The sequence below is a fragment of the Adelges cooleyi genome, unplaced genomic scaffold, assembly GCF_023614345.1.
Source record: "Adelges cooleyi isolate 19-005CV unplaced genomic scaffold, UGA_ACOO_1.1 ACOO_flye_CR_arks_rails_tigmint_CR_PRNA_28, whole genome shotgun sequence".
Taxonomy (NCBI): domain Eukaryota; kingdom Metazoa; phylum Arthropoda; class Insecta; order Hemiptera; family Adelgidae; genus Adelges; species Adelges cooleyi.
This window is the reverse complement of record NW_026095948.1, coordinates 200,706-272,794: the sequence shown is the minus strand read 5'-3', so window position 1 is coordinate 272,794 and position 72,089 is coordinate 200,706. Positions and strand designations below refer to the sequence as shown.

Sequence of the window (72,089 nt, the reverse complement as noted above, 5' to 3'; positions counted from 1 at the left end):
GCTCTAGATCTATCTTCATAACTAGATTTTATACATTAGATTCTTAAACTGTGCCAAAAAATGTAATGGGTAAAAAGAGTTAATGGTATTTTCTGGATTAGAGTCTGTGTACATCGGTATTTAGAACTGATCTAATTATTTGTCCACAGAATTATTGCATGATGTTTTCAAAATTTGTAAAATTGTTAATCTTAAAAAGTTGCGGTAATGTATAGGCTAAGATGGAGTGTTTAGTGTATCGATATTAAACTTAAACAAATAAAATGCCGGGCTTAAAACGTTTAAAAATGTATATGAAACCCTAGTGCATAATGACTAGTAAAGACAGACTTGCATTATTAAACGATATGTTAAAAAAACACTGCAATATCAAAAATTGATTTATTTCGGCCATTGGCTAGTCTTCAAATATAACTAGTCCTTTATATTACTTTAAATACCTATACATTTTACACCACTAGTGTGAAAAACTTAAAACGACTCATAATATGTTATTAATTTTGTTGGAACACTTAAATAAATAAGTTGCTTAAAAAAAGGTATAGTTGGGCTGTATTAAACCAGGTTCTAGATCCAAAAACAATAACTTTGTGGGTTTTTTACATGTTTTTTATTTGTAACAATAGTACACAAAATGTACTTATTTGGCTAAACATTTTAGCAAAATATGAACACATACTGTATACACATTAATAATACATTAACAATGAAAAATGAACAATCCCTTTACCTACCAAATAAAAATGACTCATAATATGTTATTCATTTTGATGGAACACTTAAATATATAAGTTGCTAAAAAAAAGGTATAGTTTAGCTGTATTAAACCAGGTTCGAGAACCAAAAACCATATTTTTGTAGTTTTTTTACGTTATTTAATTGTAACAATTATACACAAAATGTAATTTTTTGGCCAAACATTTTAGCAAAATATGAACACATACTGTATACACAATAATAATACATTAAAAAATATGAACAAATAATGAACACAACAACAATGTACACTTCCTTCCCTACCATATGCGTCAAATAGATATATGCAGCACATATCTCTGTATATAATGTCAGCAATTGTACGGTTGCTCTAGTATAGTATTCAGCATTTTTGGTGCTTGACTTTAACTTAAAATCCAAAAGTACATATTAAATTTAGCATTTCAAAATTGATATTTTTTAACATAATATTAGAGTATAGTTTCTTAATAAAAATGAATTTGAAAATGATTATTTTGTTTGCAATATCCGCATTTTTCATTGTAATGGCAACGTTTACAGGTACATAAAAAACAGTTAGAATACAAATGTAAAAAAAAGACTTCGACTGATTGTAATTAAAAACAAGTGTTTTTTTACAATTAAATTAACTTTTTATCGTTATTAATTAATTTATGTTCTACAAATCTATTTTTCATGTTTTAGGTGTTGATGGAAGTAAGTTTATTATTAAATAGCTGTATTTTTATTTATTAATCGTATTTCAATGACTTCAATAATTTATATCTCAAAACTATTTTTAGTTTTTCGATAAAGTATAATAGCAGTTTTTAAATGACTTAACCGGCTTTTAAAATAATATATATGTGGATATTTGCTAACCTATATTATTAGATTTTTAGCAATATATTATATAGCTTTGTTTGTTCAGTATTAAAATTATTTTATATAACTTATACGTGGAACATATATATATATAAATATATATGGCTATAATGAAACTAAACGCTTTTGGATGAAAAAATATATACATAATTTATACACAAGGATAAAAAAAGTAATTTTTTTTTTAATATTTCAGTGGACTCGGGAGATGAACGTAAGTAATTGGATAGTATCAGTATATGGGCTTTACAAATTTACTAGCAGAGTTTAAATTATTTTTAATAAAACTTAAAATGTGTATAAAATGTTTCAAATATTAACCCTTCTTGGTGGTTTACTTTAATTTTATTCCTAAAAATTGTATTTCATTTAGCATTTTAAAAATACATATTTATGATACTATTTAGGAATATGAATTTTAAAAGCGTAATTCTAATTATAACAACCTTGTTATGCATTATCATATCTATGTCAAAATGTAAGTACATAAAAACCGTTTAGTATACAAATGTAACAATAATGAGGTTATGTTAAAATAAAATGCTTTTCCAAAATATAAATAAATCATTTTTAATATGACATCTGATGATTTTTTTAGAAAAATAAATTCAAAACTAGATTATATACTCATAAAGTTATTTATATTTTACAAATCTATCTTTTATGTTTCAAGTAAAAATGGAATATTTTAAAATATTTTTGTTAGGTACTGTTAATAAATAAAGAAATACAATTTTTTTTCGTGTTTCTCTAAAAAAAAGTTTACATTCGGATATAAAGTTATATAATCATTAGCAATATTATATAATTTTGTTTATCCAGTCATACATTTTTTTACATAAATTACTTAAACGTGAAGCATACATGTATATAATTTATGCATGATAGTTTATACACAAGGATAAAAAATAAATATTTAAGTCCTTTTTTTTTTTCAATTTTTTAGATGATGAGGGGCGTAATAGACGTAAGTTAATTGATAATATCAGTTTATAAGCTTTACAAATTTACAAACATACTAGTAGTTTTTAAATTATTTTCAATAAAACTTAAAATGTGTATAAAATGCTACAAATGCTATATGTTGTCGAAAATAAGAATACGTTTGGCATGTCCATGAACATATTGTATAATTTTGCATATCCAGTTTGGGATAATATTATTTTAAGAATATTACATGTGGCTAAAAGAAAATTATATGGTTTGGGATCAAAATAAATATATACAGTTTAGGTATGCTGCACTAGGATAAAGAAAAATGTATATTTAAGAAATTTATTTTTATTTTGTAGTTAAGGAATTCATTGTAGAACAATCAAGACAAACAGCACCACCACCACCACCACCTCCACCACCACCACCACCAACACCAGGTGAGTTTTTGAGATTGTATAAAACTTATATAGGCTAAAAAAGTGGTTGATAATATAAGTTTTTGTGATTTACAAACATACTTTAAGTTTTAAAATTGTTTTCAATATAGCTGAAAATGTTGAATTATTATACTTAAAACTTGTTATAAACGATTATTTTACACATGATAGTTTAATATTTTAAAACGACAATTATTTCAAAACTAAAATAATGAGTATTAGTAAATCCTAAAATTGTATTTGAAAGGAAAATATCTTGTACATAGTAATTTATAAAGGAGCCTAACTTAATTTGAATTAAAATTCATGTGTAATATAATTTAAAATAAACGATTTTTTACACAATTTTTTAACATATATATTTATTTTAGCTAATAACTAACCGACGCTAACGACAGATAAATTTACCAACAAACCGCATGATCCGTATCACATTCTGAAAATTCATATGCTTAGCTACTAATATGTGTATATTGTAAAATGTTCATCTGAATGTTCATCCTAATTGTGTTGAAACCTTCAGATTTTTCTATGTGATATGTGCTGCACATTGTTCATTCTTAATGTATTATTTTTGTGTATACTGTATGTGTTCATATTTTGCTGAAATGTTTGGCCAAAAAAATACATGTTGTGTACTATTGTTACAAATAAAAAACGTATAAAAAAACCACTAAGTTATTTTTTTTGGTTGAAAAATCCATTAATTACTTCTAATAAATAGCTTATAATTTTTATTTTGACGCTGAGTGATTATCATCCTTTCCCTCGTCCCAGGATTTATTGATTTTAAATGGTTATACCATTTAACAACTCACATTTTAACATGTACTTAGTATTTTTGTTTTTTGTTAAAAAAAAAGATAACTTTTCAAAAAACAACTTGTTTTCGGTAAACAACAAATGTTATAATATGGTGTCTTTTATGTGAAGTTTGCGTGTAGTTACTTTATGTGTATAGTAACTTTAATCCTGAAAAATATAATCCATGGACATTTGGGTTTTTTCAAAATATGACTACTTACTTGTAATGGTAAAGTAGGATGTGTGTAACTGGTATTTGTCATATGTAAAATAATGTATGTAATGTAGGGTAATGTTGACTTTGTACAACACAGACATTTTTGGCTAAACTTTTTAATACAAGTTGTAATTTAATATACTATACTTAAAATAGTAACAATTAAACTCAAGGACCTTCGTCCTTATCTTTTTGTCGTAAGGATTGTAATAAGTAATTTAAGTAGACATTTGGATTATTGTATTTTCGTTAAATCTTCTGTTTATACAAAAGCTAAAAACACATTTATTATTATTTATTATGAACATAATAAAAAAAAAAATGTGTTAACTAGAAAACATCAAGATGTACGTAGGTAACAAAAAGTTGTTTTAAGTATCCTTATTAGTTTTTATACAAAATTTGTATTCGCTACATTTTTGGAAAAATATAGTACAAAATCCAAACTATCAGAAACACAAATAATAAAACTAGATTTGCTAAAATACAGCTTGTGTAACAAAGAAAAGAAAAAAATCTATAAAAATTGATCTATAAAAATAAACTTATAAAATGTGTAACTTATAATAAGTTTTTAAGTTAAAGGGTCTCTACACCTTCTTATTTTTGATAAAAAACAACTCATTTTACTTTTTCATAACATTTTCGAGGCATTGATCGTGGCACATATTTTTTTTTTTTTTCAGATAATTTATTATTTTAATGTAAAAAACTGATTTTTAACTAGCTTATAATGTTTATTTTGACGCTGAGTGGTTATCATCCTTTCCCTCGTCCCAGGATTTATTGATTTTAAATGGTTATACCATTTTACAATTCACATTTTAACAAGTACTTAGTATTTATGTTTTTTGTTAAAAAAAAACAGAAAACTTTTCAAAAAACAACTTGTTTTCGGTAAAGAACAAATGATATAATATGGTATCTTTTATGTGAAGTTTGCGTCTAGTTACTTTATGTGTATAGTAACTTAATGTGTATAGTAACTTTAATCCTAAAAAATATATTCTATAAACATTTGGGTTTTTTCCAAATATGACTACTTACTTGTAATGGTAAAACAGGATGATTCTAACTGGTATTTGTCATATGTAAAATAGTGTATGTAATGTAGGGTAATGTTGACTTTGTACAACACAGACATTTTAGGTAAACTTTTTAATACAAGTTGTAATTTAATATACTATACTTAAAATAGTAACAATTAAACTCAGGGACTTTCGTCCTTGAGTTTAATTGTAGTGTAAACAAATGGCAAACGTCTGTTGGTCATAAGATTCAACTTTATTATTGCTTTTTAGAAAAAACAAGTTGTTTTTATAGGTCGTTTCGTCGTTTGTGAATAAAAGGGTTTGAATTATTTTTCTGAAATTACTGTAGCAATGTAAAAAAATGAAAAATCTTCAAAGCTTAACACATTAAACAGTTTTATGTTTTACAAAAAAATGTATAGTTTTTTTTTTGTTTGACTTAGGATCAACTAATATTCAAATTACAAAATCTGCTAAAAAACACATTATTTTGGCAGTAAACAAATTGTTGAGGTATTGATGTTTTCCCCTGCTCAATATGTTATAGATAGAGTCCTACTTTCTGACCAATTTTTAACTGTGTGGTCTTAAAGTTACGCCTGTAAAACCAAAATATGTCCATCACCCGTGATAGGACAGCGATGAAAAAGTATAATTAAAAATTGAGGCTACTGTCGTGGAACACGTGTGATCTATAAAGATAATATGTATGTTATTCGAAAAAAATTGTCCAGCGATTCTCAAACTCTGTATGTAACTTCTATAATCGTATTTAGAAACTTAATGTCTAAAAATTACACTATAAGGTAATTCTTTAAAATATAGGTTATAATTTTTAGTTTTACGCAGATTGATTATCAACCCTTCCCCTCGTCCTAGGATTTATTGATTTTAATAAATTTATTCCATTTTACAACTCACATTTAAATATGTATTTAATATTTTTGTTTTGTTAACAAAACAGAATACGATTCAACAAACCACTTGTTTTCGGTTAACAACTAACCATGTTATATGGTATTTTTTGTGTAGGCACTTATAGTAACTTTAATCTTAAAAATGTAAAACAATGTACATTTGGTTTTTTTGCCAAATATGACTACTTGTAAAGGAAAAATAGGACGATTTCAATTGGTATTTGTCATATTGTATCCATAATGGGACTATGTAAAAAAGCACATAAATTTATGTGTACATTTGCAAAGACTTGTTTTTTTATGTTTCAAATAAACATTTGGATTCTTTTAACTTTACTGAAATCTTCTGTTTACACAAAAGCTAATGATAGATTTATTATTGCATTATGAACACAATAAAAAAAAAATTTTAGTTAGACTTTTTTTTTAGTTAAACTATTAAATAATATTAATTCAACTATAATATTAAGTCAAAATCAGAACAAATACAGATTAAGTATTCGCTATAGCTTTTGTAAAGTATAGTTCTACTTTGAATGCTTGTTTGTTAAAACATATAAAGAGAAATAACAAAAAAAATAATCGTTTCAAAAAACAACTTGATAACTGAGAAAATGTATAAACAGTGAAAAAAAACCTCCAATTGCACCTATGACTCATAGGCTGTGAGGCAGGTGTTATTGCAATTTGGGTCAGAGGCTAAACGAAAAATAATGTTATATTCAATAAAAATGTGAATTTATTTTATAAATACATTATTGCTACTGCACCCATAAAAGTTTTATATTGAAACATTTTCAAGAATTGAATCAACTTCCCATCCGCACTTCCGCAAAGACTTATTTTTTTATGTTTCAAATAAACATTTGGATTCTTTTAACTTTAGTTAAATATTCTGTTTACACAAAAGCTAATGATAGATTTATTATTACGTTATGAACACAATGAAAAAAAATGTGTTAACTAGAAAAAGAGATGTACATAAGTAACAAAACATACTTTTAAGTATTATTAGTGGGTTTTATACAGAATATGTATTCGCTATATTTTTGAAAAAATATGGTACAAGTTCAAACGATCAGAAACACAAATAAGAAAACTAGATTTGCTAAAATACAACTTGTGCATAACAAAAACAATAAATAATAAATCTATAAAAGTTGTTTTTGTAAAATACAACAGTTCTTACATTAGGCATCTTCACTAGCATTTATTAGGGCGCATTGTTTAGGAATTTTTTTACTAAAACTTAACATTAAGCTAAAATTTATATATATTAGAAAAGAAGTATCTATTTTGATATTTAATTTTACGAACATCTTTTTCTGTATTTCTACTTCAAACGTACAGTTCCTAAGATAACTTTGATTTAAGTTTAGAAAAAACATTTGAAAACTTTTTAAAATTTTTAAGGAATCGATCGTGGCACAATTTTGAAATTAATTTTTGTTAACTAATTTTTTTAGTTTAAAAAAGTTAAAAATCACAGGTTTTTTACACTAAAATAATAAATTTTCTGAAAATAATTAAAAAAATTGTGCCACGATCGATGCCTCGAAAATGTTAGAGACCCTTTAACTCATAAAATGTGTGGTGCAAACAGTTATTTATGTTTTGTTTACATTATCAAACGACATAAATCGTATCGTGCGATTTTGTACAACACAGAAATCCTAACTAAAATAATAGTGTTTAATCATATCCAATATATATATTAGGATTCCCATTTCACCTTATAACATATAATAATCATATACTATTTATAGTATAAATTTTTTTGTATTATTATTTTAAGATGCCCAAGAAAATTTGTTAATTTGGTTCATTATTTATAATATGTATTGAATAACACAATTTAAAAATACCATATATAATTATTGTAAAAGCAGGGTTCTACAGTACAAGAAAATAAATAGTCCAACATTTGAGTACAAAAATAACGGAACGTTATACTTTAAAAAATCCCTTTTTTCGAAATTTTTATTAGTAGTTTGTTTGTAGGATTTACAAATATTTGTTGCGATTTGAAGAAACTAGGTCGATCTTTAAAATGTATGTAACCTATAGTTCATTGTCATTAATTTAAATGGCTACAGATATTGTGAAAAACCACATGTTTTCGATAGGAATAAAATAAAACTATACAAATTGTTAAAAAATACTGTATATTCTAATGTAAGAAAAAATATCGTTGGTTTTTGAGTAAACAGTAAAATATTGGAACACATGCAATTTTGTTTAACTCTAAAAATCTCTTTATGTAGCTAAGTATATTTAGAGGGGAAACAAAATTACATTTTAATAATATTATAAAAATAAAAAAAAAAATTATGAAAAAAATATAAAGTTAGTTTGCGGTTAAATGGTATTAAAGATTTCAGGGTTCTCTTTTAACGTATTAAATGTGTTCTATCAATTGATTTCATTTACAAAATAATGTGATTTTGTACACGATTTTACAAAAAAATCAATTGCACTCACCTTATTGTGTATTCGGTATATTTTTTTATTGTAACTAACAAAAAATATCAGAAAGTTTATTTTCAATAATAGTTGATTTGGGATAAGTTTTTTAGGGAGTTGGCTAATTTATTACACAAGGATCGATGGGAGGGTAGACGAGTGTATGGATGGCTCTAGCTCTTAACAAATCATAGAGGGGACGGAGAGGTCACCGGTCTACAGGTATTGTTATAAATAAAAGTGTTATAATTGTTAAAATAACTGTGACGAGTACTTATTTTTTCATTGTATTTTTTTATCAAAACCAAGCTGTTTCTCACAGCGACTGTTGGAATGTAAACAAATGGTAAGTTACTATAGGTATCACAAACTTTGAACATTATAAGAATCTTCGTATTTTACATATTTTGTTTTGCAGTTGTTTTTGTATTAATATATGTTTGACCTATTTTATTTCTTGCACAATAGAATCTCGATACAATATTTCCCTACAATTTGTATGGTTTTAAATTGAACGGTTATTTTTCAACATGAAAATATGTTGTTAGAAAAGATAACGTGTTGTTTTTACAACGACCAATGCCGCATAAATAAATTACAACACCTCTAAGAATCGTATACTTATAATTTTTAACGACTTAAGAACATGATTTACATAATTTTGACTCTGAAAAAGTAAAAAAAAGAAATTGGTTACAATTCGTCTCAAACATATTATAAGACTTAAGGACAAAAAACCTAATTATCAACACTCCTAAATATTTAAAGCTTTATGCGAAACATAATTAAAATTTATATTATTGTGTTTGAAAGTTAAACATTTTTTTCACCATTTTCTGTACCAAAAAAATACTAATAATTGTCTAATTGGTCGTCAAATACTTGATATGAACAGCCACAGCGAATGTAATTGGAGTTGTGATATTTTAGCTTTGTTGCTTTATATTTTTGATTACAACCTGAAATTTAATATTTAATAATTTATCTAATGCAGCGCATTATGGTTGGAGAATTTTGGGTTAGGGGTGCCGAGTGGTTACATATCTTTAAGCAATATCATTGTTTAAGTGATAAAATCAATTTCAAAATAACGCTTGTCTAACGGACACAGCTATATTCTTCTGTGCCGTCTGACAGCAGAAGTGTCAGAATATATAATTGTTGTTGTTGAATTCTATTAACGTTTTATTGTTTTTTTTTATCAAACACAAGTATTATTCAACCTTTAAAATTGTAGGTATACTTAAAAATAAAGAGGAAAAAACGTTTAAAATAGCTCATGGAATTGTGGACCTAATATCATTAACCATATAAAAAAATTAACTCATAACATTGTTTCACTTATAGTTATAAGAGTTTAATAGTTAAGACTGGAAGGGAAGTGCGGATGGGAAGTTGATTCAATTCTTAAAAATGTTTCGTTATAAAACATTTATGGGTGCAGTAGCAATAATGTATTTATGAAATAAAAACACATTTTTATTGAATATAACATTATTTTTGGTTGAGCTTCTGACCCAAGTGCAAGTTTATTTTTAAAACTATTATTTTTTTGTTATTTGTCTTTATATGTTTTAACAAACAAGCATTCAAAGTAAAACTATACTTTACAAAAGCTATAGCGAATACTTAATCTGTATTTGTTCTGATTTTGACTTAATATTATAGTTGAATTAATATTATTTAATAGTTTAACTAAAAAAAAATATACAACTAAAATCAGCTGTAATTATAACATTTTGGTAGTTGGAATCAAAATCAAAATTTGGACACTAAAAAATTGCTGCAATTACTCTTCGGTTTTAGGCGCATAGTTTAACTCTTAAATGTTTAAAATGTATTGATAATTTATGCTCAACTAGTTTTTCAAAGAATTTAGGTAGGGAGCTGAGTTTAGAAATTAGACGATAATTAATTATTTCAGCTCTGGCTCCAGCATTTCGAATTGGAGTGACAAAACTTTAAAAATATAAAATATTTAAATATAACATATTAATACATATTCTGTATAAAACCCACTAACAATACTGAAAATTATGTTTTGTCACTTATATACGTATATCTCTTTTTCTAGTTTACACAATTTTTTTTTTATTGTGTTCATAATGCAATAATAAATCTATCATTAGCTTTTGTGTAAACAGAAGATTTCAGTAAAGTTAAAAGAATCCAAATGTTTATTTAAAACATGAAGAAAGAAGTCTTTGCAAATGTACACATAAATTTATGTACTGTTTTACATCGTCACATTATGGATACATTTTGTTTAATTTGTTTTTAAAAAACCACTTTTAGCTAAAAAAATGTTTTTCCTTCATAATATGTTGGACCTATTTTCAGACTAATTTCCAGCTTTTTTGTCTTAAAATTGCGCCTGGAATATTAAAAATAAAATTGGTCAAATTATTTATTTCACCCCTTACGACAAAAAAAAAAAACGCAGGTCCTTAAGTTCATTTATTACTATTTTGAGTATGGTATATTAATACAACTTGTATTATAAATTTAAACTATAATTTCTGTGTTGTACAAAGCCAACATTACCATACATTAAATACATTATTTCACAATATGACAAATACCAGTTAGAATCGTTCTATTTTTACAAAACCAAATGCCGATAGTTTTAGATTACATTTTTCAGGAATAAATTTACTATAAACATAAAGAAACCACATGCAAGCTCCACATAAAAGATACCATATTATATCGTTTGTTGTTTACCGAAAACAAGTTGTTTTTTTCGAAAAGTTTATTGTTTTTTTAACAAAAAACAAAAATACTAAATACATGTTTAAATGTGAGTTGTAAAACGGAATAAATTTTTTAAAATCAATAAATCCTAGGACGAGGGGAAGGGTTGATAGTCAATCTGCGTCAAAATAAAAATTATAACCTATATTTTAAAGAATAACCTTATAGTGTAATTTTTAGACATTAAGTTTCTAAGTACGATTATAGAAGTTACATACAGAGTTTGAGAATCGCTGGACAATTTTTTTCGAATAACATACATATTATCTTTATAGATCACACGTGTTCCACGACAGTAGCCTCAATTTTTAATTATATTTTTTCCTCGCCCACTACTATCATGGGTGATGGACATATTTGGGTTTTACAGGCGTAACTTTAAGACCACACAGTTAAAAATTAGTCAGAAAGTAGGACTCTATCTATAACATATTAAGCAGGGGAAAACATCAAGACCACGACAATTTTTTTACTGCCAAAATAATGTCTTTTTTAGCAGATTTTGTAATTTGAAAATTAGTTGATCCTAAGTCGAACAAAAAAAAAACTATACATTTTTTTGTAAAACATAAAACTGTTTAAAACTATACATTATATACGTTTTATTGTAAAATATAACTCTGTTTAATGTGTTAAGATTTGAAGATTTTTCATTTTTTTACATTGCTACAGTAATTTCAGAAAAATAATTCAAACCCTTAAATACTCAAACGACGAAACGACCTATAAAAACAACTTGTTTTTTCTGAAAAGCAATAATAAAGTTTAATCTTATGACCAACAGACGTTTGCCATTTGTTTACATTGCAACAGACGTTGTGAAATATTCGAATACATATAAAAAGCTCTTTATGTAGCTAAAAATGATGGGAAACAAAATTACATTGTAATAATATTAAAAAACATTTTTTTTTATGAAGAACATGTATTTCGGCAATCATTGTTTTATTTTTTGTGTTTCTGATCGTTTGGATTTTGTACTATATTTTTCCAAAAATGTAGCGAATACAAATTTTGTATAAAAACCAATAAGGATACTTAAAATAATTTTTTGTTACCTACGTACATCTTAACGTTTTCTAGTTAACACATTTTTTTTTTATTATGTTCATATTAAATAATAATAAATGTGTTTTTAGCTTTTGTATAAACAGAAGATTTAACGAAAATACAATAATCCAAATGTCTATTTAAATTACTTATTTCAATCCGTACGACAAAAAGATAAGGACGAAGGTCCTTGAGTTTAATTGTTACTATTTTAAGTATAGTATATTAAATTACAACTTGTATTAAAAAGTTTAGCTAAAATGTCTGTGTTGTACAAAGTCAACATTACCCTACATTACATACATTATTTTACATAAACAAAAATTTAACAAAAAACAAAAATACTAAGTACTTGTTGAAATGTGAATTGTAAAATGGTATAACCATTTAAAATCAATAAATCCTGGGACGAGGGGAAGGATGATAATCACTCAGCGTCAAAATGAAAATTATAACCTATCTATTAGAAGGATTTGTTTAACTCTAAACTGGATCTGGGGCCCACAAATTTCTGTCTACGTTACTGGATAACATCCATATAACACATAAAAACCTTATGGTTAAAAATTATTCAGCAGACAAGACTCATGTTTATCTATAACATACTAAACAAGGCAAATTTGAGGACTACACATTTTTTTTGATTGCCAAAAAAGTGTGTTTTTCGCAAATTTTGTGAATTTGAATACAAGCACGTTCAAGTTTGAAAGTAATTATCAATTTAAGTCAATATTTTTATACACATGTATTTAAAGTGATCTTATTTAGTTTTTGTACGTGTTTTTAATTTTAACTTATTTTAAATAATATTTTTTCGGCCGGGGTAAGCCGCTGATCTGTTTTTTTCATGTAAAAGTTAATTCACATGAATAATTTTCGGATATATCCGTGTCAATGGTTGTTAACCAACGTTTCGGACCCTTTGCAGGGTCCATCTTCAGGGTCATGTCACGACTGTTCCGCTGCCGTGATTGTACGACAGCGAAATTATTCATGTGATATTTCAATCCGCGAAAGCTTCAACACATTCATAAAAAATACTTCGTTAGGTAAAAAATGTAAACATTTCACCCCTTCCTCATTTTAAAATCGAAAAAATTTACTTACGAAAGGATCGTATTTTTAAACTTAAAATTCCGGTTGAGCTACAACTTGTTGTAATAATAGTTTAACTAGTTGGCTTTAAGCCAAAGGTTTTAAATGTTAGACTGAAGGTAAGTTTTGAGTAAAATAATGAGGGAAATCTTACTATGACCGTAATAAAGTTAAGTTAAGTCAAAAGGTGTATAAAAAATGTTTAATATGAAAATAAATTTCATATACGGCCGTGAATAACAGTGTTACCATTGCGCTTGATTTATCTTCACTTAAGTTTTCATACACATACTGTATACACAAAAATAATACATTAACAATGAACAATGTGCAGCATATATCTCTCTATATTGTAGGTTGTGGGGTAAGAGTTGTGGTAATATATAGGCTAAGATGGAGTGTTTGGAGTATCGATATTAAACCAGGTTCTTGATCTAAAAACAATAACTTCGTGGTTTTTTACATGTTTTTAATTTGTAACAATAGTACACAACATGTATTTTTTTGGCCAAAGTTTTCAGCAAAATATGAACACATACTGTAAATACAATAATAATACATTAACGATGAACAATGTGCAGCACATATCTCTCTATATTGTATAAGCAACAAACTTACTGTTGCTCTAGTATAGTATTCTACATCCTTGCTGTTTAGCGATATTTACTACTTGAAAAAATGAATTTGAAAAGCATAATTTGTATTTTAGTCACCATATTTTGTATAATGATGCCGGGTGTAACGCTCCAGGTCCAACAGGTATAAAAAACATTTTTAGTACATAATTTTTTTAAATTTTTTTTTTATAGGATCTCCAGCCAACAAAATTATTTCAAATATTTCGAACACTGTGGTCATTTTTTCCGTTTTTTCGACTTATTTATGGAATTTTATCTCATAATTTACCTTTTTTATACCTTATCAAATTTTTTTTCTAAGAGTATTAGTAAACACAATTTTAATGACTTTCTGTTACGCGAAAAAAAAATTCAGAAAGCTGACATCATTTGACATAAAAATCTGATTTGTAATAACTTTTGTTTAATGGACGAAGATACTATAAAAAATAATGACCAATTTTACAAATATATCTTATACGTCGAACATATACATGGCTATAATAACACTAATCGCTTTTTGATGAAAATAAAAATATATAATTTTTACATGATAATTTATACACAAGGATAAAAACAAGTAAATTAAATTATTTTATTATTAAATTATTTTTAATAAAGCTTAAAATGTGTATAAAATGCTACAATTATTCACCCTTCTTGGTGGTTTACTTAATTTTATTACTAAAATTTATACTTAATTTAGCATTTTAATAACAACATATTTAAGATACTATTTAAGAATATTAATTTGAAAAGCTAATTCTAATTATTATAACAACCGTGTTATGCATTATCATATTTATGTCTAAAGGTAGGTACATAAAAAACATTTGATATACAAATGTAGCAATAATGAGGCTTTGTTAAAATAATATGCTTTTCCATTTGAGTAAAGTATTTTTAGTATGACATATTATGATTTATTATTATGAAAAATAAATTCAAAATTTTATCTATACTCAATAGGTTATTTATATTATACAAATATATTTTAAATGTTTCAAGTGTTAACACTTGAAACCATTAATGGTATAGGTTATTTTAAAACAAAACTGCTCCATTTTTATTCGATGATCTGATTTTAATGACTAATAAAACTTTGTTTTTCTGAAGATTATAATAGCAGTTTTAAAATAAATAATTTGCCTTTATAATACTATTTAAGTAGACAATTGTAATAGACATAATATCTTTTATATGATAGGTAACAAATAAATTGTTATTTAGAATACATTGATAGTATAAAAATCTTAGAAAAAAAGGTTGAAACACAATTATGATAAACAAAGATGAACATTTTACAATATACACATATTGGTAAGCATACGAATTTTCAGGATTTGACACGGATCTTAGATAATGCAGTTTTTTTTGTACATTTCATTGTCGATATCGGAGGTTAGTTTTTAGCTAAAAAAAGTAAAGTTTTGAGTTTATTTTTTAAGAAAATTATAATATATAATACTAAAAATATTTTATCCATATGGAAAAGCATTTTATTTTAACAATGCCTCATTATTGTTACATTTGTATATCAAATGTTTTTTATGTACCTAGACAATAGATATGATAATGCATAACACGGTCGTTATTATCACACTTACTCTTCTTAAATTTATATTCTTAAATATGTATTTATAAAACGCTAAATTAAATATAAATTTACGGAAAAAAATTAAAGTGAATCACCAAGGAGGTTGAATACTATAGTAAATCAACTGTTCAATTACTTACATTATATACAGATTAACAGATATATGTGCTGCACAAAATTTAAACATATTTGCCGCATTTGGTAGGTGGAGGCACTCCCTCCAACTACCAAACCTATATTGTTCATTGTAAATGTATTATTTTTGTGTTCATATCTTGCTAAAATGTTTGGCAAAAAAAGTAAATTTTGTGTACTATCGTTACAAATTAAAAACGTGTGAAAACCCACAAAATTATTGTTTTCGATTCTAGGACCCAGTTTATTACAGCCAAACTATACTTTTTTTAAGCAACTTATTAATTTAAGTGTTCCATCAAAATGAGCAATGTTAAGTTGTTCACACTAGTGGTGTAAAATATACCATTCAATCAGTATTATAAAGGACTAGAAATGATTATTAAAGAATAAATCAACTTATTGACACACATGCCGTACTGCCCATTATGTATGTAGTTCACCTAACCTAACCAGACAAAGCATCAAGGTTAAATCAAGAGCATGAATAATATAAGAATAGTAAATAATAAAATTTACTTATAACTTGTATATTTATATTTGTTATAACTTATAAAGTTAAACAATTGACACTATTTACCGCATTTCCATTGACATTTTATTATAAAGAATTAAAAATAAGAGGAGGAAGTAGAAGTAAAAACAAATTGTTGGAATTGATTAGACAATAAAACACAAATTTACTTATTCGGTGAATACTATTTTTATTGGTAGATTGGTATATGTAATAGAAATAATATAATTTATATGACAGATGAAAAAATATATTATCTTATTTGAAATACATTGATATTAGAAAAATCTGAAGGTTTCAACACAATTAGGATGAACATTTAGATGAACATTTTAAAATATACACATATTAGTAAGTAAGCATATGAATTTTCAGAATGTTATACGGATCATGCGGTTTGTTGGTAAATTTATCTGTCGTTAGCGTCGGTTAGTTATTAGCTAAAATAAATATATATGTTAAAAAATTGTGTAAAAAATCGTTTATTTTAAATTATATTACACATGAATTTTAATTCAAATGAAGTTAGGCTCCTTTATAAATTACTATGTACAAGACATTTTCCTTTCAAATACAATTTTAGGATTTACTAATACTCATTATTTTAATTTTGAAATAATTGTCGTTTTAAAATATTAAACTATCATGTGTAAAATAATCGTTTATAACAAGTTTTAAATATAATAATTCAACATTTTCAGCTATATTGAAAACAATTTTAAAACTTAAAGTATGTTTGTAAATCACAAAAACTTATATTATCAACCACTTTTTTAGCCTATATAAGTTTTATACAATCTCAAAAACTCACCTGGTGTTGGTGGTGGTGGAGGTGGTGGTGGTGGTTCTGTTCGTCTTGATCGTTCTACTTTGTATTCAGTAACTAAAAAATAAAAATAAATTTCTTAAATATACATTTTCCTTTATCCTAGTGCAGCATACCTAAACTGTATATATTTATTTTGATCCCAAACCATATAATTTTCTTATAGCCACATGTAATATTCTTAAAATAATATTATCCCAAACTGGATATGCAAAATTATACAATATGTTCATGGACATGCCAAACGTATTCTTATTTTCGACAACATAAGGCATTTGTAGCATTTTATACACATTTTAAGTTTTATTGAAAATAATTAAAAAACTTCTAGTATGTTTGTAAATTTTTAAAGCTTATAAACTGGTATTATCAATTAACTTACATCTATTACGCCCCTCATCATCTGAAATATTGAAAAAAAAAATGACTTAAATATTTATTTTTTATCCTTGTGTATAAACTATCGTGCATAAATTATATTCATGTTTCACGTTTAAGTAATTTATGTAAAAAAATGTATGACTGGATAAACAAAATTATATAATATTGCTAATGATTATATAACTTTATATCCGAATGTAAACTTTTTTTTAGAGAAACACGAAAAAAAATTGTATTTCTTTATTTATTAACAGTACCTAACAAAAATATTTTAAAATATTCCATTTTTACTTGAAACATAAAAGATAGATTTGTAAAATATAAATAACTTTATGAGTATATAATCTAGTTTTGAATTTTTTTTTCTAAAAAAATCATCAGATGTCATATTAAAAATGATTTATTTATATTTTGGAAAAGCATTTTATTTTAACATAACCTCATTATTGTTACATTTGTATACTAAACGGTTTTTATATACTTACATTTTGACATAGATATGATAATGCATAACAAGGTTGTTATAATTAGAATTACGCTTTTAAAATTCATATTCCTAAATAGTATCATAAATATGTATTTTTAAAATGCTAAATGAAATAAAGTTTTTAGGAATAAAATTAAAGTAAACCACCAAGAAGGGTTAATATTTGTAGCATTTTATACACATTTTAAGTTTTATTAAAAATAATTTAAACTCTGCTAGTAAATTTGTAAAGCCCATTAACTGATATTATCCAATTACTTACGTTCATCTCCCGAGTCACCTGAAATATTAAAAAAAAAAATTACTTTTTTTATACTTGTGTATAAATTATGTATATATTTTTTAATCCAAAAGCGTTTAGTTTCATTATAGCCATACATATATATGTATATATGTTCCACGTATAAGTTATACAAAATAATTTTAATACTGAATAAACAAAGCTATATAATATTTTGCTAATAATCTAACAATATAGGTTAGCAAATGTCTATATATATTTTTTTAAAAATAGGTTAAGTCATTTTAAAACTGCTATTATACTTTATCGAACTACTAAAAATAATATTAAGATAGAAATTATGTAAGTCATTGAAATACGACTAATAAATAAAAATACAGCTATTTAAATATAAACTTACTTCCATCAACTCCTAAAACATGAAAAATAGATTTGTAGAACATAAATTAATTAATAACGATAAAAAGTTAATTTAATTGTAAAAAAACACTTGTTTTTAATTACAATCAGTCGAAGTCTTTTTTTTTTACATTTGTATTCTAACTGTTTTTTATGTACCTGTAATTGTTGCCATTACAATGAAAAATGCGGATATTGCAAACAAAATAATCATTTTCAAATTCATTTTTATTAAGAAACAATACTCTAATATTATCCTTAAATATATAAATTTTGAAATGCTAAATCAAATATGTACTTTTGGATTTTAAGTTAAAGTCAAGCACCAAAAATGCTGAATACTAAACTAGAGCAACAGTACAATTGCTTACATTATATACTGAGATATGTGCTGCATAAAACTAATTGACTCATATGGCAGGGAAGGAAGTGGACATTGTTGTTGTGTTCATTATTTGTTCATCTTTTTTAATGTACTATTATTGTGTATACAGTATGTGTTCATATTTTGCTAAAATGTGTGGCCAAAAAATTACATTTTGTGTTCTATTGTTACAAATAAATAACGTAAAAAAACTACAAAAATATGGTTTTTGGTTCTCGAACCTGGTTTAATACAACTAAACTATACCTTTTTTTAGCAACTTATTTATTTAGGTGTTCCATTAAAATGAATAACAAATTATGAGTCATTTTAAGTTTTTCACACTAGTGGTGTAAAATGTATAGGTATTTTAAGTAATATAAAGGACTAGTTATATTTGAAGACTAGCCAATGGCCGAAATAAATCAATTTTTGATATTGCAGTGTTTTTTTAACATATCGTTTAATAATGCAAGTCTGTCTTTACTAGTCATTATGCACTAGGGTTTCATATACATTTTTAAACGTTTTAAGCCCGGCATTTTATTTGTTTAAGTTTAATATCGATACACTAAACACTCCATCTTAGCCTATACATTACCGCAACTTTTTAAGATTAACAATTTTACAAATTTTGAAAACATCATGCAATAATTCTGTGGACAAATAATTAGATCAGTTCTAAATACCGATGTACACAGACTCTAATCCAGAAAATACCATTAACTCTTTTTACCCATTACATTTTTTGGCACAGTTTAAGAATCTAATGTATAAAATCTAGTTATGAAGATAGATCTAGAGCAATGGCAACACTGTTATTTCACCGCCGTATTTGATGTTAATAAATTTAATTTATTTTTTAGACATCTTTAAGAATTTAAAAAAAATTGTAGCCATTTGAAAAAAACTAGATCGATCTTGTTTATAATTGCAATTATATATTAGTAATGTTCTATAAAAGAAGAAAATAAATGGTTCAAACATTGGAGTTTTACTCACAAACCCCTTATTCAGTATAATATTATGACGTTTTAAACGTCGCTAATCAAACAATTTAATTTCAGATTTAGCTGTAAAAATTAAAATAAATAATTTGGATTTTTACCCTTAAAGGACACACGGGAAGAAGGGTAGTAGTTCATGTACGAACATCATTTTAGAGTATAGCAAAAAAAAAGTTTGTGAATTCCTTCCCTCTTTCAGAAGAACCAAAAAAATCACATTAAGTGCTATTTTACCAAAAAAAGTAATTATTTAAACAGGTGTTTCTTGGCTTTAGTGGTTCACCCCGAAGGGAACCCTTTATGACCGCAGACCGACTAGTAGCACTGGGTGCTAATTGCGGACCGGGGAAAGTGTGTCTCAAGAAGAAGTGACCTGCTAGAAGGCCACTTATCGGAGGCCTCTACATCACTTTAGTCGCCTTTTACGACAGGTGTGAGGCTCTTGGTAGAATTCTTTCCCCCCTGACCACAGGGATAACCGCGGCCAGCAGGCTACGATCAACCCTTAACTGAGTAGCTCAGCGAGTTCCTCTGCTTTGTCGATAGTCTACCTCACTGAGTATCGCTCGGTAGGGCTGGTGTTTGCACCGTCCACTCAGTTTGTGCACACGCACATAAGTGACCGTGGGTCTTCCACCAGAGTGGGCTCTTGAGTTCACCCGTACCTCGGCTATAACCCGTAGGATATAGCCGGCAGGATCGTTCCTGTTTCGCGACGCAGTAGGCTCGTGCCTTGACGGTTCGCGATTTCTTGCAATCCGGGGAAGGTACGCGACCAGGAATCGGCTCGTCACCTACCTGGTGTTCAGTATCTCTCACCCATTTCGCTTCAGGTAGAGCACTCGTTTGCAAAACTTCTCAAATGCCGTGTATAAGGCTCTGGTGGATACAAGTGTAGATGGGTCGCACGGCCAAAGGTGACCGTGCCGGTGCACCTCGAGTTGGAGCATGGCTCGATGCTCGTCATGTATTCGACACTGAAACAAGACGTGCTCACCTTTCTTTTCTGGATGGCCACACTCACAATCGGGACTGTCCACCAAGTTGAAAGAATACAATTTTGCATTGAAATCCCAATGACCCAGTATAAACTGGTTAGTATAGTGCGAGCTCCAGTTCGGTGTAGCCAATCTTCTGCTCACCGAAGGAAAGAAAGTGTAAGTCCATCTGCCTTTTATCGATATGTCCCATTTATGCTGCCACGATCGCATTTGTCGGTCCCATTGTTCCCTCAATTCTTAGGATCTTCGGTCTGGCTCTAGTCCTCGTGTCGTATACCACGAGGAGGTCGAGAGGCATATATGCAGATAGCCCCGGTAACGCATCAGTTGACGCCGTTTTATATGCACCAGTGATTCCAAGCAATAGCCTTTCTTCCATACCAGCGCTCTGCACAAGTTTGTTAGGTCAAAGATGTAAACATTTCACCCCTTTCCTATTTCAAAAACGAAATCTTTTAAACTTAAAATTACGGTGAGCTATAAATTCAGTCATATTTTTAAAACCTTTACTTTAGCCCAACTTATTTCTCATCCCCCTAGGGGGTGGGCAAGTTTTTTTTATTATTTTGGCATTTTAGCCGTAATTTCGGGACCTTTAAATTGAAAATTTGTCAGTTGCTAGAACTCATATGTATCCATAACATATTAAACAAAGAAAAAATTCAGGACTACAGTTTTTCTTTAATTACCGGAAAACTGTGTTTTTTTCCAGATTTCGTATTTTTTTAACAAATACACCTAAAATTACCCCACCATGCTCTGTCCCCATTATGCCCGGACCACACTGTACTGGCTTTTTAAATTAATAATCATTATTGATATTCGAACAATTCCCATCACTTATATAGTTTTATCTAATAATGGACAAAATATAAATTTTAATTAATTTTAAAGTACAACTGGGAGATGTTTTATTTTAGATTTGTTGCTTTGGTTTTTTTGGGCTACACTACTGTGATTAGTGACTACAGCACAGAATATAATACCTGGGTGCTACTAATTTTAAATCACTGTTTGAGGAAATACATATATTTTCCTAAATCAGTAAAGATTTTATTTGTAATTTTTTGTTTATTTTTCCAAGATGTTTAAGAAAAAGTGGTAGTATTATGTTCGCTATTTATAATAAGTATTAAATGCAAATTTAATTTAATTGTTGTAACATCCGGGTTCTAAAATGCGAGAAAATAAATGGTATAAACATATGTAAAATCATTTATCGTGTAAATTGTAATTCATTATTGTATTATTGTTTTTTTTATCAAAACCAAGCTGATTTTACAGCGACTGTTGTAATGTAAACAAATAGTAAATTCCTATAAGTATCACAAACTGTGAATTTTATAAGAATTTTCGTATTGTACAAAACAACTTGTATGGTTTTATTTATTTATTTATTTTATTGAAAACGAGGTGTTTTTCTTAACATATTTTGTTTTACAGTGGTTTTTGTATTTATATGTTTGACCTTTTTTATTTCTTGCACAGTAATATCTTGATATTACAATACTTGTACATATATATATATATATATATATATATATTATTTTTAATGATTTGAATATTCGAACAGTTGTAGAATAGTATACATATTGAATTAAATTGTAACTCCTACTTTTATCGATGTAGAAGAATGTTAATATATTTATTTTATTGGGCTAGATCGGTCCAGCGCAGCCTAATAAAATAAATATAACAACTTTTACATGATAAAACGCATGTACTCCCTACAAAAGTTATGCGCAGGGCCTGACAATATACCTTACATATTTATTCAAAACTTTGGACCAAAGCCCTAAAATTAATGTTAAAAATATTCAATAGAATCTTTATCGAAGGCTCTTGGCCAACCACTTGGAAAAATGGTACTATTATACCTATTATCAAACAGGAAAAAGATAAATTTAAACCAGAAGGATATAGACCAATAACTCTATTGAACACCATGTGTAAGATATTGGAAAAATATTTGAACCATAGACTAACATGGCTCCTAGAAAAATACAACTACCTAGCCAAACAACAAAGTGATTTCAGAAAAAATAGAAGCACAATTGACAATCTCTTTCAAATTAAACATGAAGTAAATCAGACCTTCGAAAACAAGCAAATCATGGGACTAGTGAATTTGGACATTTCCAAGGCTTACGACTCAACATGGAGACATATCATATTAATTAAACTCAATAAAATTTTATCCAAAGGCAAAACACTCAATATTATTACCGACTTTTTAAAAGACCGCACATTCCAAGTAAAAGCAAATAGCCAGATGTCCGTTGAATTTTCTCAAGAAAATGGAGTACCCCAAGGCTCAGCCCTGTCATTAACGTTATTTCTGTTAGCCATAAACGACATAACCCAATGCTGTTCCCTACCCGTAAAATGCAACCTTTTTGCAGACGATTTTAACTACTCATGTCGAAGCAGTAATATTAACTCTGTACAAAAATTCCTTCAGATAACCACCAACAATTTAGAAGAATGGGCCGGAAAGACAGGTTTTAACTTCTCTCCAAAAAAATCAAACTGCATAGTATTCACAAAAAAAAGAAAGGTAGGCAAACTTCATATCACTCTCGACGGCATGCCAATTCCCAATAAAAAATCGGTTAAAATCCTTGGCCTTTTCTTTGATCACCGTCTCACGTGGGCATCCCATATACAATACCTAAAGACCTCAACCAACAACGCTCTAAGCTTACTCAAAATACTATCCCACACAGCTTGGGGAGGTGATTCCGAAACACTAATCAAAATCCACAGATCTACTATACAGTCCAGACTAAACTATGGATCCATTATGTTCAAATCTGCAACATACTCTATCCTAAAAGCAATTGATACTATCAATAACAGCGGACTAAGACTAGTTATAGGTGCTTTCCGCAGTAGTCTAATTTTAGGCATATATAACATAACTGGAGAACACCTACCCGAGATAAAAAGGATAGACTTAGCTCTAAAATACATGGTTAGAACAGTTAGAGCCAACTTTAACTCACTCACAGAGGAAAATACTGAAATTCACCAAGAATTAAAAGTAAACGGTATTAACACGGCTCAAATAATTTCAAGAGAACCAATGACCCATCCCCCTTGGATAGCTAATTACGCAATAAATACAGAACTAACTTCCCTCCTAAAACCTCAAACTCCTCCCCCAGTATACAGAAGTCACTTTCTCAGTATACTAGAACAATATAAAGACTACCAAAAAGTATACACCGATGCTTCTAAATCCCAAGACGAAGTTGGCTTTTCAATAATATTCCAAAACAGAAATCTATTATTCAAACTTCCAAGCACATGTTCCATATTCTCGGCTGAAGCAATTACGATACTAGAGGCAATAAAACGAATAATACATTAAGAGCACTCAAAACATATTATTTTTAGTGACTCCCTAAGTACCCTCAACAGCATCAAAAACCAATTCCATCCCGGTGACATCGCAATAAAAATTCAAAACAAACTAAACGAAGCCTCAACTATGAACAAACAAATCACGCTCATGTGGGTTCCTGGACATGCAGGCATCAAAGGTAACGAGTTAGCCGACCAACAGGCTAAAATTGCCACCCAAAATGCGGAAGTAACATTAATACCAGCGCTAACATACGATGACTTAAAAACCCAGATTAATGAGATGTCCAACGACAAATCGCTCCAGTTATGGAAGCAAGAAACTACCAAACTGAACACTATTAAAAGTTCCACTAACCTATGGATTAACAGCTTTCTAAAAAGGAAAGATGAAACAATACTAAACCGCATGCGAATCGGACACACGAGACTAACCCATGGTTATCTAATGGCTAAGGAAGAAACTCCTATATGTGTAGCTTGCGGTGTAAGACTGGCCGTGAAACACATATTAACCGAATGCCTCAAGTACGAACAAGACAGACAAAGGATTGGAATCGACGCGACACTTGACACTTCACTAGGACCAGAACCCGAGAACAATGCCAAGATGATCGACTTCCTAAAATCAACTGACTTATATAACTTAGTTTAAAAATTACACATTCTCTGTAACTAATGGCCATAGATGCCGGGTTGTAAAAAAAAAATGATCAATAAAAAAAAAAAAAGTTATGCATGTTAGCTAAAAGAAAAAATATATTTTAAAAATGTGGGGTACACATATTATATTGGATTTCCTACATTATTCGTAGATTTCCGTCTTACTCTTAATGTACCTCCAGTCTTATTTTTCAAATCTTTGGCGTAAAGCTAAAGTTTACATTTTTGTCCTAACAAAGGGTATCTTTTAAGTAAGATCTGATTTATAAACTTTTTACATGAAAATATCAGATCAGCTGCTTACCCGGCCGAAAAAGTAATATTTATAATTAAAAATACTAAAAAACGTACAAAAACTAAATAAGATCACGCTAAATAGACGTGAATAAAAATATTGAATTGAATTGATAATTATTTTCGAATCATAACTTGCTTGTATTAAAAAAATTCATAAAATCTGCCAAAAAACACAGTTTTTTGGCAATTAAAAAAAAATTGTAGTCCTCATTTTTCACCTGTTTAGTATGTTATAGATTAACATGAGTCCTATCTTCTGACTAATATTCAACTATCAGGTCTTAAAAATACGCCTATAAAACAAAACAATGTCCATTGCCTTTGATAAGGGGAGGAGAGAGTGAGGAAAAAGTATATTAAAAATTGAAAATACTGTCGTGGGGGCACGGAGTGATGATGTGTGATTAATAGTATACAGATACGTTACTCGAATAAATTTGTCCTGTGATTCAAAAGCTTTTTATATAATTATTTTGAGCGTATTTAGAAACTAAAGGCCTGAAAATTAGACTATAAGATAGTTCACTGTAGCCATATAACACATAAAATCTGAAAAATATTTTAATTATACACTAGTTGATTACGATAAATGGTGCAGATGGTACATATTTATTATAGGCCATATTGCTTAAGTTCATAAAATATAATCAATCGTTACCATCCATAATACATAAGTCGTATCCAGTAACGTAGCCAGAAATTTGTGGGACCCAGATTCAGTATAAATTTATAGAAATCCTTCTTAAAGGTTAGCTTTAATTTTGTTTTGACGCAGAGTGATTATCACCCTTCCCCTCGTTCCAGGATTTTTTGATTTTAAATGGTTATTCCATTATACAACTCACATTTAAACATGTATTTAGTATTTTTGTTTTGTTGACAAACAGAATACCTTTCAAAAAACAACTTGTTTTCAGTAAACCACGAATCATATAATATGGTACTTTTTTATGTAGATTTTCCTCGTAGGCACTTTATAGTAACTTTAATCCAAAAAAATGTGATGTAAAACTATGGACAATTTGTTTTTTGTCAATATGACTACTAGTAAAGGTAAATCAGGACCATTCTAACTGGTATTTGTTATATTGTAAATAATATATTTATATATGTTATACATATAATAAAACAAGACTTGCCAAAATACCACTTGTTCTTCGTAAAAAAAAATAAAATTATAAAAATTGTGTTCGTACTAGCATTTATAAAGGCGCATTGTATAAGCAATTTTTTACTAAAACCTAACATTAAGCTAAAATGTGTTAAATAGAAAAGGAGAATCTATTTTGATACTTAATTTTTTTCTACAATTTTAATATCGTATTCGGTATGTAGGATCTATTTTTATACGAAAACTTGTGTTTCTACTTCAAACGTAGTGTCACTAAGAATATCTTGATTTAAGTTTTCAAAAAACATTTGAAGCCTTCATAACATTTTTACGGCATCGATCGTGGCATAATTTTGTTTTTGTTAATAATTATTTAGGTTTAAAAAAAGCGAACAAAAAACAACTCAATATTTTACTTTAAAATGTATTTACGTTATATAAATTAAACGATAAGCTTGTATGAAAAAAACAAAATGAGTTTTATGATTCATGTCTAGAATGTAAAAAAACAGTACAATGGGGTCGGGGTAAAGTGGGAACGAAGAGTTCACAAGTACACAAACGTCCTATTTTACCTTTACAATTAGTCATATATAACAAAACAACAAAATGTCCATAGTTTCAATTACATTTTTAGGATTTAAGTTGCTAAAAGTGCCTACGCGCAATATCTACATAAAAAATACCATATTATATGATTTGTTGTTTTTTGAAACGTATTCTGTTTTGTTAACAAAACCAAATTACTAAATACATGTAAATGTGACATATAAAATAAAATAACCATTTAAAATCAATAAATTCTGGAACGAGGGAAGGGTGATGATAATCAATCTGCGTCAAGATTAGAATTATTACCTATATTTTAAAGAACTACCTTATTGTCTAATTTTTAGTCATTAAGATTCTAAATACGCTCACAAAAGTTATATACAGAGCTTTTGAATCGCCGGACAAATTTCTTCGAGTAACATAATATTATCTCTATAGATCACACTTCATCATGCCGCTGATGTGATATTTTCATAGAGATAGTTTATAAATCAGATCTCATCTAAAAATGATTTTAAGTCATTTTTGATCTTGTTAGGACAAAAATGTAAACATTTCACCGTTTCCCTATTTAAAAATCGAATAAATGTACATACGATAAAAATGTACATTTTTAAGCAGGATATCCATAACTACGACATGTGTTATGGTTAGTCACAATTGTTTATATTTTATAAATTTAAACAATAAAAAACGGGTCATAGACCATTTTTGATTTTTTAGACGTTATTTTAAGACGTCATAGTTGAAAATATCGAGCGCGTGTATTGTTCAAATATTATGTGTTTTCATATTAAACTAAAAAAATATGTTTTTGTACATGAGTGTACAAATACATAAGTTTGAAAAAAAAACAGATATGGGTAACGTTATGATGACTTAAGCTCAACAAATTTTGATAATACAAAATAAAACTCAATTAAAAACATGTCTATATAAAATAATATTGTTCCTGGACCGAGCTGTTTATATAGTCCCAAAAGACATAAGTTAGCTTCAACATGTTCTTAATAGATTTGTTTTTACAAGCTCCAACTCCAAGTATTTAGTTTGGCCTTTTATGTACTTAAATTTTTGAACAATTTATTTTCTTATTTTATAGAACATTGATTTTACAATAACATAATTACAATTATAAACAAGATCGATCTAGTTTTTTTCAAATGGCTACAATTTTTTTTAAATTCCTAAAGATGTCTAAAAAATAAATATAATTAATTAATATCAAATACGGCGGTGAAATAACAGTGTTGCCATTGCTCTAGATCTATCTTCACAATAAGATTTCATACATTAGATTCTTAAACTGTGCCAAAAAAATGTAATGGGTAAAAAGAGTTAATGGTATTTTCTGGGTTCAAGTCTGTGTACATCGGTATTAAGAACTGATCTAATTATTTTTCCACAGCATTATTGCATGATGTATTCAAAATTTGTAAAAATGTTAATCATAAAAAGTTGTGGTAATGTCCTATACATCGGTATCAAACTGAAACAAATAAAATGCCAGGCTTAAAATGTTTAAAAATGTATATGAAACCCTAGTGCATAATGACTAGTAAAGACAGACTTGCATTATTAAACGACATGTTAAAAAATACTGCAATATCAAAAATTGATTTATTTCGGCCATTGGCTAGTCTTCAAAAATAACTAGTCCTTTATATTACTTTAAATGCCTATACATTTTACACCACTAGTGTGAAAAACTTAAAACGACTCATAATATGTTATTAATTTTGTTGGAACACTTAAATAAATAAGTTGCTTAAAAAAAGGTATAGTTGGGCTGTATTAAACCAGGTTCTAGATCCAAAAACAATAACTTTGTGGGTTTTTTACATGTTTTTTATTTGTAACAATAGTACACAAAATGTACTTATTTGGCTAAACATTTTAGCAAAATATGAACACATACTGTATACACATTAATAATAGATCAACAATGAAAAATGAACAATCCCTTTACCTACCAAATAAAAATGACTCATAATATGTTATTCATTTTGATGGAACACTTAAATATATAAGTTGCTAAAAAAAGGTATAGTTTAGCTGTATTAAACCAGGTTCGAGAACCAAAAACCATATTTTTGTAGTTTTTTTACGTTATTTATTTGTAACAATAGAACACAAAATGTAATTTTTTGGCCACACATTTTAGCAAAATATGAACACATACTGTATACACAATAATAATACATTAAAAAAGATGAACACAACAACAATGTACACTTCCTTCCCTACCATATGCGTCAAATAGATTTATGCAGCACATATCTCTGTATATAATGTCAGCAATTGTACGGTTGCTCTAGTATAGTATTCAGCATTTTTTGTGCTTGACTTTAACTTAAAATCCAAAAGTACATATTAAATTTAGCATTTCAAAATTGATATTTTTTAACATAATATATGAGTATAGTTTCTTAATAAAAATGAATTTGAAAATGATTATTTTGTTTGCAATATCCACATTTTTCATTGTAATGGCAACGTTTACAGGTACATAAAAACAGTTAGAATACAAATGTAAAAAAAAGACTTCGACTGATTGTAATTAAAAACAAGTGCTTTTTTACAATTAAATTAACTTTTTATCGTTATTAATTAATTTATGTTCTACAAATCTATTTTTCATGTTTTAGGTGTTGATGGAAGTAAGTTTATAATTAAATAGCTGTATTTTTATTTATTAATCGTATTTCAATGACTTACATAATTTATATCTTTATATTATTTTTAGTAGTTCGATAAAGTATAATAGCAGTTTTAAAATGACTTAACCTATTTTTAAAATAATATATTTGTGGACATTCGCTAACCTATATTATTAGATTATTAGCAATATATTATATAGCTTTGTTTATTCAGTATTAAAATTATTTTATATAACTTATACGTGGAACATATATATATATAAATATATATGGCTATAATGAAACTAAACGCTTTTCGATTAAAAACAATTTATATAATTTATAAACGAGGATAAAAAAAGTTTTTTTTTTTTTTTTTTAATATTTCAGGTGACTCGGAAGATGAACGTAAGTAAATGGATAATATCAGTTTATTAGCTTTACAAATTTATTAGCAGAGTTTAAAATATTTTTAATAAAACTTAAAATGTGTATAAAATGCTACAAATATTCACCCTTCTTGGTGGTTTACTTTAATTCATAAAAATTTTATTTCATTGAGCATTTTAAACATACATATTTAAGATGATATTTAGAAATATGAATTTTAAAAGCGTAATTCTAATTATAACAACCGTATTATGCATTATCATATCTATGTCAAAAATAAAGTACATAAAAACTGTTTAATATACAAATGTAACAATAATGAGGTTGTGTTAAAATAAAATGCTTTTCTATATGAGTGAAACGTTTTTGATATGACATTTGATGATTTTTTTAGAAAAATATATTCTAAACTAGATTATATACTCATAAATATACTCATAAAGTTATTTATATTTTACAAATCTATTTTTTATATTTCAAGTGTTAATGGAATATTTTAAAATATAATTGTTCCATTTTTATTGTTCTGATTTCAATGACTGATATAACTATTTTTAACCTTTATAATAATATTTAAGTAGATAATTAAAACTCATATTAAATGGGAAATTGAAAACGAAAAACTTAGAAATGTTTGTTAGGTACTGTTAATAAATAAAGAAATAAAATTTTTTTTCGTGTTTCTCTAAAAAAATATTTACAGTGGGACATAAAGTTATATGATCATTAGCAATATTATGTAATTTTGTTTATCAAGTCATACATTTTTTTTACATATATTACTTAAACGTGAAACATACATGTATATAATTTATGCATGATAGTTTATACACAAGTATAAAAAATAAACATTTAAGTCATTTTTTTCTCAATATTTCAGGTGACGAGGGGCAAAAAAAACGTAAGTTAATTGATAATATCAGTTTATAAGCTCTACAAATATACAAACATACTAGTAGTTTTTTAATTCTTTTCAATAAAGCTTAAAATGTGTATAAAATGCTACAAATGCCTTATGTTGTCGAAAATAAGAATACGTTTGACATGTCCATGAACATGTTGTATAATTTTGCATATCCAGTTTGGGATAATATTATTTTAAGATTATTACATGTGGCTATAAGAAAATTAAATGGTTTGGGATCAAAATAAATATGTATACTTTAGGTGTGATGCACTAGGATAAAGAAAAATATATATTAAAGTAATTTTTTTTCGATTTTTTAGTTAAGATAGTTGATGTAGGACCACCACTACCACCACCACCACCACCACCAGGTGAGTTTTTGAAATTGTATAAAACTTACATAGGCTAAACAAGTGTAATGTTTTATGCAATTTTATCATTTGTTTTTTAAATGACTGTAAGTTGGTTGATAATATACGTTTTTGTGATTTACAAACATACTTTAAGATTTAAAATTTTTTTCAATATAGCTGAAAATGTTGAACTATTATATTTAAAACTTGTTATAAACGATTATTTTACACATGATAGTTTAATATTTTAAGACGACAATTATTTCAAAATTAAAATAATGAGTATTAGTAAATCCTAAAATTGTATTTGAAAGGAAAATGTCTTGTACATAGTAATTTATAAAGGAGCCTAACTTCATTTGAATTAAAATTCATGTGTAATATAATTTAAAATAAACGATTTTTTACACAAATTTTTAACATATATATTTATTTTAGCTAATAACTAACCGACGCTAACGACAGATAAATTTACCAACAAACCGCATGATCCGTATCACATTCTGAAAATTCATATGCTTAGCTACTAATATGTGTGTATTGTAAAATGTTCATCTGAATGTTCATCCTAATTGTGTTGAAACCTTCAGATTTTTCTATGTGATATGTGCTGCACACTGATCATTCTTAATGTATTATTTTTGTGTATACAGTATGTGTTCATATTTTGCTGAAAAGTTTGGCCAAAAAAATACATGTTGTGTACTATTGTTACAAATAAAAAACGTATAAAAAAACCACTAAGTTATTTTTTTCGGTTGAAAAATCCATTAATTACTTTTTACTCATTTTGTTTTTTTGGCACAGTTTAAGAACCTATGAAAACGTATGAAAATGTATGAAAACTTAAGTGAAGATAAATCAAGCGCAATGGTAACACTGTTATTTCACGGCCGTATTTGAAATTAACTAATTAAATTTATTTTCATATTAAACATTTTTTATACACCTTTTGACTTAACTTAACTTTATTACGCTCATAGTAAGATTTCCCTCATTATTTTACTCAAAACATACCTTCAGTCTAACTTTTCAAACCTTTGGCTTAAAGCCAACTAGTTAAACTATTATTTAAAAAAGTTGTAGCTCAACCGTAATTTTAAGTTTAAAAATTCGATCCAATCGTATGTAAATTTTTCGATTTTAAAATGAGGAAGGGGTGAAGTGTTTTACATTTTTTATCTAACAAAGTAACTTTTACATGAAAAAACCGATCAGCGGCTTACCCTGCCGAAAAAATATTATTTTAAATAAGTTGAAATTAAAAATACTAAAACGCGTACAAAAACTAAATAAGATCACTTTATATAGATGTGTATAAAAATATTGACTTCAATTGATAATTACTTTCGAATTTGAACGTGCTTGTATTAAAATTCACAAAATTTGCGAAAAACACTTTTTTGGCAATCAAAAAAAAATGTGTAGTCCTCATTTTTGCCTTGTTTAGTATGTTATAGATAAACATGAGTCTTGTCTGCTGAATAATTTTTAACTATAAGGTCCTTATGTGTTATATGGATGTTATCCAGTAACGTAGCCAGAAACTTGTGGGCCCCAGATCCAGTTTAAAGTTTAACAAATCCTTTTAATAGATAGCTTATAATGTTTATTTTGACGCTGAGTGATCATCATCCTTTCCCTCGTCCCAGGATTTATTGATTTCATATGGTTATACCATTTAACAACTCACATTTTAACATGTACTTAGTATTTTTGTTTTTTGTTAAAAAAACAGATAATTTTTCAAAAAACAACTTGTTTTCGGTAAACAATAAATGATATAATATGGTATCTTTTATGTGGAGTTTGCGTGTAGTTACTTTATGTGTATAGTAACTTTAATCCTGAAAAATATAATCCATGGACATTTGGGTTTTTTCAAAATATGACTACTTACTTGTAATGGTAAAGTAGGATGTGTGTAACTGGTATTTGTCATATGTAAAATAATGTATGTAATATAGGGTAATGTTGACTTTGTACAACACAGACATTTTTGGCTAAACTTTTTAATACAAGTTGTAATTTAATATACTATACTTAAAATAGTAACAATTAAACTCAGGGACCTTCGTCCTTGAGTTTAATTGTAGTGTAAACAAATGGCAAACGTCTGTTGGTCATAAGATTCAACTTAATTATTGCTTTTTAGAAAAAACAAGTTGTTTTTATAGGTCGTTTCGTCGTTTGGGAATAAAAGGGTTTGAATTATTTTTCTGAAATTACTGTAGCCATGTAAAAAAATGAAAAATCTTCAAAGCTTAACACATTAAACAGTGTTATGTTTTACAAAAAAATGTATAGTTTTTTTTTTTGTTTAACTTAGGATCAACTAATATTCAAATTACAAAATCTGCTAAAAAACACATTATTTTGGCAGTAAAAATATTGTTGTGGTATTGATGTTTTCCCCTGCTCAATATGTTATAGATAGAGTCCTACTTTCTGACCAATTTTTAACTGTGTGGTCTTAAAGTTACGCCTGTAAAACCAAAATATGTCCATCACCCGTGATAGGACAGCGATGAAAAAGTATAATTAAAAATTGAGGCTATTTGTTGAATCAACAAACCACTTGTTTTCGGTTAACAACTAACCATATTATATGGTATTCTTTGTGTAGGCACTTATAGTAACTTTAATCCTAAAAATGTAAAACAATGTACATTTGGTTTTTTTGCCAAATATGACTACATGTAAAGGAAAAATAGGACGATTTCAATTGGTATTTGTCATATTGTATCCATAATGGGACTATGTAAAAAAGCACATAAATTTATGTGTACATTTGCAAAGACTTGTTTTTTTATGTTTCAAATAAACATTTGGATTCTTTTAACTTTAGTTAAATCTTCTGTTTACACAAAAGCTAATGATAGATTTATTATTGCATTATGAACACAATAAAAAAAAAATTGTGTAAACTAGAAAAAGAGATATACGTATATAAGTGACAAAACATACTTTTCAGTATTGTTAGTGGGTTTTATACAGAATATGTATTCGCTATATTTTTGAAAAAATATGGTATAAGTTCAAACGATCAGAAACACAAATAAGAAAACTAGATTTGCTAAAATACATCTTGTGCATAACAAAAACAAAAAATAATAAATCTATAAAAGTTGTTTTTGTAAAATACAACAGTTCTTACATTAGGCATCTTCACTAGCATTTATTAGGGCGCATTGTTTAGGAATTTTTTTTACTAAAACTTAACATTAAGCTAAAATTTATATATATTAGAAAAGAAGTATCTATTTTGATATTTAATTTTACGAACATCTTTTTCTGTATTTCTACTTCAAACGTACAGTTCCAAAGATAACTTTGATTTAAGTTTAGAAAAAACATTTGAAAACTTGGCACAATTTTGAAATTAATTTTTGTTAACTAATTTTTTTAGTTTAAAAAAGTTAAAAATCACAGTTTTTTAACATTAAAATAATAAATTTTCTGAAAAAAATTAAAAAAATTGTGCCACGATCGATGCCTCGAAAATGTTATGAAAAAGTAAAATGAGTTGTTTTTTTATCAAAAATAAGGGTAGAGACCCTTTAACTCATAAAATGTGTGGTGCAAACAGTTATTTATGTTTTGTTTACATTATCAAACGACATAAATCGTATCGTGCGATTTTGTACAACACAGAAATCCTAACTAAAATAATAGTGTTTAATCATATCCAATATATATATTAGGATTCCCATTTCACCTTATAACATATAATAATCATATACTATTTATAGTATACATTTTTTTGTATTATTATTTTAAGATGCCCAAGAAAATTTGTTAATTCGGTTCATTATTTATAATATGTATTGAATAACACAATTTAAAAATACCATATATAATTATTGTAAAATCAGGGTTCTACAGTACAAGAAAATAAATAGTCTAACATTTAAGTACAAAAATAACGGAACGTTATACTTTAAAAAATCCCTTTTTTTCGAAATTTTTTTTAGTAGTTTGTTTGTAGGATTTACAAATATTTGTTGCGATTTGAAGACTCTAGGTCGATCTTTAAAATGTATGAAACCTATAGTTCATTGTCATTAATTTAAATGGCTATAGATATTGTGAAAAACCACATGTTTTCGATAGGAATAAAATAAAACTATACAAATTGTTAAAAAATACTGTATATTCTAATGTAAGAAAAAATATCGTTGGCTTTTGAGTAAACAGTAAAACATTGGAACACATACAATTTTGTTTAACTCTAAAAATCTCTTTATGTAGCTAAGTATATTTAGAGGGGAAACAAAATTACATTGTAATAATATTATAAAAATAAAAAAAAAAATTATGAAAAAATATAAAGTTAGTTTGCGGTTAAATGGTATTAAAGATTTCAGGGTTCTCTTTTAACGTATTAAATGTGTTCTATCAATTGATTTTATTTACAAAATAATGTGATTTTGTACACGATTTTACAAAAAAATCAATTGCGCTCACCTTATTGTGTATTCGGTTTATTTTTTTATTGTAACTAACAAAAAATATCAGAAAGTTTATTTTCAATTATAGTTGATTTGGGATAAGTTTTTAAGGGAGTTGGCTAATTTATTACACAAGGATCGATGGGAGGGTAGACGAGTGTATGGATGGCTCTAGCTCTTAACAAATCATAGAGGGGACGGAGAGGTCACCGGTCTACAGGTATTGTAATAAATAAAAGTGTTAAAATTGTTAAAATAACTGTGACGAGTACTTATTTTTTCATTGTATTTTTTTATCAAAACCAAGCTGTTTCTCACAGCGACTGTTGGAATGTAAACAAATGGTAAGTTACTATAGGTATCACAAACTTTGAACATTATAAGAATCTTCGTATTTTACATATTTTGTTTTGCAGTTGTGTTTGTATTAATATATGTTTGACCTATTTTATTTCTTGCACAATAGAATCTCGATACAATATTTCTCTACAATTTGTATGGTTTTAAATTGCACGGTTATTTTTCAACATGATAATATGTTGTTAGCAAAGATAACGTGTCGTTTTTACAACGACCAATGCGGCATAAATAAATTACAACACCTCTAAGAATCGTATACTTGTAATTTTTAACGACTTAAGAACATGATTTACATAATTTTGACTCTGAAAAAGTAAAAAGAAGAAATTGGTTACAATTCGTCTCAAACATATTATAAGACTTAAGGACAAAAAACCTAAATATCAACACTCCTAAATGTTTATAGCTTTATGCGAAACATAATTAAAATTTATATTATTGTGTTTGAAAGTTAAACATTTTTTTCACCATTTTCAGTACCAAAAAAATACTAATAATTGTCTAATTGATCGTCAAACACTTGATATGAACAGCCACAGCGAATATAATTGGAGTTGTGATATTTTAGCTTTGTTGTTTTGTATTTTTGATTACAACCTAAAATATAATATTTAATAATTTATCTAATGCAGTGCATTATGGTAGGAGAATTTTGGGTTAGGGGTGCCGGGTGGTTACAGATCTTTAAGCAATATCATTGTTTGAGCGATAAAATCAATTTCAAAATAACGCTTGTCTAACGGACACAGATATACTTCTGTGCCGTCTGACAGCGGAAGTGTCAGAATATATAATTGTTATTGTTGAATTCTATTAACGTTTTATTGTTTTTTTTTTTATCAAACACGAGTATTATTCAACCTTTAAAATTGTAGGTATACTTAAAAATAAAGAGGAAAAAACGATTAAAATAGCTCATGGAATTGTAGACCTAATATCATTAACCATATAAAAAAATAAACTCATAACATTGTTTCACTTATAGTTATAAGAGTTTAATAGTTAAGACTGAAAGGGAAGTGCGGATGGGAAGTTGATTCAATTCTTAAGAATGTTTCGTTATAAAACATTTATGGGTGCAGTAGCAATAATGTATTTATGAAATAAAAACACATTTTTATTGAATATAACATTATTTTTGGTTGAGCTTCTGACCCAGGTGCAAGTTTATTTTTAAAACTATTATTTTTTTGTTATTTGTCTTTATATGTTTTAACAAACAAGCATTCAAAGTAGAACTATACTTTACAAAAGCTATAGCGAATACTTAATCTGTATTTGTTCTGATTTTGACTTAATATTATAGTTGAATTAATATTATTTAATAGTTTAACTAAAAAAAAATATACAACTAATATCAGCTGTAATTATAACACTTTGGTAGTTGGAATCAAAATCAAAATTTGGACACTAAAAAATTGCTGCAATTACTCTTCGGTTTTAGGCGCATAGTTTAACTCTTAAATGTTTAAAATGTATTGATAATTTATGCTCAACTAGTTTTTCAAAGAATTTTGGTAGGGAGCTGAGTTTAGAAATTAGACGATAATTAATTATTTCAGCTCTGGCTCCAGCATTTCGAATTGGAGTGACAAAACTTTAAAAATATAAAATATTTAAATATAACATATTAATACATATTCTGTATAAAACCCACTAACAATACTGAAAAGTATGTTTTGTCACTTATATACGTATATCTCTTTTTCTAGTTTACACAATTTTTTTTTTATTGTGTTCATAATGCAATAATAAATCTATCATTAGCTTTTGTGTAAACAGAAGATTTAACTAAAGTTAAAAGAATCCAAATGTTTATTTGAAACATAAAAAAACAATCTTTGCAAATGTACACATAAATTTATGTGCTTTTTTACATAGTCCCATTATGGATACAATATGACAAATATCAATTGAAATCGTCCTATTTTTTTCTTTACAAGTAGTCATATTTGGCAAAAAAACCAAATGTACATTGTTTTACATTTTTAGGATTAAAGTTACTATAAGTGCCTACACAAAAAATACCATAAAATATGGTTAGTTGTTAACCGAAAACAAGTGGTTTGTTGAATCGTATTATGTTTTGTTAACAAAACAAAAATATTAAATACATGTTTAAATGTGAGTTGTAAAATGGAATAAATTCATTAAAATCAATAAATATTGGGACGAGGGGAAGGGTTGATAATCAATCTGCGTCAAAATAAAAATTATAACCTATATTTTAAAGAATTACCTTATAGTGTAATTTTTAGACATTAAGTTTCTAAATACGATCATAGAAGTTACATACAGAGTTTGTGAATCGCTGGACAATTTTTTTCGAATAACATACATGTTATCTTTATAGATCACACACTATCATGCCGTGTTCCACGACAGTAGCCTCAATTTTTAATTATACTTTTCATCGCCCTCCTATCACAGGTGATGGACATATTTTGGTTTTACAGGGGTAACTTTAAGATCACACAGTTAAAAATTAGTCAGAAAGCAGGACTCTATCTATAACATATCAAGCAGGGGAAAACATCAAGACCACAACAATTTTTTTACTGCCAAAATAATGTGTTTTTTAGCAGATTTTGTAATTTGAAAATTAGTTGATCCTAAGTCGAACAAAAAAAAAACTATACATTATATACGTTATATTGTAAAATATAACTCTGTTTAATGTGTTAAGCTTTGAAGATTTTTCATTTTTTTACATTGCTACAGTAATTTCAGAAAAATAATTCAAACACTTAATACACAAACGACGAAACGACCTATAAAACCAACTTGTTTTTTCTAAAGAACAATAATAAAGTTGAATCTTATGACCAACAGACGTTTGCCATTTGTTTACATTGCAACAGACGTTGTGAAATATTCGAATACATATAAAAAGCTCTTTATGTAGCTAAAAATGATAGGAAACAAAATTACATTGTAATAATATTAAAAAAACCAGTACAGTGGGGTCGGGGCATAGTGGGGACGGAGCATAGTGGGGACGGGGAGGTCACAGGTTTATAGGAATTTTTAAATCTGAAAGTGATAAAATCACTTTCGAAAAAACGCTTCGATGCAAATCGGTAGTTAGTATTTTCAAGGCAGTACAATCTAAACCAAGCACAGTGTAAGCTAGCAAAGTTAGAAAGTATTAAATTGAATCGGCCATTTCAAAAACGACTTAGGTCACCGATTTTTCAAAACTGTCTTTTTATCAAATGTAATAATTATATACTTTGCTACGTATTCTGTGTGAAAACTCAATTTGTCAGACTCGTATTTAATACAAATGTTGAGTACAAGAAATTTGAATCACTGCAAAATATATTTATGAAGTTTCTTGTGGCTAGTGTAACATTTCAAATTTGTGACTTGTGTCGTTTTTTAAATGACTGATAAAATTACAAAATAGAAGCATCAAAGCGTTTATTTGAAAGCGATTTTATTCAATTTTATCACTTTTATTTATAATAATTCTTGTAGACCTGTGACCTCTCCGTTTCCTCATTGCTTTGATTACATTATGCCAATACTCTACTGTACTAGTCCTCTCGGATAAAATCGCTTTCAAATAAACGCTTTGATGCTTCTATTTTGTAATTTTATCAGTCATTTAAAAAACGACACAAGTCACAAATTTGAAATGTTACACTAGCCACAAGAAACTTCATAAATATATTTTGCAGTGATTCAAATTTCTTGTACTCAACATTTGTATTAAATACGAGTCTGACAAATTGAGTTTTCACACAGAATACGTAGCAAAGTATATAATTATTACATTTGATAAAAAGACAGTTTTGAAAAATCGGTGACCTAAGTCGTTTTTGAAATGGCCGATTCAATTTAATACTTTCTAACTTTGCTAGCTTACACTGTGCTTGGTTTAGATTGTACTGCCTTGAAAATACTAACTACCGATTTGCATCGAAGCGTTTTTTCGAAAGTGATTTTATCACTTTCAGATTTAAAAATTCCTATAAACCTGTGACCTCCCCGTCCCCACTATGCTCCGTCCCCACTATGCCCCGACCCCACTGTACTGGTTTTTTTTTTTGTTTTTTCAACTTTCGCCTGTGAAGAGTTAAACTTTTTCAACTTTTACCCCCCCAAAGTACCAACTAGATGAAAATTGCGATTTATAGAGTTGCTATTCGAAGGAATTGGTCCAGTATTAAAGAAGTTACAGTGTATACAGATAAAAAAAAAACATACATCAGAGTAAAACCAATACCTTCTCGCTTTGCATCGAAGCTAAAACATTTTTCTGGATTTTTGTGAAAAAGGCATTAAAAGGGGTCAAATTATATGTTTTTGGGGTCGGTGATTACGAATTTGTTATCAGTTCTCAATTTTAATCAGCCAGAAAGAACTTAAGTAAAAAAAAAAAAAAATTGAACTTTGTGTCAACTTAAAGTCAAAAGTGTTACTTGAGCACAAAACTCAATAGTATCATTCTGCATAGATCTACATAAAATTGTTTTAATGATTTGATAACAATTTTTTAAAGATTTCAAGTGTTTTTTGTTAAAATATACGCAATCTGCGAAAACACAGTTTTCCGGCTATTAAAAAAAAACTGTAGTGCCGAATTATTTTTCCGTTTAATATGTTATGGATACATATGAGTTCCAACTACTGGCAAATTTTCAACCCAAAGGTCTTAAAATTACGGCTAAAAACTCCGAAAAACAAAAAAACCTGTATCCCCCCTAGGGGGGTGGGCATTGGGTTAAATTCAAATTTGATATAACTGACGTGCGCGGGCATACAAAATAAATATTTCTTATAAATTTCAACTCGATCCGACTGTTTTTCTCGAAGCTATAGCCAGTAAAAGTTCTAACTTAAGAACTCGTACGGTTTTTTTTTTTGTTTTTTCAACTTTCGCCTGTGAAGAGTTAAACTTTTTCAACTTTTACCCCCCCAAAGTACCAACTAGATGAAAATTGCGATTTATAGAGTTGCTATTCGAAGGAATTGGTCCAGTATTAAAGAAGTTACAGTGTATACAGATAAAAAAAAAACATACATCAGAGTAAAACCAATACCTTCTCGCTTTGCATCGAAGCTAAAACATTTTTTTTTATGAAGAACATGTTGTATTTCGGCAATCATTGTTTTATTATTTGTGTTTCTGATCGTTTGGATTTTGTACTATATTTTTCCAAAAATGTAACGAATACAAATTTTGTATAAAAACTAATAAGGATACTTAAAACAATTTTATTGTTACCTACGTACATCTTGACGTTTTCTAGTAACCATATTTTTTTTTTATTATGTTCATATTAAATTATAATAAATGTGTTTTTAGCGTTTGTATAAACAGAAGATTTAACGAAAATACAATAATCCAAATGTCTATTTAAATTATTTATTTCAATCCGTACGACAAAAATATAAGGACGAAGGTCCTTGAGTTTAATTGTTACTATTTTAAGTATAGTATATTAAATTACAACTTGTATAAAAAAGTTTAGCTAAAATGTCTGTGTTGTACAAAGTCAAAATTACCCTACATTACATACATTATTTTACATAAACAAAAATTTAACAAAAAACAAAAATACTAAGTACTTGTTAAAATGAGAATTGTAAAATGGTATAACCATTTAAAATCAATAAATCCTGGGACGAGGGGAAGGATGATAATCACTCAGCGTCAAAATAAAAATTATAAGCTATCTATTAGAAGGATTTGTTTAACTCTGAACTGAATCTGGGGCCCACAAATTTCTGGCTACGTTACTGGATAACATCCATATAACACATAAGGACCTTATAGTTAAAAATTATTCAGCAGACAAGACTCATGTTTATCTATAACATACTAAACAAGGCAAATTTGTGGACTACACATTTTTTTTGATTGCCAAAAAAGTGTGTTTTTCGCAAATTTTGTGAATTTTAATACAAGCACGTTCAAATTCGAAAGTAATTATCAATTTAAGTCAATATTTTTATACACATCTATTTAAAGTGATCTTATTTAGTTTTTGTACGTGTTTTAGTATTTTTAATTTTAACTTATTTTAAATAATATTTTTTCAGCAGGGTAAGCCGTTGATCGGGTTTTTTCATGTAAAAGTTACTTTGTCAGGTACAAAATGTAAAACACTTCACCCCTTCACTCATTTTAAAATCGAAAAAATTCACATACGATAGGATCGCATTTTTAAACTTAAAATTACGGCAATCATTGTTTTATTATTTGTGTAACGAAAATACAATAATCCAAATATAAATTACTTATTTCACCCCTTACGACAAAAAGATAAGGACGAAGGTTTTTGAGTTTAATTGTTACTATTTTAAGTATAGTATATTAAATTACAACTTGTACTATACATTTTAGCTAAAATATCTGTGTTGTATAAAGTCAACATTACCTTACATTACATACATTATTTTACATATGAAAAATGCCAGTTAGAGTCATCCTGTTTTACCATTACAATAGTAGGTAGACATATTTGACAAAAAACCAAATGTCCATAGATTATATTTTTCAGGATTAAAGTTACTATAAACATAAAGTAACATAAGTAGTAGGAAGTCTTATTTAGTTTTTGTACGTGTTTTTAATTTTAACTTATTTTAAATAATATTTTTTCGGCCGGGTAAGCCGCTGATCTGTTTTTTTCATGTAAAAATTAATTCACATGATTAATTTTCGGATATATCCGTGTCAATGGTAGTTAACCAACGTTTCAGATCCTTTGCAGGGTCCATCTTCAGGGTCATGTCACGACTGTTCCGCTGCCGTGATTGTATGACAGCGAAATTATTCATGTGATATTACAATCCGCGAAACCTTCAACACATTCATAAAAGTTACTTCGTTAGGTAAAAAATGTAAACATTTCACCCCTTCCTCATTTTAAAATCGAAAAAATTTACTTACGAAAGGATCGTATTTTTAAACTTAAAATTCCGGTTGAGCTACAACTTGTTGTAATAATAGTTTAACTAGCTGGCTTTAAGCCAAAGGTTTGAAAAGTTAGACTGAAGGTAAGTTTTGAGTAAAATAATGAGGGAAATCTTACTATGACCGTAATAAAGTTAAGTCAAAAGGTGTATAAAAAATGTTTAATATGAAAATAAATTTAATTAGTTAATTTCAAATACCGCCGTGAAATAACAGTGTTACCATTGCGCTTGATTTATCTTCACTTAAGTTTTCATACACATACTGTATACACAAAAATAATACATTAACAATGAACAATGTGCAGCACATATCTCTCTACATTGTATAAGCAGCAAACTTACAGTTGCTCTAGTATAGTATTCTACATCCTTGGTGTTTAGCAATATTTACTACTTAAAAAAATGAATTTGAAAAGCATAATTTGTATTTTAGTCACCATATTTTGTATAATGATGCCGGGTGTAACGCTCCAGGTCCTACAGGTATAAAAAACCTTTTTAGTATATAATTTTTTATATTTTTTTTTTTATAGCATCTCCGGCCAACAAAATTATTTCAAATATTTCGAACACTGTGGTCATTTTTATCCGTTTTTCGACTTATTTATGAAATTTCATCTCATAATTTGCCTTTTTTATACCTCATCAAATTTTTTTTCTTAGAGTATTTATGGAGATCCCTATTTGAAACTGTTCAAACATTATGTAAAATTTTCTCAGATTTCTGTTTAAAAAATTAGAATAATTCTCAATTTTTGGGCAATACGAAAAATACAACTTCTTACATAGAAAACACAATTTTAATGACTTTCTGTTACGCGAAAAAAAAAATATTTTTTCAGAAAGCTGACATTATTTGTCATAAAAATCTGATCTGTAATAAATTTTGTTTGATGGACGAAGATACTGTAAAAAATATTAACCCATTTTACAAATATATCTTATACGTGGAACATATACATGGCTACAATAACACTAATCGCTTTTTGATCAAAATAAAAATATATAATTTTTACATGATAATTTATACACAAGGATAAAAACAAGTAAATTAAATTATTTTATTACTAAATTATTTTTAATAAAGCTTAAAATTTGTATAAAATGCTACAATTATTCACGCTTCTTGGTGGTTTACTTTAATTTTATTACTAAAATTTATACTTCATTTAGCATTTTAATGACAACATATTTAGGTACATAAAAAACATTTTATATACAAATGTAGCAATAGTGAGGCTTTGTTAAAATAAAATGCTTTTCCATTTGAGTAAAATATTTTTATTATGACATATTGTGATTTATTATTATGAAAAATAAATTCAAAATTTTACTTATACTCATTAGATTATTCATATTATACAAATATATTTTTAATATATTTGTTATTAAATTTTTATTCGATGATCTGATTTTAATGACTGATACAACTTTTTTTTTCGATAGATTATAATAGCAGTTTTAAAATAAATAATTTGCCTTTATAATAATATTTAAGTAGACAATTGTAATAGACATAATATCTTTTATATGAAAGGTAACAAATAAAATGTTATTTAGAATACATTGATAGTAGAAAAATCTTAGAAGAAAAGGTTGAAACACAATTATGATAAACAAAGATGAACATTTTACAATATACACATATTAGTTAGCATACGAATTTTCAGGATTTGACACGGATCTTGGATACAGCAGTTTTTTTTTGTACATTTCATTGTCGATATCGGGGGTTAGTTTTTAGCTAAAAAAAGTAAAGTTTTGAGTTTATTTTTTAAGAAAATTATAATATATAATACTAAAAATATTTTATCCATATGGACAAGCATTTTATTTTAACAATGCCTCATTATTGTTACATTTGTACATCAAATGTTTTTTATGTACCTAGACAATAGATATGATTATGCATAACATGGTCGTTATTATCACTCGTTGTTATTAGTAAGTAAGCATATGAATTTTCAGAATGTGATACGGATCATGCGGTTTGTTGGTAAATTTATCTGTCGTTAGCGTCGGTTAGTTATTTTCTAAAATAAATTTATTTGTTAAAAAATTGTGTAAAAAATCGTTTATTTTAAATTATATTACACATGAATTTTAATTAAAATTAAGTTAGGCTCCTTTATAAATTACTATGTACAAGATATTTTCCTTTCAAATACAATTTTAGGATTTACTAATACTCATTATTTTAATTTTGAAATAATTGTCGTTTTAAAGTATTAAACTATCATGTGTAAAATAATCGTTTATAACAAGTTTTAAGTATAATAATTCAACATTTTCAGCTATATTGAAAACAATTTTAAAACTTAAAGTATGTTTGTAAATCTCAAAAACTTATACTATCAACCACTTTTTTAGCCTATATAAGTTTCATACAATCTCAAAAACTCACCTGGTGTTGGTGGTGGTGGTGGTGGAGGTGGTGGTGGTGGTGCTGTTTGTCTTGATTGTTCTACAATGAATTCCTTAACTACAAAATAAAAATAAATTTCTTAAATATACATTTTTCTTTATCCTAGTGCAGCATACCTAAACTGTATATATTTATTTTGATCCCAAACCATATAATTTTCTTTTAGCCACATGTAATATTCTTAAAATAATATTATCCCAAACTGGATATGCAAAATTATACAATATGTTCATGGACATGCCAAACGTATTCTTATTTTCGACAACATATAGCATTTGTAGCATTTTATACACATTTTAAGTTTTATTAAAAATAATTTAAAAACTACTAGTACGTTTGTAAATTTGTAAAGCTTATAAACTGATATTATCAATTAACTTACGTCTATTACGCCCCTCATCATCTGAAATATTGAAAAAAAAAATGACTTAAATATTTATTTTTTATCCTTGTGTATAAACTATCGTGCATAAATTATATTCATGTTTCACGTTTAAGTAATTTATGTAAAAAAATGTATGACTGGATAAACAAAATTATATAATATTGCTAATGATTATATAACTTTATATCCGAATGTAAACTTTTTTTTAGAGAAACACGAAAAAAAATTGTATTTCTTTATTTATTAACAGTACTTAACAAAAATATTTTAAAATATTCCATTTACACTTGAAACATAAAAGATAGATTTGTAAAATATAAATAACTTTTTGAGTATATAATCTAGTTTTGAATTTATTTTTCTAAAAAAATCATCAGATGTCATATTAAAAATGATTTATTTATATTATGGAAAAGCATTTTATTTTAACATAACCTCATTATTGTTACATTTGTATACTAAACGGTTTTTATATACTTACATTTTGACATAGATATGATAATGCATAACAAGGTTGTTATAATTAGAATTACGCTTTTAAAATTAATATTCCTAAATAGTATCATAAATATGTATTTTTAAAATGCTAAATGAAATAAAGTTTTTAGGAATAAAATTAAAGTAAACCACCAAGAAGGGTTAATATTTGTAGCATTTTATACACATTTTAAGTTTTATTAAAAATAATTTAAACTCTGCTAGTAAATTTGTAAAGCCCATTAACTGATATTATCCAAATTCTTACGTTCATCTCCCGAGTCACCTGAAATATTAAAAAAAAAAATTACTTTTTTTATACTTGTGTATAAATTATGTATATATTTTTTAATCCAAAAGCGTTTAGTTTCATTCAGCCATACATATATATGTATATATGTTCCACGTATAAGTTATATAAAATAATTTTAATACTGAATAAACAAAGCTATATAATATTTTGCTAATAATCTAACAATATAGGTTAGCAAATGTCTATATATATTTTTTTAAAAATAGGTTAAGTCATTTTAAAACTGCTATTATACTTTATCGAACTATTAAAAATAATATTAAGATATAAATTATGTAAGTCATTGAAATACGATTAAAAAATAAAAATACAGCTATTTAATAATAAACTTACTTCCATCAACACCTAAAACATGAAAAATAGATTTGTAGAACATAAATTAATTAATAACGATAAAAAGTTAATTTAATTGTAAAAAAAAAACTTGTTTTTAATTACAAAACAGTTGAAGTATTTTTTTTTTACATTTGTATACTAACTGTTTTTTATGTACCTGTAAACGTTGCCATAACAATGAAAAATGCGGATATTGCAAACAAAATAATCATTTTTAAATTCATTTTTATTAAGAAACAATACTCTAATATTATCTTAAAATACATAAATTTTGAAATGCTAAATCAAATATGTACTTTTGGATTTTAAGTTAAAGTCAAGCACCAAAAATGCTGAATACTAAACTAGAGCAACAGTACAATTGCTTGCATTATATACTGAGATATGTGCTGCATAAAACTAATTGACTCATATGGCGGGGAAGGAAGTGTACATTGTTGTTGTGTTTATTATTAGTTCATCATTTTTAATGTACTATTATTGTGTATTTAGTATGTGTTCATATTTTGCTAAAATGTGTGGCCAAAAAATTACATTTTGTGTTCTATTGTTACAAATAAATAACGTAAAAAAACTACAAAAATATGGTTTTTGGTTCTCGAACCTGGTTTAATACAGCTAAACTATACCTTTTTTTTAGCAACTTATTTATTTAAGTGTTCCATCAAAATGAATAACATATTATGAGTCATTTTAAGTTTTTCACACTAGTGGTGTAAAATGTATAGGTATTTTAAGTAATATAAAGGACTAGTTATATTTGAAGACTAGCCAATGGCCGAAATAAATCAATTTTTGATATTGCAGTGTTTTTTTAACATATCGTTTAATAATGCAAGTCTGTCTTTACTAGTCATTATGCACTAGGGTTTCATATACATTTTTAAACGTTTTAAGCACGGCATTTTATTTGTTTAAGTTTAATATCGATACACTAAACACTCCATCTTAGCCTATACATTACCGCAACTTTTTAAGATTAACAATTTTACAAATTTTGAATACATCATGCAATAATGCTGTGGACAAATAATTAGATCAGTTCTAAATACCGATTACCATTAACCCTTTTTATCCATTACATTTTTTTGGCACAGTTTAAGAATCTAATGTATGAAATCTAATTGTGAAGATAGATCTAGAGCAATGGCAACACTGTTATTTCACCGCCATATTTGATATTAATTAATTATATTTATTTTTTAGACATCTTTAAGAATTTAAAAAAAATTGTAGCTATTTGAAAAAAAAATAGATCGATCTTGTTTATAATTGCAATTATATATTAGTAAAGTCAATGTTCTATAAAAGAAGAAAATAAATGGTTCAAACATTGGAGTTTTACTCACAAACCCCTTATTCAGTATAATATTATGACGTTTTAAACGTCGCTAATCAAACAATTTAATTTCAGATTTAGCTGTAAAAATTAAAATAAATAATTTGGATTTTTACTTTTAAAGGACACACGGGAAGAAGGGTAGTAGTTCATGTACGAACATCATTTTAGAGTATAGCAAAAAAAAAGTTTGTGAATTCCTTCCCTCTTTCAGAAGAACCAAAAAAATCACATTAAGTGCTATTTTACCAAAAAAAGTAATTATTTAAACAGGTGTTTCTTGGCTTTAGTGGTTCACCCCGAAGGGATCCCCTATGACCGCAGACCGACTAGTAGCACTGGGTGCTAATTGCGGACCGGGGAAAGTGTGTCTCAAGAAGAAGTGACCTGCTAGAAGGCCACTTATCGGAGGGCTCTACATCAATTTAGTCGTCTTTTACGACATGTGTGAGGCTCTTGGTAGAATTCTTTCCCCCCTGACCACAGGGTTAACCGCGGCCAGCAGGCTACGATCAACCCTTAACTGAGTAGCTCAGCGAGTTCCTCTGCTTTGTCGATAGTCTACCTCACTGAGTATCGCTCGGTAGGGCTGGTGTTTGCACCGTCCACTCAGTTTGTGCACGAGTAGTATGTTTTGGCCGTACCGGCTCCTGTTATCAGGCTCCTGTTATCAGGCTCCTGTTATCAGGCTCCTGTTATCAGGATCGTGATAACAGGAGCCTGATAACAGGATTGTGATAACAGGGCGTTATAGCAAGGCGTGATAACAGGATTGTGATAACAGGGCGTTATAGCAAGGCGTGATAACAGGGCGTGATAACAGGATTGTGATAACAGGGCGTTTTAGCAAGGCGTGATAACAGGGCGTGATAACAGGATTGTGATAACAGGGCGTTATAGCAAGGCGTGATAACAGGGCGTTATAACAGGGTCGTGATAACAGGGCGTTATAGCAAGGCGTGATAACAGGGCGTTATAACAGGGTCGTGATAACAGGGTGTGATAGCAAGGCGTGATAGCAGGGCGTGATAGCAGGGCGTGATAACAGGGCGTTATAGCAAGGCGTGATAACAGGGCGTTATAACAGGGTCGTGATAACAGGGTGTGATAGCAAGGCGTGATATCAGGGCGTGATAGCAGGGCGTGATAGCAAGGCGTGATAACAGGGCGTGATAACAGAGTCGTGATAACAGGATTCAATACGACCATATCACGATTCTGTTATCACAATCCTGTTTTCACTACTGGTATCACAATCCTGTTATCACTACTGGTATCACACACACACACACACACACACACACACACACACACAGTTTTCACTACTGGTATCACAATCCTGTTATCACTACTGGTATCACACACACACACACACACACACACACACACACACACACATGGTGGGGACGGGCGAACATCAGCATATAAGGAAGGGTGCACCACCCAACATTTAACAGTTACCAGTTATCACTGCAAGACAGTCGGTGAACAATCATTTGTGCACATACACACACGTACGGTCAAGGTAAGTCCGAGCCAGAGCTTAGATGTATTAAGTCAAACAATATTGTCATTTACAGATGAGTCAAATCACCAAAGATTTCCTAAACGACCGCAGCGAGTTCGTGTTGGAATCGAGGAGACGTCACATTACGGAGATTCAACCCTTCGTCCCATACAGAGTGATACGGTTCGAAACGGTCGTTACAAAGCACGATGCGCGTACGCCCGCCGTAGAATTACGCTTGGGCGATAATCCACAACCCATACGCGTATACTTGCCAACCAGATTCAGAATGACCGACGAAGAACTACAGAAGCCGATAGATTCTAATCTAACAATGATCTACAAGGGAAAGAAGAACGGGTCCAACGTCCACGATGTCGTATTTTTATAATATTATGGGTAAGTGCAATAGTCAGTTAGCAGAAAAAAAAATTAAATAACTAATTGCTGGTGTCTGTTGTACTCTACAGATAATGACGGACCGTTCGACGACTGACCTGCAGTACAACACACGCGCAAATATATAAGTAGCAGTAGGAGTAAATGTGATTAATGTCAATAAAAAAAAAAAAAAAAAAAAAAAAAAAAATGTATGTTTAGCTATTAATACCTAAATAAATATATATATATCAAGTAAACGAAATATGATCTTATTATTATTATTATTACGATTTGAATGATATTGTACTAATAAAATAAATATTATTATTAACGAACACACACACACACACACACACACACACACACACACACACACACACACACACACACATCAAGTAATTTATATCATATTAGGATTATTATGTTATGTGTGTATTACTACTATGATTATTATATATAAATAATAGTATTATTATTATATTTAATTTTATTGGAATAAATAATATATACAAATAATATATATATATATATAATATTATGGGTAAGTGCAATAGTCAGTTAGCAGAAAAAAAATTAAATAACTAATTAAATAACACACACACACACACACACACACACACACACACACACACACACACACACACACACATCATGTAATTTATATCATATTAGGATTATTATATAAATAATAGTATTATTATATTTAATTTTATTGGAATAAATAATATATACAAATAATATATATATATATATATATATATATATATATAACACATCATGTAATTTATGAATTCACGCCGTTGGCAATTCGTGCCACGTCCACGTGGAATGGAGGCTCACAGGCGTGTCTGAAATTTGTGCGTCAAGGTCGACGTGCGGCAACCACAGTGTTTTTTTTCTCGGTTTACTCGTGGAGGAGCCGGCCGGTACCTGACCGCGGTTGCCGCCGCCGCCGCCGTCGCACCGAAAAATAATATATACAAATAATATATATATATATATATGCGCTTGCGCGTACATGTTGCAGAAATGGATAACGAGTCTTCGACTGGATTTATTTTAATGGTCCCGTGGCGTCGAAGACTCGTTATCCATTTCTGCAACATGTACGCGCAAGCGCATATATATATATATATATATATATATATATATGCGCTTAGATGTACGTTGTGAACCAGGTGACGACGGTGGCGGCGGCGGCGGAGGCGGTGGTGTCTCGGGTGATGGGGACACCGTCCACGGAGTAGTTGGTGGCGGTGTGCAATTGCTGCAACACCTGTCCGGCGAATGCGCTATAAATACGGGCGCTATATATATTGTCTTTCAATAACCGGAAAGTTCATCTTAATACGCACGTTTTCAAACCTAACACACACACACACACACACACACACACACACACACACACACACACACACACACACACAGTGAAAATGAATCAGTCTTGGGTTGTATGTAAGTACACGTTTGCTAACCGAAAGAATATGCTACGACATCAAAGACAGTTCAACCATTACTTAGGTATAAATGAATATGGAAATATGATTAAATAGATTAATATCACCCTGACACGTTATTTACAGTTGGACCGGATCAACCCGGATCAACTCAGCAATCCCCCAACGAAGGTAAGGAAAAAAAATAGATCAGTATTAATTTTAGATATATGATAGAACAATAATAATAAGAAAAGTGAAATATCATTACAGCGACCGCGCCTCAACACACTGATCATCGTCAAGACCATGTTGATGATGAAGGTAATTAAAAAAGAAATATAATAGTATAGGATGATTCTATTTGTTGTTATTTAATTACAGTATGGATAGACTTGACTACAGAAGAAGAAAATAGGGAAGCAGACAATTTTAGTAACATCGGGGAAACAGGTAAACAAAAAAAATAATGATTTAAGGTAACTAATATACATTCATTCAACTCGGCTAACACGGTCACAATATATATATGTATCAGAAAGAGTACCGGCTGCAATGAATTCGGTCAACTACAGCAGTGTCTGCGACGACCACAATTACAGCAGTGTCTGTCTGTCGGTAAAAAGAATATTAATAATAATAATAATATACAAAACAATAACAGGGTTGATCAATTTAGAATATATCGACGTCTGGCCTTCGTCTCCGTCACACCACACAGGAACCGCCGCCGACACATCGATAAGAACTGGTGGTGCCATGACAATGACCGGTATAATCAATTACACTAATTAAAATAACGCGTGCGGATAAGTACTAATAAATGGAAACATATAGGTCAAATGGACGCTACCGATGTGCCGAGTAGAATCACAACAACGGCTGCTACAGACGGCCGCAATACCGATAATATGCAAATACAAAGTCCGAACCGTAAGAATACAACCAATACAATTAATAATATGATTATACGTAAATGATAAATTAATTTAAAATAAGTAGTAAAATGATAATTTAGTTATGAATTAATTTAAAATAAATTTTTTTACATGGTATTTATGTTAATGTTGGAATTTAAAATAAATTAACAAACCGTGATATACACATAGTTTCGGAACGCGTTACATTTTTTTTCTCGACTATATTCATGTGGGCAGTATTTTTTTTTTTTTGATTTGCTGTGTGTGTGTGTGTGTGTGTGTGTGTGTGTGTGTGTGTGTGTGTGTGTGTGTGTGTGTGTGTGTGTGTGTGACAATATATATATATATATATTTATAAGGAAATAACAGTGTACTGTAATTTAATATTCATAGCGCTCGACAACGACGATGACGGCGTCGGCGATGACGGCGTTAGCGAGGGTGATGACACGATGACCACGGGTCGGACAAGTATGATAAAGAACCGAATGGGAAAAGAGAATAATAATAATAATATTAATAACGGTGTGTATTTGCTTTACGAACAGCTCGATTCGGCGATGCTTTCGACGGCCGAATTTCAAATTTCAAAATCGATTGTCGAAATACGACCGCCGACATTAATGAGTTCTTGGTCCGATCGGAAGCTAAGGTGTTGAAGGTGTGGGATAAACAGCTCGTTCGGTACGTAGCGCTGAAAGTGAGTCTGGGTTTGTACGCGGTGTACGAAAAACAGAAGCAGCCGGCTGCTGGCGGCGCCGACGTGTATGACACATGTGTGCACGATCACGCGGCCGGTCCGGTCATACTGACACAGGGACAGGATCAGCACACAGTGTATACACAGCTTGCTGATATTATTCGTACGAGCGCCGACGAATTTGAACGTGGCGATTCGGGGTGGGCGTTTCGCGAGAACGTATACCTCGAAACGTCTACGTACAAGTATAATCCGCTCAGGGCATCGTGCACAATTACTCTGCCTACCTCGCTGTTGCGGAAGAGCGCCGTCCTGAACATCGCGAACACCGATGATGCATGTTTTTTTTGGGCGATCGTGGCGCACATCCACCCTGCACCGGCAGGTGTTGATCCCACGCGTACTACGAGCTATCCCCCCTACAACCGTATACTCCAAACCCGCGGGATCTCGATGCCGGTGGCGTTAAAGTCCATCCCAAAATTCGAAACCGACAACGAGATCAGCGTTAACGTGTACGCTTGGGAGGATAACAAGATCGTAGGGCCGCTTTACTATACGACCGAAAAGCGAGTGCGCCACGTGAACCTGATGTACGTCACATCGGTTAACCGCACCGACGGCCATTATGTGTTGATAACCGACTTGGCGCGCGCCGTGGGGAAACAATTGTCTAGGCGCGGACACAGAGCGTTTCTGTGTGACGGTTGTCTCCTCACGTTTAGGAACCAAGCGGCGATGGATCAACACGAATGCCGGCGGTGTCGCGTTGTTCTCCCATCGGACGATAAAAATATCGTCGAGTTCATCAATTGGAAAAACATCGTTCCCGTTCCATTCTGTATTTACGCAGACACCGAAGCTATCCTCAAACCGATCGCTCCGCCCCCGAATGCCGGTGGGACCTACGACATCGCGGAGCACGTAGCGTGTAGTTTCGCTTACTTTGTCAAGTGCGATTTCGATTCGTCACTTGACAAGTTTGAACTCTACCGGGGCGCGGATTGCATGTCGGTGTTTGTGGAACGGTTGGAACGGGACGTGAAGGCCATAGCTCGACGGTATTTTTCCCCGGTGGATATGACCCCCCTTACCCCCGCGCAGCAGGCAGTGCACGATGCGGCGACCGTGTGCTACGTCTGCCGCGAACCGTTGACACCGGTCGACAAGGTGCGGGACCATTGTCACCTGAGCGGACGATACAGAGGCCCGGCTCACAGCGCGTGTAACTTAAAACTGCGAGTACCGAACTACGTACCGATCGTGCTCCACAATTTTTCGGGTTACGATAGTCATTTTCTCACCACCGCCCTCGCCGACGACACCAATCAAATCCAAGTCATCGCCAAGACCAAAGAAAAGTACATTTCGTTGTCTAAGTTTCTGCGGTTGGACGACGAAACCGGCGGGAGTCACACAATCGTCATGCGGTTCATCGATTCATACCGGTAAGACTGATAAAAACAAAGCAGTAATTTTGGTCTACAATAACGGTATTTCTGGACAGGTTTCTGCCCTCGTCGCTGGACGAAGCCGCGCGGTCGCTGACCGACGTCCAGCTGGTGAACACCAAAACCCGGTTTCCGGACGATGGTCAGTTCCGGTTAATGAAAACGAAGGGGTATTTCCCGTACGAATACGTAACGAGCGCAGAGGTGCTTGAGGAAACGTCGTTACCTCCACTCGACGCTTTCCGGAGTCAGTTGACGTTGTCCACCATCACGGACGAACAATACCGCCACGCGCAGACCGTGTGGTCAACGTTTAACTGTCAAACACTAGGCCAGTATAGTGACGTATACATGTGCGGCGACGTGTACTTACTGGCCGACGTGTTTGAAACGTTCCGGAAGTTTATCCTCGAGCACTACAGACTCGATCCAGCTGCGTATCTGACGACCCCTTCGTTAGCCTGGGATGCGATGAAGCTAATGACAGGGGTCAAAATAGAGCTCATGACGGAGCACGATCAGGTGCAATACGTCATGAAAAACATCCGTGGAGGGTTGGTCCAATGCAATCAACATTATGCAAAGGCCAACAATAAGTATATGGAGGACTTTGACCCGACGGAAGAGCCATCGTACATCATGCAGTTAGACGAAAATAACCTTTACGGATGTGCGATGAGCCTCCCCCTTCCGATTGGTGAGTTCCATTTCTTAACCCCCGCGGAGCTCACCACTTTTGACCCCCTCACCGTTTCGGACGATGCGGAATTCGGCTATTTTGTGGAGGTAGACCTCGAATATCCGCACGCCGTCCACGACCGCCTAGCAGATTTACCGTTCTTTCCGGAGAACATGGTTCCACCCGGAGGCAAACAGCCAAAGCTCATAGCCAACCTGATCAATAAAGAGAAGTAAGAACAACGGGGAAAATGAGTGTGTGTGTGTGTGTGTGTGGGCAATGGGAATATTTATCGATTTTTTTTTTTTTTTTGTTTCAGATACGTCACTCATTACAGGTGCTTACAGCAAGGCGTTGCCAACGGGGTGGTTCTCCGGAGAATCCATAGCGCACTTCGGTTTCGGCAGCGTGCTTGGATCCGTCCGTTCATCGAAACGAACACGAGATTGCGCGCTGCGACCAGGACGAAGTTCGAGGGCAACTTGCCAAAACTGATGTCGAATTCGGTTTACGGCAAGGCGCTCGAGAACCCTGAAAAACGAACCAAAGTGCACATTGTCACGCGCTGGAGAAACGTCAAGCAGAGACTAGGAGCCGGTGTTTTGATAGCTAAACCCACGTTCGACAGCGTGGCGATCTTTACCCCGTCCATGGCGGCCGTGCAGATGACCAAATCGGTTATCAAGTACGACCGGCCGTCATACGCGGGTTTCGCCGTGCTGGAGCTGTCAAAATACATTCTGTACGACTTCCATTACGGGTACATGGTACCCAAATATGGCTCTAAAGCGCGTGTCATCTATGGAGACACGGACAGTCTGTTTTATTGGGTTGAAACCGACGATTTTTATGCTGACATGAAGGCTGATATCGACAAGTATGCACGGACCGCTTTGCCGGTCGTTCACACAAACTAATGGGTTTATTTTTTTTATCCAGGTACGATACCAGCAACTTCAGTCCGGACAACCCATACGGAATGCCTTTGGTCAACAAAATGCTTTTATGGAAGATGAAGGACGATGCTGGTGGTAACATCGTCCTATTATTCATCGGCCTTCGGAGCAAGTCGTACTGCTCCGATTCGGTCGAACCGTCGATGAATAAAAAAAAGCTGAAAGGCATTCAACGCGCGGTCGTGGAAAAGACGATCACCCCCCAGGACTACTACGACTGTCTCGTTATCCCGAACCACAAGGTAATGAGACAGACGTGTACGTTTCGGTCGAAACGTCATAGGCTGACCACCGAAATGTGCACGAAACTAGCGATGGTGTACAAAGACGACAAACGGTACCAAATACCCAATTCGTTTTTGACACTCCCCTGGGGTCATTATCGCATCCCAGACGATGAACCGGACAGTGACTAACCGGTAGCGGTGACGATGGATTTGACAGTGTAAAATAACCCAAGACTGACTCTTTTTGTATTTTATTTTTTATTTTTTTATTTTGTAAATAATGTATAGTAATAATACAAATTAAACCAAGACTTCTTTTTTTTTTTTTTAAATAATTTCCCTTTAGCGATAATAATATCAGGTAATACTATTTGCTAGTACAAAATATACATTGTTAAGTGTGTGTGTGTGTGTGTGTGTGTGTGTGTGTGGACAGGAAAACATCAGGTTTGGACATGCGTGCACAGTGCCGCGGAATAAATTACAAACCGATGAAAGTATGAGTTATTTATTCAACATATAGCCAGATGAATACAAATTTACATATTCGTACAACAAATATATATATATATATATAATTATTGCATAAAACATAATAGAATAATAATAATAATAATAATAATAAGTTTGGTACAATATTTGCCGTTACCGTCCAATGTTTTCATCCATCCAAACGCGGAGGGCTAAACATTGCGCCTTCGCACAGGTTTTGTTTTGAGCGCGGTCCGAGTGAAATGGACATACGTGTTGTTGTTGTTGGAGCATCCGGCACTTGGGACAGCCGTAAGCTTCCAGGTCGATGACCGTGCACTTCGGTAGATAGCGTTGTAGGAGGTTCCGCTTTTGAATGCCTTTGACGTACACAGCAGTGTAGCGGCTGTTAACGGCGCCTAGGACGCGCGCCAGCTCCGAATACGGTATGTGACCGTCTGTATAGCGGATACCGTGAAAGTGTGTTTGCAACCAAACGTTTACTTTAGTGCTTTGCGGTGACAGCCGAAAGGTAGGCGGATGTTGAACCAACCAATGCATCACGTGTGTAGCTCTTTGCGCGTCAGCTATGCATATTTCTTTGATGACCATGTGAAGGTCCGAGTCGACCACGCACTGAACGTCAATAACCGCTGAAAGCATATTGTCAAACTGAGCTATCGGTTCGTTTGATCCAAGCATTATACTTGACGGGTAACCCGACGTATTTCACGAACTGCTTGTCCCCCTTCCTCCGGACAATTTTTTCTATTAAATACGTGTTGGGATAACGCGTCCGGTTCATCTCTTGCGCGTAGAACGTTCCGTTAACCGGCGCGCCGCTCTTATCGCGCACTGTATAAACTGTAGGCGCTGTCCGTCGTACCCCGGACACGGTGAAAATTTCGTTTGACCAACTTTGCGCATAACCCTTATCAAATACCGTTTTATGTTTGCTCAGGCGTACGGCATCGCCCACGGCGAATTTAGGTTTGCCGCCTGCCGCCGCCGCCGGTTTCGGCAACCGGTAGAAAACAACACTCCCGGGCTCGCGGGACGCGTCGTTCGGCGTCATTCGGATGGACGTGTGCACGGTTGTGTTGTAAGCGGCGACTAGATCATTAACGAGCAGCACCCATTCGTGGTTGCCGTGCGCTGTAAACGCTTTCCACATCTTTTCTTTAAGCGTTCTGTTCCAGCGTTCGCAAACGCTCGCCTTCAGCGGCGTGTACGTTTGATAATGGTGTATATTATACTGCTCGTACACGCGTCGTGCGTCTTTATTGATAAATTCCAGACCACGATCCGTGTGCAGGTGACGACATCGTCTGTCGCTGGACTTGATTATGTGTTCGAGGGCAGCGGCCACGGTCGGACCAGATTTATTTTTCAACGGTACGGCCCAGCCGTACTTGGTGTACACGTCTATAACTGTCAGGAGGAACGTGTGATTTTTATTTTTTTTTACTTTGGAAAACTTTTTCATGTCTACGAGGTCGGCTTGCCATAAATCGTCTTTGCCGTCGGTGCGCACGACCCGTCTGGCAAACCGCCGGATAGCCGGTCTGTGTAGTTCGGTTGCGATGTGCTCGCGAACGGTCATCATCGTCAGCGGATCACACCTATTTCCCTGAGTTCCTCCTCGCACGCGATAATTTCGTTGTGCACGGCGGTATTGCCCGCGGCTTGCGCGGCTCTGAGCAAAGCGAGGCGGTCGACTATTTCGTTGGCGTCGTCCCAGTAAACATATTCTTTGTCCTTCCCCGTAACCGTCAACCGCGTAATCCCGTCACCCGTCTTGGCCGCGGCGCGAACTGCGGTCAGGTCGCGTCCGTTCTCGTTGAACAACTGTTTGATAATGTACTTATACTTGTATCCGCGGTTCGTTTTCGGTCTACCGGACGATAGCAAATGACATCCTGTGTGAATGAGAAAATTGCGATACGTGGTCAGATCGTTTTCGGTGATGAATTGCATGCGGGGTACCGAGCTGCACACCAATTCTTGGAGTCCTTTCGTGAAGGGTATTTCGGATAACGTGCCCACTTTTATACGGTTTTTGTTGAACTGTACTGCTTTATCACCCATCACCCATGTTCCGTCTGGTTGTAGATGAATGCCGTACGACGGATTGGTTTCGGTAATACGGAATTCTTCTGCTTTTTCTTTTTCTTCTTCTTCTTCTTCAGACTCATCTTTCCGGGCGCCTCGTGCTTGCGTCCGCTGCGCCGACAACTCGGCTGTTAATTTTGTCAACGGTTCAACGATCGGCGCCGCGTGGGTTCGCACGTATTCGGTCGTCACGGCCAATCCGTGCCGCAGCTCGTCTAGTTTGCGTTTTATGCTTTTCTTAGCACGTATAATTGCTTCCGTCGTAGCCGGCGATTCCATGGTTACATTTTACTGAACGGGCGCGATGCCGTCGCGCCTTTTTATATACACGTCGAAACCCATTCGATAACGTCCGTCGTTTAGATCGAAGTCCTTGACAATTGTTAAAAACGAGTACCGGTCGGTGTTCCAACACTGCGAGCACATGGATTTAAAGTCAGCGAACGTCATATCAGATTGACAGTGTTCCTGGTAAACGTGCCGAACGTTAGTCTCGTCCTGTTTGTACAAAACTATCATCGACGCGTTGTCCCGGATCCCGTGCTTCGGCGCTTTGACATACGTTTGCGTCAGGTAAAAGCTATCGATCCCGTTGTGCCGTCCGCGACAAAAGTATTCGGCGATGTTTCTTTGTTTTTCAAATGCGACATCGTCAAAAACAAACACCGAATTAGTCTGTACTTGTTCGGGTGGGGGCACATGATCCCCGTCGGTGTACACGTGCATTTGCGCGCCGTCAACGCCCTCCATCACCTTCTTTAACATTATATATTTTGGCTGATCAGGTGTCTTCGTGTACAGGTATATGTGTTCGAAGCGCAGCCCGTTTTCGTCTGTCAAAAGGTTTACCATCGCCGTTGTCTTGCCGACGTTACTGGGCCCCGCGATAATACATCTGATTGAGGAGGGTAGGAGGGGACCGTGACGGCTGTGGTGGTCGTCAGCAGCGGCTGGGTCGTCGTCGTCGAGCCGCAGAACGGTTAATTTGTGTTCTTGCGGTTCGAAAAACATTATAAAGGTGGTGTCGCAGACCAATGCCGTGTCCAAACGTAAACGGTGCGTCGTCGTCGAAGGTTCTCAGCGAACAAGATCGGTCGGGTTATCGTCACTGCGGTTATAAGCTCACTACTGTAATGCCCCGTGTCAACCGACGTAAACGGAAGGGACGGCGGTCTGCACCGAAAATCGGAGGCGGGCTGCGCTTCGGCAGTCTCGTAGCTGCCGCTCGTGCTGCGATGCGCAAAGCGAAACCGCTAACCGTCGATGCGGCAGCGCGGAAGGCGTTATCCGCCGTCAACCAGGTCCGTCGGAAAGCCAGGGGAAAACCGGTTCTCCGACCGCGCACGTTGGCCGTGCCGAAAATCGGCGGTGCGTTCGCGCTTGTGCCTTTTCTCTCAGCCCTGTCAGCGATCGGCTCACTGCTCGGCGGTGCGTCCGGAATCGTGCGTGCGGTTAACGACATCCGCAATAACAAAAACGCGAAAGCCCCGGTAAAAATCGGAAGTGGCTATTTGATGCACCGCAAGCGAAACGGATCCGGATTCTACCTCAAACCGTACCAGCCAAAAAACTGATAACCACGCTGCCCAGATCGCGGGCGCTGAGCGACGTGGATATTATAAATTACGCGACAAAGTTGGGCATATCTCATTTCCGCGGTGTGTTTATGCGCGACACGTTACCGGCTGCGCCCTTGCGGTTTGAGTGCGGCGTCGTTAATCTTGACGTCTCTACCGGAAGTGGTACACACTGGTGCTGTTACCACAAGCGCAACGATACCGTCTTGTTTTTCGATCCGTTCGGTAACCTCCCGCCGCCGCTAGAACTTCAGCGTTATTTCAGCGGTTGTCTCGTCCAATATACCTACGACCGTGTGCAACGATTCGCAACATCCGTTTGCGGTCAGCTATGTCTCAAGTTTCTGTACGCTCAATGTCGTCCGCGCACCGCTCGTTCACGTTAACCTTTCAAGGTACCGCGAGCGAGCTGGTCAGCACGTTTTTCCCCCCTATCCCGTTGCGGACCGGCGCGGAGATCGCGTTGCTCGACGTCATAGTGTGCAATTCCCGTCCCAACGTCGACGCGTCTAACAACACTTTGCGCGTGCGACGGTTGCCAGGTGTTCAAAAACGCGGTGCCAACATCGATATGTACGATGACACTGTCGCCACCGGTACCGGTTCAGTGCAGATCAAATCGGACGCGCCGTCGCCGTTACCAGACGATGCCTATGACGACGTCGTGATACCCGTCGGGTCGTACGAGGTGTCCGCTTTGGCTCGCGTGCTCAAGTCACTAGTCGAAAACCTAAATCCCGATTACCGGTTCGCGCTTCATCCCAACGTCAACACGTTTGAATCGGAACTCCTGTGTAATCGCGACATCAGCTTCGCGGCCCCCAACAGCGTCGGCCCTCTATTGGGGTTTGAGCGGGTCGAGCTGCCGGCGAACACTTTGCACCGATCCGGTCGTCTGATCACCATCGATCCGCTTACGTGTATAAGAATCACATGCAACGTCGCGGCAGGTGCATTCGTCAACGGCGTTCGTAGTCGCGCGATCTATGACTTTTTCCCATCCGTCCCGCCCGGGTTTCAGATCGCAGAATCACCGCGTAATCTGATTTATTATCCAATAGCGACGGATCGTCTCGACCGCGTGCGGGTCACGATTACCGATCAGAACTCGAAGCTGGTCGACTTCCGCGGTGAACCAATCACAGTACGTTTACACGTGCGCGATGGGGTTGGTGTTTAAAAGCGTCCGCACGCGTCCGGTTCGGTACATTCAGCCGTCGACACGTTCCCGGTTAACACGGCAGAGCTTGCAAACGTTATCGGCGCTCGGCTACAAACTCGCCGCGAATCAAACCACCGTCAATGGACGTCGACGTTTTGGACATCACTCGGCGAGTCGAATTCGACGATTGCATCACTAAATACGAGTTTCACACTTATCAACCGTTCTCCAGCAACAGTCTAACGAACAACGATGAGATCCGCATCGCGATTCAACACCAGGACCTCTACACACTCCCTAGCGAATCACTGCTATGTCTGCAGGGATCCGTTGTCGTCACCCCGGCCACTGACACATCCGACGTGACCATCGTCACCAACGGATTGATGTTTTTGTTCGACGAGATTCGCTATGAGCTGAATTCAGTCGAAATCGATCGGGTGAGACAACCCGGCGTTGCTAGCACGCTCAAGGGGTACGTAACGATGCAGAAAACGGTACACGGTCGGTACGCGAACGCTGGTTGGTCGGCGAACACAACAAAAGAGTTTGATGTCGTTATACCGCTCAGGTTGATATTGGGATTTTGTGAAGATCACAGAAAACTCATAATTAACGCGCGACAAGAACTCGTTTTGCACCGTGCGAGCACCGACAGTGATGCTCTTACAACGAACGCGGCCGCCGCAAGCGTTGTGTTGGATCACGTTACGTGGAGAGTGCCGCACGTCAATGTAAACGATTCTGTTAGATTGCAGTTGCTCAAAGCGTTGGACGCGAAAAAACCGTTATCCATCGCTTTCCGTAGCTGGGAGCTATTCTCTTATCCGTCGCTCCCCCGGTCGAACAAACATTCCTGGGCGGTTAAGACGAGCACGCACACGGAAAAGCCGCGATACGTGATAGTAGCCTTGCAGACCGATCGGAAAAATAAACTCGCGACGAACTCCAGTCAGTTCGACGGATGCGGGTTGACCACGTTGAAAGTATATCTCAACTCTGAATCGTATCCGTACGATACGTTAAAAATCGATTATGCCGGTGATAAATTTTCGTTTTTGTACAACATGTATGCGAGTTTTCAAGAATCGTATTACGGCGTTCCGGTCGGAGAACCGTTGTTCACCGCAGCAGAGTTTAAGTCGACATCCCCCATCGTCGTTGTTGATTGTTCGAAACAGAATGATTTTGTTAAGAACGCACCGATTGACTTACGTATAGATTTTGAAACGGCTAGCAACGTGGCTGACAACACCGCTGCTTATTGTTTAATCGTACACGATAAAATTTTTGAATATAACGCTTTGACTAGCGAAGTGCACAAAATTTTGTAATACCAATTGATATAACAATACCTGTTTTTTTTTTTTTTTTTGTATATATATATTTTTTTAAATTTAATATTCCTTTATGATTGTAAATATTTTTTAAAAATAAATAATCATTGCGTTAAAAATTTTTTTTTTTTCCCTTTCCTTTCCTTTCTTCGCTCTCAGTTATCAATCTTTTTCTTTTAACCATTGATTGGACGGGTAACATACAAAATGAATACACAGTTTTTTTTTTTTTAGGTACATTACACATATTTATTTATTTCTATCGTTCGTCAAGATGATATATATATATATATATATATATATATATATATATATATATATATATATATATAGTATAACAAACACACATAATATTAATCATATAAAAACAGAATTCGTTGTTACATTTTTTTATTTTTTTTATTTATGTGCCCGCGAAGCACAGGTCCGTCCGCCCGCCGTTTAATGATGCTGCTGCTGCTGCTGCTGCTGCTAGCGTCGTCATTTTCTTCTTCTTCTTCTTCTTCTCCCTCATAATCGTCATCGTCGTCGTCGTAGTCAGTGTTGTCGTCGTCATCGGCACTACTACTACTATTACTACTTTCAGTCTCTTCGACTGTGCTCTCCGCGTCGCTGTCGGGTAGTTCCATCACACTTGACGTGGACGACGATCTGCTCTCCTCCTCCTCCGAAGACATCGTTAGATCTGGTGATAATGTAATTGGTCAATTTAGTTTTATACACTCACACACACACACACACCAAGGTCGATGTACTTACCCACTACGTCGGTTAACGAGAACACCCTTTCTATTCGCAGCTGTATTCGCCTCACAGCTTCCGCGTCTACCACCTGTTTCACATTTTTTTTTTTTACTATACACTCCTTATATATATATAATTATTCCCTTAATATAAAATCGACTTACGCTCATCGGTAGTAACTCTGGCAACCCGTTGTCATCATCATCGTCGTCGACGTTATGCACCCAATTGGTACTAAACGGTGGCGGCGAATTTGGCGGCGATAGTGGTGAATATCTGTAGGGCATTTTGATTTGGTTGTATGCGTGAATGTGATTAAATGGTTTAGCGTGTTCGTTTATATATGGTGTGTGTGGTTATTTCGTCCCTTCATTTTCTTTGTGTTATCATTGTACGCGGTCTAACGGGAAATAACCTTATCAGGTTTCGACCGTCATGTCATCCACACTATCGCACGGCGGTGGTGGTGGTGGTGGTGGTGGTGGTGGTGGTGAAGCAATGCTCCCACCGTCTGACTTGGTTACTGGTGTAGTACTCGTCTTCTCCTCCTCCTCCTCCACCACGTCGTTCCTGTTATAATTACTATGTACTAAAATATAATCAATAGGTTTTTTTTATTTTACTTACTTATCTGTGTAACCGTCAAGTAACTCTGCTAAATTCCATTGTGAGTTAGGCATCATCATCATCGTATTAACATTTTCTCCCCATATTTCGTCGCACAGCCGTTTGTATTCTATGACCGCGATTTCTTTGTAATAACTTGGTTCTCGCGGTGGTAATCCGTGTACAGGATGATTCATCATTGCGGTGTACACCTCATCGACCGACATTGTTGCGTATCGATTTATCACCTCCACCGTCATCGCATTCTTCATCGTGCCGTATTGCTCCGTCAGGGCTGTACATATTTTCGCGTTATCATCAAGTGCCCGTACGATTGCTTCGCGATTCCACTCCAACGTTAACAAATTTTCTTCGGTCAGCGTAAGGCGGGTGTGCGCGTCGTTGATGATCAGGTATGACTTTGAAAAACATCTGGTTTTTTTAATGATAATACCGTCCGGCGGTTGTACGTGGAACGCCGCGCGTTGATTGCTGCCCACGAACCGCGTGAGATCATTAATACCCGTTACCAGTCCGACGATTTGATTTAAGCTCAAGTTCATAAATCCGTTGGAACACACAATCATCGCTGCCGGAGCATATCCCGTCTCCGTCCACGCGCATCCTATGTGTAAGAATTTTCTCTCCTTAAAACTTATCGTTATCACTTTGACCGCCAAGAGTTTCGTTTTTGGCTCTTCGCACGTCCGCTTACGTCTGCTGCTGCTGCTGCTCATGCGTATACCTTTCCCCTTTCCGGCCATTGTCGCTGTGGCAGTTCACTACTGTGTCCGTCGAGCGTTGACGCTATACTAGCGCGGTTCCGTCACCGTGTTCACCCGTCCCCACCATGTGTGTGTGTGTGTGTGTGTGTGTGTGTGTGTGATACCAGTAGTGATAACAGGATTGTGATACCAGTAGTGAAAACAGGATTGTGATAACAGAATCGTGATATGGTCGTATCGAATCCTGTTATCACGACTCTGTTATCACGCCCTGCTATCACGCCCTGTTATCACGCCTTGCTATCACGCCCTGCTATCACGCCCTGCTATCACGCCTTGCTATCACACCCTGTTATCACGACCCTGTTATAACGCCCTGTTATCACGCCTTGCTATCACGCCCTGCTATCACGCCTTGCTATCACACCCTGTTATCACGACCCTGTTATAACGCCCTGTTATCACGCCTTGCTATAACGCCCTGTTATCACAATCCTGTTATCACGCCCTGTTATCACGCCTTGCTATAACGCCCTGTTATCACAATCCTGTTATCACGCCTTGCTATAACGCCCTGTTATCACAATCCTGTCATCAGGCTCCTGTTATCACGATCCTGATAACAGGAGCCTGATAACAGGAGCCTGATAACAGGAGCCGGTACGGCCAAAACATACTACTTGCACGCGCACAATTTCGCGCAAATAAGTGACCGTGGGTCTTCCACCAGAGTGGGCTCTTGAGTTCACCCGTACCTCGGCTATAACCCGTAGGATATAGCCGGCAGGATTACTCCTGTTTCGTGACGCAGTAGGCTCGTGCCTTGACGGTTCGCGATTTCTTGCAATCCGGGGGAGGTACGCGACCAGGAATCGGCTCGTCACCTACCTGGTGTTCAGTACCTCTCACCCATTTCGCTTCAGGTAGAGCGCTCGTTTGCAAAACTTCTCAAATACCGTGTATAAGGCTCTGGTGGATACAAGTGTAGATGGGTCGCACGGCCAAAGGTGACCGTGCCGGTGCACCTCGAGTTGGAGCATGGCTCGATGCTCGTCATGTATTCGACACTGAAACAAGACGTGCTCACCTGTCTTTTCTGGATGGCCACACTCACAATCGGGACTGTCCACCAAGTAAAAAGAATACAATTTTGCATTGAAATCCCAATGACACAGTATAAACTGGTTAGTATAGTGCGAGCTCCAGATCGGTGTAGCCAATCTTCTGCTCACCGAAGGAAAGAATTTGTAAGTCCATCTGCCTTTTATCGATATGTCCCATTTATGCTGCCACGATCGCATTTGTCGGTCCCATTGTTCCCTCAATTCTTTGGATCTTCAGTCTGGCTCTAGTCTATTCTATATCTCTATACCATCCTAATTTCTCTATGGTTTTAAGTGGGTTGTGAATGCCCATCAGTTATAAGTGGGCTGTGAATGTCTATCAGTTCTAAGTGGGTTGTGAATGCCCATTGGTTAAAAGATTGCTGTGAATGCCCTTATTACTACTACTCTCGTGTCGTCTCAACCGCGGCTCGATATACCACGAGGAGGTCGAGAGGCATATATGCAGATAGCCCCGGTAACGCATCAGTTGACGCCGTTTTATATGCACCAGTGATTCCAAGCAATAGCCTTCTTTCCATACCAGCGCTCTGCACAAGTTTGTTTGTTAGGTCAAAAATGTAAACATTTCACCCCTTTCCTATTTCAAAAACGAAATCTTTTAAACTTAAAATTACGGTGAGCTATAAATTCAGTCATATTTTTAAAACCTTTACTTTAGCCCGACTTATTTCTCATCCCCCTAGGGGGTGGGCAAGTTTTTTTTATTATTTTGGCATTTTAGCCGTAATTTCGGAATCTTTAAATTGAAAATTTGTCAGTTGCTAGAACTCATATGTATCCATAACTTACTAAACAAAGAAAAAATTCAGGACTACAGTTTTTCTTTAATTACCGGAAAACTGTGTTTTTTCCACATTTCGTATTTTTTTAACAAATACACCTAAACTTACCCCACCATGCTCTGTCCCCATTATGCCCGGACCACACTGTACTGGCTTTTTAAATTAATAATCATTATTGATATTCGAACAATTCCCATCACTTATATAGTTTTATCTAATAATGGACAAAATATCAATTTTAATTAATTTTAAAGTACAACTGGGAGATGTTTTATTTTAGATGCTTTGGTTTTTTTGGGCTACACTACTGTGATTAGTGACTGCAGCACAGAATATAATACCTGGGTGCTACTAATTTTAAATCACTGTTTGAGGAAATACATATATTTTCCTAAATCAGTAAATATTCTATTTGTAATTGTTTGTTTATTTTTTTAGGATGTTTAAGAAAAAGTGGTAGTATTATGTTCACTATTTATAATAAGTATTAAATGCAAATTTAATTTAACTGTTGTAACATCTGGGTTCTAAAATGCGAGAAAATAAATGGTATAAACATATGTAAAATCATTTATCGTGTAAATTGTAATTCATTATTGTATTATTGTTTTTTTTATCAAAACCAAGCTGATTTTACAGCGACTGTTGTAATGTAAACAAATAGTAAGTTCCTATAAGTATCACAAACTGTGAATTTTATAAGAATTTTCGTATTGTACAAAACAACTTGTATGGTTTTATTTATTTATTTATTTTATTGAAAACGAGGTGTTTTTCTTAACATATTTTGTTTTGCAGTGGTTTTTGTATTTATATGTTTGACCTTTTTTATTTCTTGCGCAGTAACATCTTGATATTACAATACTTATACATATATAAATATATATATTATTTTTAAAGATTTGAATACTCGAACAGTTGTAGAATAGTATACATATTGAATTAGATTGTAATTCCTACTTTTATCGATGTAGAAGAATGTTAATATATTTATTTTGTTGGGCTAGATCGGTCCAGCGCAGCCTAATAAAATAAATATAATAACTTTTCAACTTTTACATGATAAAACGCATGTACTCCCTACAAAAGTTATGCGCAGGGCCTGACAATATACCTTACATATTTATTCAAAACTTTGGACCAAAGCCCTAAAATTAATGTTAAAAATATTCAATAGAATCTTTATCGAAGGCTCTTGGCCAACCACTTGGAAAAATGGTACTATTATACCTATTATCAAACAGGAAAAAGATAAATTTAAACCAGAAGGATATAGACCAATAACTCTATTGAACACCATGTGTAAGATATTGGAAAAATATTTTAACCATAGACTAACATGGTTCCTAGAAATATACAACTACCTAGCCAAACAACAAAGTGATTTCAGAAAAAATAGAAGCACAATTGACAATCTCTTTCAAATTAAACATGAAGTAAATCAGACCTTCGAAAACAAGCAAATCATGGGACTAGTGAATTTGGACATTTCCAAGGCTTACGACTCAACATGGAGAAATAACATATTAATTAAACTCAATAAAATTTTATCCAAAGGCAAAACACTCAATATTATAACCGACTTTTTAAAAGACCGCACATTCCAAGTAAAAGCAAATAGCCAGATGTCCGACGAATTTTCTCAAGAAAATGGAGTACCCCAAGGCTCAGCCCTGTCAGTAACGTTATTTCTGTTAGCCATAAACGACATAACCCAATGCTGTTCCCTACCCGTAAAATGCAACCTTTTCGCAGACGATTTTAACTACTCATGTCGAAGCAGTAATATTAACTCTGTACAAAAATTCCTTCAGATAACCACCAACAATTTAGAAGAATGGGCCGGAATGACAGGTTTTAACTTCTCTCCAAAAAAATCAAACTGCATAGTATTCACAAAAAAAAGAAAGATAGGCAAACTTCATATCACTCTCGACGGCATGCCAATTCCCAATAAAAAATCGGTTAAAATCCTTGGCCTTTTCTTTGATCACCGTCTCACGTGGGCATCCCATATACAATACCTAAAGACCTCAACCAACAACGCTCTAAACTTACTCAAAATACTATCCCACACAGCTTGGGGAGGTGATTCCGAAACACTAATCAAAATCCACAGATCTACTATACAGTCCAGACTAAACTATGGATCCATTATGTTCAAATCTGCAACATACTCTATCCTAAAAGCAATTGATACTATCAACAACAGCGGACTAAGACTAGTTATAGGTGCTTTCCGCAGTAGCCAGAAATTTGTGGGACCCAGATTCAGTATAAATTTATAGAAATCCTTCTTAAAGGTTGGCTTTAATTTTGTTTTGACGCAGAGTGATTATCACCCTTCCCCTCGTTCCAGGATTTTTTGATTTTAAATGGTTATTCCATTATACAACTCACATTTAAACATGTATTTAGTATTTTTGTTTTGTTGACAAACAGAATACCTTTCAAAAAACAACTTGTTTTCAGTAAACCACGAATCATATAATATGGTACTTTTTTATGTAGATTTTCCGCGTAGGCACACTATAGTAACTTTAATCTAAAAAAATGTGATGTAAAACTATGGACAATTTGTTTTTTTTCAATATGGCTACTAGTAAAGGTAAATCAGGACCATTCTAAATGGTATTTGTCATATTGTAAATAATATATTTATATATATAATAAAACAAGACTTGCCAAAATACCACTTGTTCTTCGTAAAAAAAAAAAAAATTATAAAAATTGTATTCGTACTAGCATTTATAAAGGCGCATTGTATAAGCAATTTTTTACTAAAACCTTAAACTAAAACACATTAAGCTAAAATGTGTTTATTAGAAAAGGAGAATCTATTTTGATATTTAATTTTTTTCTACAATTTTTATATCGTATGCGGTATGTAGGATCTATTTTTGTACAAAAACCTGCGTTTCTACTTCAAACGTAGTGTCACTAAGAATACCTTGATTTAAGTTTTAAAAAAACATTTGAAGCCTTCATAACATTTTTAAGGCATCGATCGTGGCATAATTTTGTTTTTGTTAATAATTATTTAAGTTTAAAAAAAGCTAACAAAAAACAACTCAATATTTTCTAATGTAAAAAAACAGTACAATGGGGTCGGGGTAAAGTGGGAACGAAGAGTTCACAAGTACACAAACGTCCTATTTTACCTTTACAAGTAGTCATATGTAACAAATACAAAATTACCATAGTTTTCAATTACATTTTTGAGGATTTAAGTTGCTAAAAGTGCCTACGCGCAATATCTACATAAAAAATACCATATTATATGATTTGTTGTTTTTTGAAACGTATTCTGTTTTGTTAACAAAACCAAATTGATAAATACATGTAAATATGAGTTATAAAATAAAATAACCAATTAAAATCAATAAATTCTGGGACGAGGGAAGGGTGATGATAATCAATCTGCTCAAGATTAAAATTATTACCTATATTTTAAAGAACTACCTTATTGTCTAATTTTTAGTCATTAAGATTCTAAATACGCTCACAAAAGTTATATACAGAGCTTTTGAATCGCCGGACAAATTTCTTCGAGTAACATAATATTATCTCTATAGATCACACTTCATCATGCCGCTGATGTGATATTTTCATAGAGATAGTTTATAAATCAGATCTCATCTAAAAATGATTTTAAGTCATTTTTGATCTTGTTAGGACAAAAATGTAAACATTTCACCGTTTCCCTATTTAAAAATCGAATAAATGTACATACGATAAAAATGTACATTTTTAAGCAGGATATCTATAACTACGACATGTGTTATGGTTAGTCACAATTGTTTATATTTTATGAATTTAAACAATAAAAAACGGGTCTATGCCATTTTTGGTTTTGTAGACGTTATTTTAAGACGTCATAGTTGAAAATATCGTGCGCGTGTATTGTTCAAATATTATGTGTTTTCATATTAAACTAGAAATATATGTAGGATACTCAAGTAGAAATACATAAGTATGAAAAAAAAACAGATATGTGTAACGCTATGATGACTTAAGCTCAACTAATTTTGATAATGCAAAATAAAACTCAATTAAAAACATGTCTATATAAAATAATATTGTTCCTGGACCGAGCTGTTTATATAGTCCCAAAAGACATAAGTTAGCTTCAACATGTTCTTAATAGATTTGTTTTTACAAGCTCCAACCTCAAGTATTTAGTTTGGCCTTTTATGTACTTAAATGTTTGAACCATTTATTTTCTTCTTTTATAGAACATTGACTTTACTAATATATAATTGCAATTATAAACAAGATCGATCTAGTTTTTTTCAAATGGCTACAATTTTTTTTAAATTCTTAAAGATATCTAAAAAATAAATTAAATTTATTAATATCAAATACGGCGGTGAAATAACAGTGTTGCCATTGCACTAGATCTATCTTCACAATTCGATTTTATACATTAGATTCTAAAACTGTGCCAAAAAATGTAATGGGTAAAAAGGGTTAATGGTATTTTCTGGGTTAGAGTCTGTGTACATCGGTATTTAGAACTGGTCTAATTATTTTTCCACAGCATTATTGCATGATGTATTCAAAATTTGTAAAATTGTTAATCTTAAAAAGTTGTGGTAATGTATAGGCTAAGATGGAGTGTTTGGTGTATCGATATCAAACTAAAACAAATAAAATGCCGGGCTTAAAACGTTTAAAAATGTATATGAAACCCTAGTGCATAATGACTAGTAAAGACAGACTTGCATTATTAAACGACATGTTAAAAAATACTGCAATATCAAAAATTGATTTATTTCGGCCATTGGCTAGTCTTCAAAAATAACTAGTCCTTTATATTACTTTAAATGCCTATACATTTTACACCACTAGTGTGAAAAACTTAAAACGACTCATAATATGTTATTAATTTTGTTGGAACACTTAAATAAATAAGTTGCTTAAAAAAAGGTATAGTTGGGCTGTATTAAACCAGGTTCTAGATCCAAAAACAATAACTTTGTGGGTTTTTTACATGTTTTTTATTTGTAACAATAGTACA

General features: G+C 32.2%; 4 protein-coding genes and 3 long non-coding RNA genes across 7 annotated transcripts; 5 read left to right on the top strand and 2 right to left on the bottom strand.

Annotated features, from left to right (window-relative positions):
* The first annotated feature begins 2,548 nt into the window (after positions 1–2,548).
* On the top strand, positions 2,549–3,447 carry LOC126837677 (uncharacterized). The gene is made up of 3 exons (XR_007685604.1): positions 2,549–2,569; positions 2,895–2,975; positions 3,347–3,447. It is a non-coding gene; the product is annotated as an uncharacterized LOC126837677 (long non-coding RNA).
* A 46,125-nt stretch (positions 3,448–49,572) lies between these two features.
* On the top strand, positions 49,573–50,209 carry LOC126837676 (uncharacterized). Its single transcript, XR_007685603.1, has 3 exons — positions 49,573–49,694; positions 49,750–50,075; positions 50,147–50,209. It is a non-coding gene; the product is annotated as an uncharacterized LOC126837676 (long non-coding RNA).
* A 1,287-nt stretch (positions 50,210–51,496) lies between these two features.
* Positions 51,497–51,916, top strand: LOC126837678 (uncharacterized). Its single transcript, XR_007685605.1, has 4 exons — positions 51,497–51,578; positions 51,641–51,685; positions 51,767–51,817; positions 51,878–51,916. It is a non-coding gene; the product is annotated as an uncharacterized LOC126837678 (long non-coding RNA).
* Positions 51,917–52,335: 419 nt separating this feature from the next.
* On the top strand, positions 52,336–56,615 carry LOC126837684 (uncharacterized). The gene is made up of 6 exons (XM_050571632.1): positions 52,336–52,426; positions 52,807–52,884; positions 52,962–54,561; positions 54,621–55,475; positions 55,563–56,120; positions 56,183–56,615. Exons 1-6 carry the CDS (start codon positions 52,336–52,338, stop codon positions 56,613–56,615), a joined length of 3,615 nt encoding a protein of 1,204 aa, XP_050427589.1.
* Positions 56,616–61,888: 5,273 nt separating this feature from the next.
* Positions 61,889–63,082, top strand: LOC126837683 (uncharacterized). The gene has a single exon (XM_050571630.1). The coding sequence runs from the start codon at positions 61,889–61,891 to the stop codon at positions 63,080–63,082; it is 1,194 nt and encodes a 397-aa protein (XP_050427587.1).
* Positions 63,083–63,240: 158 nt separating this feature from the next.
* Positions 63,241–64,116, bottom strand: LOC126837682 (mitotic apparatus protein p62-like). Its single transcript, XM_050571629.1, has 4 exons — positions 63,994–64,116; positions 63,845–63,917; positions 63,508–63,770; positions 63,241–63,258 (listed from the first exon to the last, which is right to left on the bottom strand). The coding sequence occupies exons 1-4, from the start codon at positions 64,114–64,116 to the stop codon at positions 63,241–63,243; spliced, it is 477 nt and encodes a 158-aa protein (XP_050427586.1).
* A 69-nt stretch (positions 64,117–64,185) lies between these two features.
* Positions 64,186–65,166, bottom strand: LOC126837675 (uncharacterized). The gene is made up of 2 exons (XM_050571627.1): positions 64,457–65,166; positions 64,186–64,399 (listed from the first exon to the last, which is right to left on the bottom strand). The coding sequence occupies exons 1-2, from the start codon at positions 65,020–65,022 to the stop codon at positions 64,249–64,251; spliced, it is 717 nt and encodes a 238-aa protein (XP_050427584.1). The 5' UTR covers positions 65,023–65,166; the 3' UTR covers positions 64,186–64,248.
* Between the last annotated feature and the right edge of the window lie 6,923 nt (positions 65,167–72,089).

What these genes read in the sequence shown, in the direction of transcription:
- LOC126837684 (XM_050571632.1), top strand. Translation starts at nt 52,336, where the DNA reads ATGGACGCTACCGATGTGCCGAGTAGAATCACAACAACGGCTGCTACA. An exon ending in GATGACCACGGGTCGGACAA is followed by an intron (nt 52,885 to 52,961) that starts GTATGATAAAGA and finishes CTTTACGAACAG; the next exon opens with CTCGATTCGGCGATGCTTTC. An exon ending in AACCTGATCAATAAAGAGAA is followed by an intron (nt 55,476 to 55,562) that starts GTAAGAACAACG and finishes TTTTTGTTTCAG; the next exon opens with ATACGTCACTCATTACAGGT.
- LOC126837683 (XM_050571630.1), top strand. Translation starts at nt 61,889, where the DNA reads ATGGACGTCGACGTTTTGGACATCACTCGGCGAGTCGAATTCGACGAT.
- LOC126837682 (XM_050571629.1), bottom strand. Translation starts at nt 64,116, where the DNA reads ATGCCCTACAGATATTCACCACTATCGCCGCCAAATTCGCCGCCACCG. An exon ending in CAGAGTTACTACCGATGAGC is followed by an intron (nt 63,918 to 63,993) that starts GTAAGTCGATTT and finishes AATGTGAAACAG; the next exon opens with GTGGTAGACGCGGAAGCTGT. An exon ending in CTCGTTAACCGACGTAGTGG is followed by an intron (nt 63,771 to 63,844) that starts GTAAGTACATCG and finishes CATTATCACCAG; the next exon opens with ATCTAACGATGTCTTCGGAG.
- LOC126837675 (XM_050571627.1), bottom strand. Translation starts at nt 65,022, where the DNA reads ATGATTGTGTGTTCCAACGGATTTATGAACTTGAGCTTAAATCAAATC. An exon ending in CTTGACGGTTACACAGATAA is followed by an intron (nt 64,400 to 64,456) that starts GTAAGTAAAATA and finishes TAATTATAACAG; the next exon opens with GAACGACGTGGTGGAGGAGG.